The sequence below is a fragment of the Elaeis guineensis genome, chromosome 1, assembly GCF_000442705.2.
Source record: "Elaeis guineensis isolate ETL-2024a chromosome 1, EG11, whole genome shotgun sequence".
NCBI classification, from domain to species: domain Eukaryota; kingdom Viridiplantae; phylum Streptophyta; class Magnoliopsida; order Arecales; family Arecaceae; genus Elaeis; species Elaeis guineensis.
This window is the reverse complement of record NC_025993.2, coordinates 101644708-101716465: the sequence shown is the minus strand read 5'-3', so window position 1 is coordinate 101716465 and position 71758 is coordinate 101644708. Positions and strand designations below refer to the sequence as shown.

General features: G+C 38.8%; 2 protein-coding genes and 1 pseudogene across 3 annotated transcripts; all 3 read left to right on the top strand.

Moving 5' to 3' along the window:
* Nucleotides 1–12851: 12851 nt before the first annotated feature.
* On the top strand, nt 12852–27036 carry LOC105037716 (disease resistance protein RPM1-like; annotated as a pseudogene).
* Nucleotides 27037–32146: 5110 nt separating this feature from the next.
* LOC105060798 (disease resistance protein RPM1-like) lies at nt 32147–41105 on the top strand. Of its 2 annotated transcripts, XM_073257637.1 has the most exons (3): nt 32147–32932; nt 36878–39812; nt 40757–41105. In XM_073257637.1, the coding sequence occupies exon 2, from the start codon at nt 36978–36980 to the stop codon at nt 39795–39797; it is 2820 nt and encodes a 939-aa protein (XP_073113738.1). In that variant the 5' UTR covers nt 32147–32932; nt 36878–36977; the 3' UTR covers nt 39798–39812; nt 40757–41105. The 2 variants fall into 2 exon arrangements, 1 of the variants encoding a protein (XP_073113738.1); XR_012141414.1 differs by lacking the exon at nt 36878–39812.
* Nucleotides 41106–67497: 26392 nt separating this feature from the next.
* On the top strand, nt 67498–68348 carry LOC140856414 (pentatricopeptide repeat-containing protein At3g63370, chloroplastic-like). Its single transcript, XM_073253599.1, has 2 exons — nt 67498–67813; nt 67924–68348. Exons 1-2 carry the CDS (start codon nt 67498–67500, stop codon nt 68346–68348), a joined length of 741 nt encoding a protein of 246 aa, XP_073109700.1.
* The last annotated feature ends 3410 nt before the right edge of the window (nt 68349–71758 follow it).

The window sequence follows — 71758 nt, the reverse complement described above, 5'->3', positions numbered from 1 at the left end:
ACGAATATATGATTAGGAATGAAGAAGATTAGCAGAAGGAAACTTAGAACTATCATTAACATTGAGTTCAGTACAACATGTTGTAACCCTAGGCTACATTCATTCAATATCCAAAAATTGCAAATATAAGAGATACAGTCCGGCCTCTGATTTCTTGTGGTAATGCCATAAAAATTTTCAAGTGGATAAAAAGTTATAGTTAAGGAATAAAATTTTTCTACATGTCTTGCAGTTATAAAACTAGGAGTTAGATAAGAAGTTGTAGTGATGCATGTCATACACGTGCATGCACCTATAAATATAGGCATTAGGAGATATTAGATTTCACTAACCATAATCTAATTTTGTTTGTCCACTATGGTTATAAAAATATACATCAATTATTTGAGTTGTAAAACTTGTATTGATATCAAAATCTGTCATAAAAATTTTTAGTCAACAATTCATTACCCTAAAAACTCTTCCAAATAAGGGATGCAATTATTATCAGAAACTAGATCTTATGCAGCAGAATAAAAGGGAGCTAAGATGTCAAAAAGATATAGACTTTACATGGACTGCTTGCTCTTTAGTCGGAAGAATTAATAGCCTGATTAAACACCCAGGAACTTTATCTAAAGCTTAAAAATTCAACGGCAAATGGAATATTTTTGCAATTTAATATCCTGCGTGAAAGTATCTAGTGGTGTTTAAACCAAGAATAATAAAGGCAAAAGCCGGAAGTAATAAAGGATGGGTATTTTGGATGGAGTAAGATTAAGGTGATGATTACACATGTGCCCTAAAATGCATACTACAATTTTTCATTTTGTGTGTATGTTTGTTTGCCATTGGTTCGTTCTTTGCAGGTAAAAAATTTACTTGAAAATTAATATTTTTTTAGATAAATATTTATCAAACAATATTTAGGTAGAAAAATAATTTATCCATCTTTTTTTACATATAGAAAAATAGCTTCAAAATTTTTTATTCATATATTTTTGCATTATTATTATTTTTGAATAAGTTGTTAAATTTTATCCATATTTTCTATGATATCCTTTATATCTTTTGTTGGGAAGGATCCCTCACGAATATGGAATAGCTCAAGATGGGTAATCCAAATGACGATGCCGATACCGCAATAGAAAAAAAAAGAGAAATAAAAAAAGAATATAATTAAATACATAGATCAGCCGAAAGCTTACCTCCATTGGACATATAAGTTTCACTATGAAAGAAAGAATAAATATAAGAGAAGATCATACCCTCTCAACTCTCATACATCAATCTCTTTCTCTCAACAAGAGGCACTCCTCTTACAAAAGCTCTCACAAAAAATCTAAAGAAGCCCTTTGTCGCTCTCCAAGACCCTCAAGCTCTTCCAAGCCGCTATCTCTATTCTACAGCTTCCATAGGCCATCAGGCCCTTTTAAACATCTTAAATTGAGTCCTAATCGAAATCACAGTCTCAAGAAACCCTTGCAAGCTCCCATGGCCATCCGATCATCCTTGCAAGCTTTCTTGACTGCTCGATCGTGCAAAAACACCTTAGATCGCATCGTAGACCGTGCTTGCTTTCTAGGCCACATGAACCATGCATGCACCGCCCTCTTTTCACGTGCCACATCGCCATGCTTGCTAGCCACCCCATGCGCAGCATTTTTCCCCTCCTGGACCGCGGTGGTCCACAAGTGAGGCATGCACCATGACTCTTGTCGCGGGTGCACAGTGGACCACACGTGCACAGTGTGGGCACATTCCTGGACTGCACACTCGTGTGCATCCTGAGCTATGCATCTGGCTGGGCCGTGTTGTCCTGGACCATGCTGCACTGTAGGGCCCCCTAGGCTGTGCATGCTGTAGGCCCTTGCTGGGCAGCATGCTACGGGCTGCGGGCCTGGGTGCCAGTGGGCCTAGGCACCTACGGTCCTTGCTGGGCCATGCGCTGTAGGCTGCAGGCCTGGGTGCCAGTGGGCCTAGGAACCCGCAGGCCATACCTGCGGACCTACGGGCTTCTCCTCTCATGTGTTGAGCTTCTCTATTACGGGCTTCTCCATCTTGGGCTACTGTAAGTCGAATTCAAGACGTCAAAATTCAACAATCTCTACCTCAACTCGACATTCGGCCTCGACCTAATTTTGAAAGCTTCTGGATCATCTCACCTCTATGCAATACCTAACTGCTCATGGACAAACAAATATGCGAGTCGAGTCAGGCTACTCGATTCCATCTCTGTCATATGCTGTGACCTATCTGACTTGAGATCTGCTCGACGTAGCCTCCTGTGGTAATAGAAACTTTATCCTATAATGTCGCCTATCATCCTTCTGAATCTCTCATCTCGTATCCAATCCATCTGTACTTGGAGCTCCACCTTGCTTCGAGCTTCCACTAGCTCCTAAAGCTCCACCTCGTGCTGAGTTTCCTACCAAGAGATAATGTCCTCAATACTTCATCCCCTTCATCACAATCCTACTACCGTGCATGACCTTCAGAATTCCTTCCTTAGCTCTCCACTTGTAGCTGCTCGAATCCAATCTGCTCAATGAAATTAGATTATTTTTGAAACTGCATATGTATCAAATCTCACCCAATTTCTTTACTGTTCTATCATAACTCTATAAGCTGACAGTCTCAATATTCTTGATGACACAGCTCAATCCATCCGATAGATGAACATTGTCCTCACTGCTCTGTAAGGAGTCAAATAGCTCCTCTCTACAACAAACATGATGCGAATATATATAATCTAAAATCTACTATGAAAAAGAAATAGACACCTCATCAGTCATCAGAAGAATATCATCACTATCTTCTGTATCACTATCTTGGACCACTATCATCAAAGTAGCCTTCATCTGATCTCTGAGTTGTGAATAATTTCTGACTCAATGCCCCAACTCGTCACACCTGTAGCACCGAATCTTGCTGTAGCCCCTCGTCTTGGACCTGGACTACCCACCTTGCAATATTTTATCATTTCGTCCTCTGCTACCACCTCCTTTAGTCACCGTCAAAGTCGAGTCACTATCAGAACTTGAGCTCAGTTCTTTCATCTAAAAATCTCATTCTAGAGAAGTACAGAAGTGACATTCTTCATCTTGATGGTGCTCTTCCCCATAAGAAGAGCAGTCATTAAAGACTTAAAAGAAGGGAGAAGCGATGACAGCAAGATCAATGCTCTGGTCTTCTCCTCAATCTTCTCATCAATGCTGAGGAGATCAATGAGGATCTTCGGAAAGTTGCTGAAATATTTCTGCACACTCTACCCCTCGCTCATCCGAAGCTGGTAGAACTACTTTTAGAAGAAGAGAGCATTGATGAGTGACATCACCATATACACATTACAACAAAAATATTTTTTTAGTGGCAAATTACTTAGAGCATTTCTTATTATATATCACTAAAATCTCTTTTTTTGCTATATTTTGATAAAAATATCGCTATATTTCAATAAGTATTTTTTTATTAGCAGTATTTTATCATAAATATCATTATAAATTTATATTTTATAATATTTTATTATAAATATCACTATAAATTTATATTTTATGATATTTAATAAATATATAAATAAATAATATCATAATTTATATGATTTTAAAAAATTATCACTAAATTTTAAATTATTAATTTTATATAGAGTTTGATTTAATTATGTCGATCTCATAAAATATGTTATTATATATATATATATTTACATTACTTATTTAATAATATAAATATATGTTAATAAGTTAAATAAACTATACTTATATATTAATAATATAAATTATAAGTTGGTGGTTAAGAGCTTGCTTTTCAATTAAAAGATCACTAGTTTAAATCTTATTTTTTTTATTTTAGAATATATAATTTATTTTTTAATAATTTTTTTGACATATAAAAAATACTAGCATTAAAATTTTAAAGGCACTTATATATACCACTAAAATAAAAATTTTTATCGATATTTTTTTTAAAAATATCAATAATTAATGCCGACACCATCTTAAGACAGCATATAAGAAAATATCATAAAAATATCGTTAAAAATATTTATGATATTTTTTTGATCTACAGCGATACTTAAAAATATCACTAATGATTATTTTTGTTGTAGATATCTCCTCAAGCTTCATCCACATCGCTGTCAGAGAAGTGTCATTAAGTACATGGATCACCACATCATCTGTCAAGTACAAGTAGATCGTACTCACCACCTGCATCTGGAGCTACCTCCAGTCCTACTCTTCCATGATAGTTGGCTTTTTTTCGTATAAAAGAGCATCAATCAATTCTTGTTGGATGAGCACATCCTTCACCCTCACTTACCATAAGAAAAAATTACTCTTCTCATCATACCGATTGATCTCCATCTTGATTGAGCCTGTCTTCTCCATCTTCTTCAACCTTGATCAACACCACCGCAGCTTAGACAACCATGTGTTCTAATATCACTTGTTGGGAAAGATCTCTCATGAGTGCAAAATATAGATCTCCCATCCAAGATCGTTAATTCATGTGACAATGTCGATACTGCAACAAGAAGAAAGAAAAAAAAAAAAGATACAATCAAATACATGGATCAGCCTTAGACTTGTCTCCATGGGGCATGCAAGCTCCACTATGAAAGAGAAAATAAATACAAGAGGAGATCACACTTTCTCAACTCTCATATATCAATCTCTCTCTCTCATCAAGAATCACTCTCCTTATAAAAGCTTCCATAAAAAACCCAAGGAAGCCATCTGTCACTCTCCGAGACCCTCAAGCTCTTCCAAGCCACTAGCTCTATTCCATAGTTTTCATAAACCATCAGGCCTTTTTAAACACCCAAAACTGAGTCCTAATCAAAATTACAATCTCAAGAAACCCCTGCAAGCTTCCATGGCCATCCGATCATGCCCGCAAGCTTTCTTGACCATTCGATCATGCAAAAATATCTCAGATCATGCGGTAGACCATGTGTATACTGCACTCACTCGTCAGGCCACATGAACCATGCGTGCACCACCTTCCTCTCACGTGCCATGTTGCCCATGCTTGCCAGCCACCCCGTGCACCGCATTTTTCCCCTCTTGGATCGTGGTGGTCCACGCACGAGGCACAGACCACGACTCCTGTTGTGGGCACGCGATGGACCACGCATGCACCGTGAGCCCGCATACTCAGCTAGGCCACTTCTGATAAGTATTTTTGATCACATCATGTGTGTTGGATGTGAGAACATCAGGTATTGAATCCATAATCATATTTAGGATCCATTCGTGCTCTAGAACTATTTGCAACTTTCGATACCAATTATCGAAGTTAGATCCTATAAATTAGTCACTGTCAAATAGTGAATGGAGCAACAGACATTTAGCCATAACTAAAAAAAAATATAAGACTTCTATGTTTATGAATTGATTAAGCCTAAAGACTTGAGCTTTAGTCTAAAGGTTCTCTTACTATTTTAGTCGAATTGGTAGCCTCTACCTTTAATCCAAAAATTATCTTAATTTCTTAGCGGGTACTAGAATCCACACAGACTGCATACAAGTCCGAGGATAGCTCGGTCAACCCATATGCATCTATGGGTGGGTTCTCAATCAATTATTTTTTCAAATAATTTTTAGTAGTTAATTTTATCCCAGATTTCATTTCAGTAGGCGATGGACCTCCACTGAAAGTTTCGATTAGGTCAAACCATTAACATGAACCTACTCAGTATTTCTAACTAATGAATGATCAGGCTCGAGGATGGCTCGATCAACCCAACCATCATCAGATAGTATAATAGAGTCATCATGTGATGAATGATAATTTTATCATTCAGAGAGAACACTAGACGGATGGCGTCTGCAATATCAATCAGAAATAATGGATCCATTATCTTTCATCTTATGGAAGACCATGATCTAGTTATCCCCATAACTAGCTCATTTTAGAAATCTAATAATTTAGAAGATTTAATTTATGAGTCAAGAGAAGAGATGAGAAGAGATCAACCAGTAAACCACAATCCTCCCACTGACTTCACTAAGTCATTGAATTGGATCAGGGTCATGCTGGTTGAAATGGCACCTAGATCAGTCACACTGATCAACCTTAATGACATGGGTCAACTCGAATCACTTAGCGGTCTAATCAAGATAAAATTTATCAAACTAGACAGGTAAGTGAGATCGGTGGGAGGGTCTGCTAAGTTTGCCTTAGACACCATTGAAATGGCCAGATAAGCCGCTTTCAATTAAAAACCATCGGCCGAAATACCAAACTTACCTTAGACACTAATTGGTTAATTAATTTTGATTTGACCAACCTAATAATTCAGGTTCAACCACTGAGCTATAATCAAGATCCATTTGATCTAATCAAAGACATGGACTTGACCATCTACAACTATTATATTAGTTCTAAAAAAAATTTGATTTAATCTAATACAATATTTGGTTAGATTTAATCAATTTCTCTAATTAGTCCATTAACTCTTTAATTCTAACCTTAGGTCTAACCCAATTAAGAGGATTTGATCTAAGCTAACCCATGCCTCCATGTTTTATGCGAATGTCATTAGATCTTAAATCACAATTCTAGATCTAATTGATTCTATGCTTAATTCTCAATTAAATTTTGTATCAACATAGTTAAGATTTTGAAAATAATTTTCACATATAAATTAAAAAATCTTTTACATCAAATCTAAATTTTTTATGATTTTAAATCAAGATAATTTTGATTAAACAAAATTAGATATAACTAACTTCTTCGCAACTTGCATCACATACAACAACACCTAGGATTTCAAGATCTAGGATTTTGCAAGAAAGTAAGTTTTCTCCTTTCTCTTTCTTCTTCATGGGATCTAATCACATGACACCTCTACATGCCATAAGAGCAGCCATCAAATGAGAAGAGAGGGTCTTTAAATCTTTCTTGCTCCTATGATCGGACAGTCTGGTGATCAATCCAATCCAAGTACTTGCTAATCGGATCATCGAATCTAATCACATATCACATATGCGTGAATTTAGATTTAATCTAAATTACATCAGATCTGATTACAATCTTAGATTACATCTAAATCAGATTATAAATATCACATGCATGATATAAAATCAGATTTTATCAACGATCGACACAAACTAGGACAATCTTTTCACTCTAAGGGGTAAACCCTACAGCAGAACAACCTTATGTCAGTTTGTACGATCAACCATTAATTAAATTTAAATCAAAATATCACATATCAGATCTAAATAAAATTTAAATTTAAATTTAATATGCACATAAATCATGTCATAACGAACGTAGGCTCTGATACCACTATTGGGATGCGTAGACGATTTCATGCATATATTTCAAAATTTTTTCGAAAAAATTACAGTAAAAGATAACTACATTAATCAAATTAATCTAACATACATATGATCTAATTATCAAATCAACCTACTCTAGGATCTATGACATGTTGTGTTATATAAAAAATCTGAAATAATCTGAAGATAAAATCAGCATGTATGCATATGAGTAGCAGATCACATCTACTTCTAATCTGAGTTCAAAACTCTATACCTGATCATGGATCGATGATCTCCACTACTGAGAGATATAGTGGAGAGGATTTTTGCTGGTTGCTCATAGTCGCACATGCATCCGGCTTCTACGAAAAATCCACTCGAAGCCCCGAACTGATTAGTCTTCTCGGGAGTGCAAGCTCACACGAGGATCTTCTTCTTGGTTGATCTGGATCCTTTCTTCAAATTTTTAAAATTTTTTTAGAGATTGAAGATAGACTTCTAGAAGAGATAAAGAGATGAAAGAAAGATGGAGAAAAAAATAATTTTTTTCTAATTTATTTCCTCCTCCCAAACCCTTAGAACCAAAAATCTGAAATTCAGATTTTTGCGCACACCCCAAGAGAGAGGACCCTCCTCTCTATTTTTCACACCATGAACTATTCCCAAACTTCTATCACATGAAGAGATCTCTTCTAGTATTTTATGCACACAAAAGAAATCACAAAAGCCCCTTTTATAGGCGTGTAAGGAGGTGGGGTGAAGAGTCCTAATGATCCTAAACTCTTACAGGATTCTACCTTCCTTCACAATTTTATATTTAAAAATATATTAAAAAAATATGGGATGATCTTTTTCATATTTTTTTATGGTAAATTAGTTTTCCAATTGATCTTCCACAAAAAATCTCCTTAAAATGTCACACATATAAGAAGAAAAAAATTTATTGGCATAGAGAGGTTGATCTAGATGAGAATAGATTCTCCTAATAAGGAATATTTTGAAATCTAATTTTAGAATATTTTTTTTATCAAAATTAAATCAGATTTAGATGTGAGATAGATAAGGTAAAGAACTCTTTAGTGTGAAAAATTCTCATATAAAATAATTTTGTGTGTGGAGATATATGGCATTCAATCTGGGTTGGAGCAGGAAAAAGAATCCTATTCCAATAAAGACTCTAAGTTTCTTTATTTGGATCCAAACCAAATCACATCTGGTTTAGCCTAAATAAAATATATGAAACTTAATCTAATTAGGCTCATAAATTTTTAATCAAATTCTAATCAAATTAAAAATTGATTGAATCAAAATCCTGATCAAATCAGGGATAATTCTCTCTCAGTGATTAGATCATCTCATAACCTAATCGGATCAAACCTAATTGAATTCAATTAAATTAGATTTTATTTAATTCTCTTTGCTTAATAAAATTGAGCTAATCAGCAATCTAATTACTAATTAATTCTTCATTAATTCACTAACACTTGATGAATTAATTTATTGCAACTTTTGCATAAGGTTAACCATCAATCGAATTGATGATTAAGCCCTTGAATGATTTTCAATTGTTGATCAGCCACATGATCAGTCAGAAATTTTTTTTGAATGTGATCTCATAGGTTCGAACCTAAGTTGGTAGCACAAGAATATCTTCCTGAACCAATCGATGTAACCATCTAGCAATGGTGATCCGACATCTGGATAGATCGAATGAAGACGAAGCAATATTAAAGAACCTATTGGCGTATAGTTACCGTATAATTCATCTCTTTGACTCTAATGCTTGAAGATGATCAAAGATTTAACTGTCAATCCTACATAAGTCATCCACATTATATTTTAATCTTTTTTAAATCCATCACATAGATTATCCGGACTCAGATTTTGTTAAATTGAAATACACTGATGCATATCTCCTACTAATTCAGAGGGGTCAATCCCATCTTGACAAGTACTTGACTGTATCCAAAAATTTTCTGTCACTGAATTAGAAACTCAGTTAGTTTGGCACTAAAGTACAGTAAGTTGCTTGCAAGTCATCGATGATCTCAGGTCGGAGAGACACTTATACCCATACCTTTCGCGAGCTAGTCTTAACAGCAGAGTACTCCGCAGTTGGTCACGTTCAGTAATGATGTACTCCTACATCTCACCTGCATGTCATACCAGTATCTCCATACCATTTGGTTGTGAGGACAATCAACGCATATGGCATGCAACGACCTACACTTGATATCGCTATCATCCTAATAATAACGTATCGTTTGATCACGAACTAATTTAAGGACTATACGATAAATCTTCCTTTATCTATCAAAGTAGTCCTAAGGACTTCATCATAATATAAAAGTTCGTTAGAAGATGTATCTTTGTGATGAAAAATACCAAATAACTTTTATTATTTATCAATTCATAGATATTTATAATTAGCACAATCGTCAAACGATTGATTTTAGGACACAATTTGCAACAATAACAAGTTTCTTCTCAACTGGATCATAAAATCTATTGCCAAACTCATCTTGACCATAACCAATGAATATACACTGTCTTGTCTTGGCACCTAACTTGGACCTCTTATCGTTGGGCATATATACAAAAGCTTTGCAGCCAAACACATGCAGGTAATCATAGGAAACATGCTTGCCATACCAAACTCTGTCTGAAACATTAGCTTGCAATGCAATAGTAGGGGATAAATTAATCACATGTGCAATAGTATATAAAGCCTCATCCCAAAAGGATCTAGGCAACTTAACTTCTGAAAGCAAACATCTGACTCTCTCCATCAATATCTTATTCATCCTTTCTGCCAAGCCATTTAACTGAGTCTTAGAAGGTGTCTTATGATGTCTAATACCATGTTGTTTACAATACTCATCAAATGATCCAAGATATTTATCACCATTATCCGTACAAATGCATTTCAACTTTTTTCCTATCTGTCTCTCAACATAAATATGAAATTCTTTGAATATATTAGGTTCTTGATCTTTTGACTTCAAGGAATAAACCCAAAGCTTCTTTGAATGATCATCAATAAAAGTCACAAAGTAAAGTGCACCACCAAGTGACCTTACCTTCAATGGATCATAAATATCTGAGTATACCAGCTCAAGCAAATCTAACTTTCTGAAAGGAGGATGACTCTTGAAAGAAATCCTTTTCTATTTCCTAGCCAAGCAATAACCATACCTTTTTAACTTTGTATCTTTCAACCCTAAAAGCAAATTCTTCTTGGCTAAACAATTAAGTCCCTTCTCACTTATATGGCTTAGTCTCTTGTGCCATAATTTTGATGAGCTATCACTCTCAACAACATTTATAGAATTAGTAGAAATTGAAGCCTGCATCAAGTACAAACTATTAAATACTTTTTTCCTGATGCCACAACTAAAGAGCCTTTAGTGAGTTTTCACTATTCATCACTAAAAGTATTATAATATCCATCATCATCAAGCCTTTCTACTGAAATCAGATGCAAACGGATATCTAATATATGTCTGACATCTTTGAGTACCAACCTTATTCTATTTTTGGTCTCCAAACCAATAGTTCCAATGCCTACTACCATTGACAAGCCATTATTACCCATCTTCAAGATCCCAAAATCATCAGAAGCATAAGATGTGAAGAATTTCTTCTTTGATATCACATGAAAGGAGGCACCACTATCAATCACCCAATTTATCTCATGACAAGCAAGATTGATCACATTCTCATCATAAATAATAACAAGTTCATTTGAAGTGGTGGTGGCAACATGATCATCTTTGTCATTGTCATTCTTTTCCCTTTTCCATTTATAGCAATATTTCTTGATATGTCCCATTTTACCACAATAGTGACTTTCAAGATTCTTTTGCCTTGACTTTGATTTACTCCTGCTTTTACTTTTACCGTTCTATCCTTGGCCCTTATTCTTGCTTCTCCCTCAGTTTTCAATAACTAAGACCATAGATTGTGATGATGACACACCTTAAGTTCTCCATCTCATCTTCTCATTCAAGACACCACTCTTGGTATATCCCATGATCACAACACCATTAGGAGCAGAATTGGTCAAAGACACATGAAAATTTTTTCAAGAATCAGATAAACCATTCAGTAGCCAAAATCCTTAAATTTCATCATCAAACTTTACACCCATTCTGAGCAACTGATCAAAGCACCCTTGAAATTTATTCAAGTGATCAGATATGGAGCTCCCTTCCTTGTACCTTAACTACATTGCTTGTTTAAGCAAAAATAATTTATTGTTTTCAATCTTTGAAGCATACAAGATTTCTAGCTTCTCCCACAAAGTTCTAGGATGTGTCTCATTAACAATATGATTCAAGACATTATCTTCTATCCATTGTCGAATAAAGCCACATACTTATTGATGCTCAAATTTTCATTCTTCATCAGATTTAGACTTAAGTTTCTGAGTCTCAAACATCGATAGATGTAGTTTTTTTACAAATAAAAGATCTTTCATTTTTTCTTTCTGTTTATGATAATTTATGCCATTCAAACAAATCATTTTACTCAAATTCACCTCCATCATTCAAACAAGCTCAACCCACAAGTAAACAAATGAAATGTTCTGATACCAGACTGTTGGGAAAGGAGGCGATGACAACCAAGATGGGTCATCCTTTTCTGCTTGAGTGAATCTGTGAGAAGCAAAAAATTTTCAACAACTAAAGCAAATATCTAACACACAAATATACCCAAAATTGCACAAAAATATCCACAAAAGGGAACACATGATTTTAACATGGAAAATCCTCCCAACGTGAAGGATAAAAACCATAGGACCAAAGGTCCACCCAAAAGAACTTCACTAAAATCAATATAATGTCTATAATAGTCACAAACAACCACAGATAGCTCATAAACTTAGAGCCAAACTACAATTCCAAGAACTATGAAATAACAAGAAAGAAACAATAAGAAAATGAAGAAAAGTTATCAAAACACAGCTTCTGTTTTAAGCCATGAAAATTAGGTTTTCAGTCCAAATTATGATCAGCATCATTGAAGTTGAAGAACCATATGTCTTCTACTTGCTGTCCAAAAGTCAGCTCAATTGGATCACAAATGACCTTCCGATCGTCAACTAAATCAAAACTACGCAGAGCTATCCAAAACCTATGGAATTATGTTTTTCTCTCCCTTTCTCTCTCTTTTTCTCTCTTCAAAGTGGCTGAACGCTCTTGGTCAAAATTAGGACAGTAAGAGTTATATTTATATAATTCATAGTGGACTTAAGTATAGACTATATCCACAAATGGATCTCGACCAAAATAAACCAAACTTTGGATTTTTTTCCACATAGGAGGGGAACCCAAAAGCCCAACATATGAATGGTGTAAGAAATAGTGATCTTAGTACCAAATAACATAGTAGCAAAATTATTTAGTATATATCCAATATCTCATAGTTGAATGTTTATTTATTGAATAAGCATCTTGATTAACTCTTGTTTATAAGTAAGACCAAACTCTTTTGGATGGATCAAATACCAGGAGCGAGAGCATAAGAGAGACAAGAGCTAGTCTGGTATATATACACCTTGCATATACAGCCAAGAAGGTATAGTTCATAGTCGAACCAGACATGGCAGAGAATGCTATACTTCTAGTAGTGACAAAGATCGGTGTTGCTTTGGGTGGAGAAGCACTGAAACTAGCTAGTTCTCTGTTTGCAAAGGAAGTCTCATTGTTGACTCAACTACCAAGTGGTATGAGGCGTGTTAGGATATACCGACTGACCCCTATATGCCGACTTACCCTCGGACCGGTCTGACCGATGACCGACGACCGACGGACGACCCCGATGGATGACCCCGACGGACGACTCCGACCGACGACCGATGGACGACTCCGACCGACGACCGACGGACGACTCCGACCGACGACCTCGACGGACGACTCCGACCGACGACCGACGGACGACTCCGACGGACGACCCCGACGGACGACCCCGACGGACGACTCCGACCGACGACCGACGGACGACTCCGATGGACGACCTCAACAGACGACTCCGACCGACGACCGACGAACGACTCCGACGAACGACCCCGATGGGCGACTCTGACGGACAACCCCGACAGACGACTCTGACCGACGAATGACTCCGACGGATGACCCCGACGGATAACTCCGACAGACGACTCCGACGGATGACCCCGACGGATGACTCTGACCGACGACCGACGAACGACCCCGACGGACGACTCCGACCGACGCCCGACTCTACTGACCGCACCGACCAATGACTGCCGACAGTAGCTGCTGACATTATCCGACTGAAGGAGTATCGGCCGGATAGACCCATTCCGTTTCCGACCAGTCAAGCAGTGGAGCCCAAATCACCGACTCACTGTCGGAGGCAGCAGCCGACGTCCGACCTCAGCGAGGTATTAAACCGGCTGACGGTATCTCCGGGTCATCACCTGACATTCTGACCGTCGAATACCGATGTATGGTCGGCCAGCCCGTCCAAGGGTCGTACGACCGCTATGGGCTGTTGTCTTGTCAAGGACATGCTGTGCAGTCACCTTGGGGCATTGTCCTGCCGAGGACATGAGTTCGTTCTGACAACCCGCGGTGATTTGACAGCCCACAGTGATTTGACAGCCCCCGGTGATTTGACAACTCCCCAGTTGTCTGCACCATTAATGGCGGGACCACACCGCATTCTACTATAAAAAGAGGTAAGGCAACAGTCTTGGTAAGCTCTCTCTGACGCTCCCTCCAGCTCCCAAGCTTACCCGAGCCCTCTCGGGCTGGGCCCCTGATTCTTTTCTACTGTTGCCTAGTCTCCTCTCTGACTTGACCGTCGGAGGGTCTCCGTCGGAGGCATCTCCGGTCAGTGTGGACTCCTCTTGCAGGTGCTCGTTCCCGACGACCAGGCGATGGAGGATTGGCCGCAACAGGTTTGGCACGTCAGGTAGGGGTACGCTCGATAGAGGTAAGATAGCAAGCTCCCTAGAGCTTCAGAGACCTCTCGAGATGACGAAAATCAGAGCTCAGTGATCGAGAGCTACCGGGTCGGCGAGGCACTCTTCCCACCCGGAAGAGCCCTCTCCTTCACCCTCCATGGCGGAGCCCAGCTATCCGCACCCGGCGGTGACCACGGAGGCGCAAATCGCGGCGATCGTACGGCAAATGACCGTTCTGACGGATGCGATCAAAAATCTCCAGTAGCAACCGACTCAGTTGCTGCGACCGCCGGCAGAACAACCGGTGGCGCATCCCATGCCATCCAGAAGCAGCCGCCGATGCCACTTCCATCTCCTCCTCAAGAGCAGCTGTCTCACCACTCCCACCGAGAAGGGGGGGCGACCATGGCATGACGCCCGTCGGTCTCGACGTCCCTCCCCTTCCTAGCTGGAGCGAGCGAGGAGGGAGAAGCGGCCGCGGATGCCATCCGCCTCACTCTCAAACTCATCGGGAAGATCGACTCCTAGAGTTTCTCAACACCGACGGTTAAACGACTACGAGCGCAAGTTTGAAGAAATCGACCGTCGGCTTGCCCAGCTCCAGACGGATGGATAGAAGTCGTCGAACGACATCGACTTTCGGACCACCCAACCTCTCTCCTGATTCATCTTCGACGAACCGATCCCTAGTCGGTTCAAGATGCCTCACGTGGAGCCTTACGATGGCTCCACCGACCCAATTGACCATCTGAAGAGCTACAAGGCTCTCATGATAATCCAAGAGGCAACCGATGCCTTCCTTTACGTCGGCTTCCTCGCCACACTCTGCAGAGCTGCCAGGGCCTGGTACTCCGACCTCCGCTCGGGAAGTATCCACTCCTTCGGACAGCTCGAACATTCTTTCGTGGCCCATTTCAGCACCAGTCGGAAGCCACCGTGAACCTCAGACAGTCTTTTCTCCCTCAAGCAGAGAGAAAATGAGACTCTACGATACTTTGTGGCCCGGTTCAATGCGACTACACTTGAGGTCCGGGACCTCAACGAAGACATGGCTATCTCGGCCATGAAGAGGGGACTAAGGGGGTCTCGGTTCACCTATTCCTTGGACAAAACCCTCCCCCAGACGTATGTCGAGTTGCTGGAGCGCGTGTATAAATACGTGCGTACGGACGAAGGAGCTTCCGACCGACGTCTGACCGAGGGCACGGGTCAGAAGGAGAAGTGAAAGAAAAATCAGACTCCTACTGAACCCAGCGGGCCCCACCGATAGACGGGTCTCGCCCCGACAACGGAGTCTGAGACCGACGCATCGCAGGTATGACTCCTACACTCCTCTCCCCGCTCCTCGTGCGTAGATCCTGATAGAGATCGAAAGAGCGGAGTATCTACGATGGCCTCGGCCTCTGAAGGCAAAGGGCCTCGACCAACGTAACCCGATCGCCGAATCTACGACGGTCTCAGCCTTTGAAAGCAAAGGGCCTCGACCGAAGCAGCTCGATAGCTGATCACTGAATCTACGACTCGATCGTCGATCGCCGAACTGATGGCCTCGGCCTCTGAAGGCGAAAAGGCCTCGACCAACATGGCTCGATCGTCGATCGCCAAATCAATGACTCGATCATCAATTGCCGAACCGACGGCCTCGGCCTTTGAAGGCAAAAGGGCCTCGACCAACACGGCTCGATCGTCGATCATCGAATCAATGGCTTGATCACCGATTATCGAATCAACGACTCGATCACCGATCGTCGAACCCATGGCCTCGGCCTCTGAAGGCAAAAGGGCTTCGACCAATGCAGCCTGATCGCCGAACCAATGGCTCAATCGTCGACCAACGTAGCTTGATCACCGATCGTCGAATCCACGGCTCGATCATTGATCGTCGAATCGACGGCCTATGCCTCTGAGGGCAAAAGGCCTCGACCAACGTGGCTGGCTAACTTGCCGACTTAGCTTCGACTAAGAGTGGTAAAATGTCAAGACAACCGCAATTCGACTTGCGACATACCGACTTGATCACGATCGGTCGAAGGATATTCGGCTTACCACCGTTTATCATACGTCCTAACGCGCATGTCCGACCAAGGGCCGGACAACGGATATTCGACTTGCCATCGTTATCCTATTCGAATACGTCGGACGTTACTCGACTATCAGATACGTCGGACGTTACTCGACTATCAGATACGTCGGATGCTACTCGACTATCAGACTCTACGGGATGATCGTGTCATGCTACGTTCGGAGGTTGGCCGACCTCCGACCCGACGTGCACGCTCGACCTACAGTTGGGATGACCGACATCGGATCGTTCGTTGATGCGATCGCCAGAGTCGGGGCAAGACATGACGGAAAACTACTCCTTTCGCCCGAAGCCGTCGCCCACATGTTCACGCGAGCCAACATGACATCGGACTCAGGAGTGGGGAGGGAAACTGTTGGGATATATCGACTGACCCCCATACGCCGACTTTCCCTCAGACCGGTCTGACCGACGACCGATGGACGACTCCGACGGATGACCCTGACGGACGACTCCGACGGACGACCGACGGATGACCTCGACGGACGACCGACGACCTCGACAGACAACTCCGACGGACGACTCCGACAGACGACTCCGACGGACGACCCCGACGGACGACTCCGACCGACGACCCCGACGGGCGACTCCGACGGATGACCCCGACGGGCGACTCCGATGGATGATCCAGATGGACGACTCTGACCGACGACCGACGGATGACTCCGACAGACCCCGACGGACGACTCCGATGGACGACTCCGACGGACGACCCCGACGGACGACTCCGACCGATGACCGACGGACGACCCCGACGGACGACTCCGATCGACGACCGACGGATGACTCCGACCGACGCCTGACTCTACCGACCGAACCAACCGACGACTGCCGACAGTAGCTGCCGACATTATCCGACTGAAGGAGTGTCGGCTGGGCAGACCCATTCTGTTCCTGACCAGCCGAGCGGTGGAGCCCAAATCACCGACTCACTGTCGGGGGCGGCAGCCGACGTCCGACCTCAACGAGGCATTAAACCGGCCGACGGTGTCTCCGGGTCATCATCCGACGTTCCGACAGTCGAATACCGACGTATGGTCGGCCAGCCCGCCCAATGGCCGTACGACCGCTATGGGCTGTTGTCTTGTCAAGGACATGCTGTGCAGTCGCCCTGGGGCATTGTCCTGTCGAGGACATGGGTTCGTTTTGACAATCCGCGGTGATTTGACAGTCCACGACGATTTGACAGCCCCTGATGATTTGATAACTCTCCAGTTGTCAGCACCATTAATGGCGGGACCATGCCGCGTTCTACTATAAAAAGGGGTAAGGCAACAGTCTTAGTAAGCTCTCTCTGATGCTCCCTCCAGCTCTCAAGCTTATCCGAGTCCTCTCGGGCTGGGCCTCTGATTTTTCACTGTTGTCTAATCTCTTTCTGACTTGACCATCGAAGGATCTCTATTGGAGGCATCTCTGATCTGTGAGAACTTTTTTTGCAGATGTGCGACTGACGATCGAACGATGGGGGATTGGCCGCAACAAGACGTATCAGGAGTGAACTTTTGGTAATGCAAGCCTTTCTCGGTCAAATAGATATTCAAACTGAAAAGAACCAGGTCCTTGAAGTTTGGATTGAGGAGGTACGGAAACTGGCAAATCATGTCGAGGACATCATGGATGAGTATTTCTATCCCATAGCTCAACAGCAAGGGAGCGGATTGGGAGGTTTTGTCAAGAAAATATTTAAGGGATCCCAAAATTTGATTGCCTGGCATCAAATTGCTGCACAAGTGAAAGAGTTAGAAACTAATCTTCAGCACCTTTCACAGATGAAGAAACGATGGATTAAGATGACAGAGGGAGAAACGGGTAGTAGTTCAAATTATTCTGGTGAAAAGCAGCTGAATTTAACGAACTCTTCTTATTTTATTGACGAGAATGAGCTCGTGGGAATTGACCGAAACAAAACAAAAATAACTGACTGGCTTTCTGGTGAGGACCCAGCTAGATGTGTAATATCCGTGTGCGGCATGGGGGGACTGGGCAAAACAACTCTAGTCGCCAGTGTATACAAAAGTGAGAGAAAAAAGTTTGAACGTCATGCGTGGATATCCATCTCAAAAACTTACAAGGTGGATGATCTTTTTGTTGGATTATTTTAAACTTATCATTAAATAACTTTGGAAAACTAAAAGACCTCTTGGAAAACTAAAGGGTCTCTTGGAAATCTGAAAGGCCTCCTTGTAAAAAGGAATAGGCTTCTTGATAGATGAAGAATACATAGAATTCTGTAAATGCTTCTTAGTATTCCATGCATGAATTAAATGCTATGGAATATAAAAAGGCATCTAGGCATCTATAAATAGGAAGGTGATTTGTCCATTGTGGTGTGTGAAGCAAGTATTCTTCTTGTCATCTTTCCACCATAAGAAAAGAGTGTTTATTATTTTTATTTGAGATTCTTCAATTTTATCATTTGGTATCAGAGCCTTGTCTTGTTGAGAAGACTGATCCTAAGAGAAATGGCTAGTGATGGTGTGCAAATGCAAATCCCAAAGCTTACTAAGGAGAACTTTGGGAATTGGTGTATCCAGATGAAGTCATTGTTTGGCTCACAAGATCTATGGGAGATCGTTAATGATGGCTACACCGAGCCTACACCAGATCAAGAGAGAGGGTACAATCAAAATCAAAAGGAGGCTTTGAGAGTTACAAGGAGGAGAGACAAGAAAGCTTTGTTTCAATTGTATCAAGCCTTGGATGAGGTGACATTTGAAAGAATTGCTGAGGCAACTTCTGCAAAGCAAGCATGGGATACTCTCTCCATCATATTTAAAGGAGAAGAAAAAGTGAAGCGAATTCGACTACAACAACTATGGGGAGAATTTGAAGTCGCCACCATGAAGGAGACGGAGAATATCTTCAACTACTTTTCTCGAATATTGGTTATCGTAAACCAATTGAAGAGGAATGGAGAGAAGATAGATGATGTTCGAGTGGTAGAGAAGATACTTCGGTCTTTGACACCGAGGTTTGAGTATATTGTTGTCGCTATTGAAGAAGCTAATGATGTGGATACTCTATCCATCAATGCGTTGATGGGTAAACTTCAAGTCCATGAACAAAAGAAGCAAAATAAAATTGAAGCAGCTAATACAGAGCAAATACTTCAATCAAAGGTGGAGGCCAAAGATAAAAAAGGAAAGGATCAAGGGCAATCTCAAGCATTTCGAGATGCTAGTAGCAACATAAGAGGTGGTGGCAACAACTATCGTGGTCGTGGTCGAGGCCGTAGTCATGGTCGAGGAGGCTACAATGGTGGAAGAGGCCGAACTCCAAATTTCAACAATGGAAGAGGTGGTAGAAGAGGTGAACATGGTCGAGGTAGAAGATTAAATGGAGGTCGTGACCAAGCAAGATCCAATGTTCAATGCTATAATTGCCACAAATATGGGCATTATAGCTATGAGTGTTGGAACAATGAGCAAAGCAACTACTCCGAATCCAAAAACCAAGAAGAAGAGCCAACTCTTCTTTTGGCATGCCAACAAAATGGAGACTTGAAGAATGTGTGGTTTCTTGACTCAGGAGCCACAAACCACATGTGTGGAAGAAAAGACCTATTCGTGGAGTTGCAAGAAGGGGTGCATGGTGATGTGAAGTTTGGGGATTTCTCTAAAGTTTCCGTCAAAGGAAGAGGCAAGATCATGATTCAACAAAAGAATGGTACGTCTGATTTTATTTCCAATGTATATTATGTGCCAGACTTGAAGAGTAATATTCTAAGTATTGGCCAACTTTTGGAGAAGGGTTATATAATTCATATGAAAGGGTCATCACTAACCTTAAGAGATTGGAATGGAAAGCTGATTGCTTGTGTCCAGATGGCGAAGAACAGGATGTTTCCTCTTCTCTTGAAGACAGATTCTCAAAATTGCTTGCAAGTGGATATCAAGAACCCTTCTTGGCTTTGGCATCTCAGGCTTGGACATTTAAATTTTGGAAGTTTGAAATTGCTATCTAAAGATGGTATGGTGAAAGGTCTTCCGCATATATATTATCCAAATGAAGTTTGTGAAAAGTGCACACTAGCAAAGCATACAAGAGCTCCCTTCAAAGGTGGAAAGTCTTGGAAAGCAATGAGACCATTGCAGTTGGTGCATACTGATATATGCGGCCCTCTTCCAGAATCTCATGGTGGTAACAAATATTTTATAACATTTGTTGATGATTTTAGTAGAATGTTGTGGGTTTATTTTCTTAAAGAAAAGTCGGCTGCACTCTCTACATTTAAAAATTTTAAATCTTTAGTTGAAAAAGAATGTAACTATAAAGTATAAATTTTGAGATCCGATAGAGGTGGAGAATACATGTCAAATGCTTTCAGGAACTATTGTGATGAAGAAGGAGTTCGACATCAATTCACTGCTCCGTACTCTCCACAACAAAATGGAGTAGCCGAAAGGAAGAATCGGACCATCCTTGACATGACAAGAAGTATGTTGAAAGAGAAGAACCTTCCCGAGCAATTTTGGGCTGAAGCAGTGGCATGTGCAGCCTATCTCATCAACCGAAGTCCGACAAAGTTCATCAAAGGAATGACACCAAAGGAAGCTTGGAGTGGCTACAAGCCAGGAGTGAGCCACTTGAAGATTTTTGGGAGCATTGCTTATGCCCAAGTGCCACAAGAGAAGAGAAAAAAGCTTGATAATCGAAGCCAAAAGTGCATCTTCATAGGATACAGTGAGCAATCCAAAGCCTACAAGTTGTATGATCCAACGGCAAATAAGGTAATCATCAGTCGAGATGTGGTCTTCAAGGAAGATGATGTATGGGATTAGAGTGGCACAGATTCTCATACCAAATATGTACCACTTCATAATGAAGCTGAGGAGAACATAGAAGTAGAGGCTGTCCAACCAATATTATCACCAGCAAGATCATCTCCACCACCACAAGCTACACCGGCTTCTTCAAGTCATTCTATATCAACAAGAAGTTATGGAAGAAAATTTAGAAGTCTTAATGATCTTTATGATGAAACAGAAGCAGTTGAACAAGTTGATTTATATTGTTTATTTGCTGATGTTGAATCTCTAACATTTGATGAAGCAGTGCAGAAAGCTGAATGGAGAAAGGCAATGAAGGAGGAGATCTATGCCCTAGAGAAAAATAATACGTGGGAGTTAACTACACTTCCAAAAGGACAAAAGGCGATAGACGTTAAGTGGGTGTACAAAGTGAAGCACACTGCTAATGGAGAAGTAGAAAGATACAAAGCTCGTCTTGTTGCCAAAGGCTACAAGCAAAAGAAGGGATTCGACTATGATGAAGTCTTTGCACCAGTTGCTCGACTTGACACCGTGAAGCTTATCTTCTCACTTGCATCTCATCACAAGTGGAAGATATACCATATGGATGTGAAGTCAGCATTTCTCAATGGCTACCTTGAAGAAGAAGTTTATATTGAGCAACCGGAGGGTTATATCCTTAAAGGCATGGAAGATAAAGTGTATAAGTTACGAAAAGCTTTGTATGGGTTGAAGCAAGCACCCCGAGCATGGAATACACGGATCGATCATTATCTCCAGGGATACGGCTTTGTCAAGTGCCCCTATGAATATGCCACCTATGTGAAGAAAAAAGGAGATGATATTTTGATAATATGTTTATATGTAGATGACCTTCTTGTGACAGGTAGCAGCAAGGAAATGATTTATGAATTCAAAGCAGCTATGGGCAAGGAGTTCGAAATGACGGGTGGAGACTTGATGTCCTATTTTCTTGGCATCGAGGTAAAGCACAGAGAAGATGGCATCTTCATTTCTCAAGGGAGATATGTAAGAAACATTCTAAAAAAATTCAAAATGGAGAGTTGTAAGGAAGTAAACACCCCGGTGGCTTATGGAGAAAAACTTAATAAAGAAGGAGAAGGCAAGGAGGTGAACTCGACTCTCTTCAAAAGTCTTGTTGGAAGTCTTCGCTATCTCACTATAAGTCGGCCCGATATTGTTTATGGAGTTGGTTTGATTAGTAGATATATGGAGCATCCAAAGGAGTCACATTGGATGGCGGCAAAGAGGATTCTTAGATATCTTAAAGGAACTCTTGATCATGGTATGTTTTATGCTCATTCCAATGATGCAAGTTTAATTGGTTTTTCTGATAGTGATTGGGGTGGAGATCTTGATGAACGGAAGAGCACTTCCGGTTATGTTTTTTATTTTGGTGCTAATGCTTTCTCTTGGAGCTCAAAGAAGCAATCTATTGTGGCACTATCTACATGTGAGGCGGAGTATGTTGCAGCGGCATCATGTGTATGTGAGGCTATATGGTTGCGAAATTTGCTAGAAGAATTGGGTCATCCACAAAAAGAGCCTATAAAGATCAATGTTGATAACAAATCTGCTATTGAGCTAGCCAAGAATCCAGTCCAACATGGAAGAAGCAAACATATCGACACTAGATTCCATTTTCTTCGTGATCAAGTCAAAAAAGGAATTGTGGAGGTTGTGTATTGCAAATCAAAAGAACAAGTTGCTGATATATTCACAAAATCACTCAAAAGTGAAGACTATCAAAGGCTGAGGAAGATGCTTGGAGTCATAGCACCAAGATGAACAAGTTTAAGGGGGGAATTGTTGGATTATTTTAAACTTATCATTAAATGACTTTGGAAAACTAAAAGACCTCTTGGAAAACTAAAGGGTCTCTTGGAAATCTGAAAGGCCTCCTTGTAAAAAGGAATAGGCTTCTTGATAGATGAAGAATACATAGAATTCTGTAAATGCTTCTTAGTATTCCATGCATGAATTAAATGCTATGGAATATAAAAAGGCATCTAGGCATCTATAAATAGGAAGGTGATTTGTCCATTGTGGTGTGTGAAGCAAGTATTCTTCTTGTCATCTTTCCACCATAAGAAAAGAGTGTTTATTATTTTTATTTGAGATTCTTCAATTTTATCATTTTTAAGAAGAATGATTGAGGAGCTGTATGGAAATGAAAAAGTAGAGAAAAAACCGAATAACATCAGGGAAATGGACGACAGAAGGTTAGCTGAAAGCGTAAGACTGTTTCTGGAGAAAAAAAAAATATTTGATCATACTGGATGATGTATGGGATCCAAAAGCTTTCGATGAAATTGGTGCTGCCATTAATGTTGACGACAAGAATGGAAGCAGAGTAATCATTACAACCCGGAGTGACGAGGTAGCTTCCGTAGCACGTGATGGTCGGAAGCATCAGCCCGGCCTTTTGGAAAGCACGGAGGCGTGGGATCTGTTCCGTAAGAGGGCATTCCGAAATGAAGATGGAAAATGTCCTGAAGAGCTGGAGGAGGAGGAGTTGGGGAAGAAAATTGTATCAAAATGTCAAGGGTTGCCACTAGCTATCGTCTCTTTAGGCAGCCTTCTGTCCCCGAGAGAGAGAACCAAGTCAGAATGGGGGAAAGTTTATGATCGGCTGAGCTGGGGGTTGAATCACAACTCAAATTTGGACAATGTGAAGCATGTTTTGAATCTCAGCTACAACTATCTACCGAGATATCTTAAGAACTGCTTCTTGCATTGCAGCATGTTCCCGGAGGATCATATGCTTCAGAGAAAGAGGCTTATGAGGCTGTGGGTCGCAGAAGGATTTGTGGAGGAAAGGGGATCGAGCACAATGGAAGAAGTGGCAGAGGACTATCTCAAGGAGCTCGTCCATCGATGCATTCTTCAAGTTGTAAAGACGAATGGATTTGGTAGAATAAAACACTGTCGGATGCACGACATTGTACGAGAGTTGGCTGCATCATTGTATAAGAAGGAAAATTTCAGTGTGGTTATACATGACGATCTTGAGATGGTGGTGAAGACGGGTGAGGAGAAACGTCGTCTGTCAGTGCACAAATGCGGTAACGAACTCCAGTCGAGCATGGAGTTGCCAAGACTTCGCACTTTCACGGTGTTTGACCCTACAATGTCGGCATCGTCATCCTTGTCTTCGCTGTGTTCCAGCTCTAGATATTTGACCGTCTTAGACCTACAAGGCATCTCGATTGAGAGAGTACCAGATGAAATTGGGGACTTATTCAATCTGCACTTTTTGGGTCTGAGGGAGACGAAGGTGAAGGTGCTACCTGAATCCTTGGGAACGCTTCGTAACCTACAGACGCTAGACCTCATGGAAAGTGAAATAGAGAAACTGCCTGGCACGACAGAAAACCTCAAGAAGTTGCGTCACCGGTTTGCAGAGAAGATTGTAGACCCAACTTACAAGACTATAAATCATCGTAGAGGTGTGCAATGTCCGAAGGGGCTGTGGAATTTTAAAGACCTGCAAACTCTTCAAGCAGTGGAAGCAAACGAGGAATTTGTGGAACAGCTAGGGAACTTAACCCAGATAAGAAGCATTCGGATATGTAAAGTGCGTGGCATCCATTGCGAGCACCTATGCGCTTCGTTATCAAGGTTGCGCTACCTATGCTACTTGGACCTTAATGCTAGCGACGAGAATGAGATTCTCCAGTTGGGAGGCTGGGATCCTCCACCTCCACGTCTTCAAAAGCTTGGTCTGAGGGGACGACTGGTAGAAGGGACGATGGAGTTGCCCTTATTTCGTGCCCTTGGATCCAGCCTTCGGGTATTACGTCTGGGTTGGAGTGGGTTGAGAGAGGATCCACTTCGATCCCTCTCTCAATTGACCCACCTTGTACAGCTCGAAATGAGTAAGGCATATGACGGACAGAAATTGGGGTTTCGTAGCGGATGGTTCCCTAATTTGAAGGACCTCATTTTATCCGATTTTCCCAAACTCGGTCAAGTGGATGTAGAGGAAGGCGCCATGGCAAGGCTGGAGTCTCTATCCATGAAGCGCCTACGAGCATTAAAGAATGTCCCACGAGGCATTGAATATCTGACATCCCTCCAGAAATTGTACTCGAAGGATCTGCATCCAGAATTCATAGAGAGGACCAAACAACCGATGTCAAAAGACTTTCAGGACAGGAGGAGAAGAGAGAAGCGTAGAAGGGCCTTTTCATGTTCCATCCCTCTATCCACGCATGTGGGACCACCGAGTAAGTCTATTCCATTTTTATCTTATTATTATTACTCCATCTCATGCTTATTGGTCATACCTCATGCTCTGATCTTTTTTCTCAACCAAAAAAATTAAGTCGATATTTCTAACCAGTGCTTGGTTTCTTTTATCCAGCATCTGGGTCCCGTAACTTTCACATCTTTTTATCCCTTCACCACTGCATGAGCCTCAAATCTGCATATTTTACCATTAGATATTTCCTATTATATATATTGATTAGATCTCAGATTTAGTTATTGGCTGCACCTATTTGTTCTTGAAAATAAGAGGGCTAATTTCCAACAAAATGAGATTTTCTTCTTAATTTCGTTTACTGTAAGGTCTCATTAGCGTGTTTCTCTGTTAAATTAAAATTTAAAAGATTTCTGCTATCTTTCTCTAGAATTTTGATTGTATTGACCTAATACACACTTGTAATAACAAATTTTGCCACTCAAATTTTTAACAAATCTTTTGTCGTTATTGTAGTTTTTAATTTACAAGCCCATTTTCTTTTCTTAGGTCTACATATTTTCTTTTTACTGCTCCAAAACTAACCATTTTTCCAGATTTGCCTTTCTTTTTTAATGATATTTGCCTTTATGTATTTCTAAAAATCCAAATTACGATACGTACTTAAAATTCCAAGTAAATCTTCATTTTAATTTTTCATTCCATTCGGTTTTTTCACTCAAAATAAGGTTTATTTGATATTTCATATAATCTTTGCTTCATAATTTAATGCTTTCGATTTGAAAGTTTTCTATAATTCATTTCTCCATAACTTTTCTCAATATGTCATCATCTTTTTAGTATATATTTTGTATTAAGCAAATATGAAAAATTTAGAAAATTATGTATCTTGTTCATTAATCTATTCAATTAGTTTATGAATTTTGGATGAATAAAGATTGCTTTATTTTTCTCTTGCAGGAAATTCATTCTATGGAGTCTCTTTCTATGTTATATATGATGGATTTTGCTCATAAAGATTTGTTTTCCATATGCCATGTGTATTGGTGCTTTCACTTTCTCTCTTCTATTCCATTAGGACCTATTAAACTTATTTAAAAGGTGATATTTTTAGGTGCTAATACAATCATGACAATATGTAATATCTATTTACATGTAAGAGAGATATTTATACTTATCACTGTTTATTTTAGTTTGTTCAAGTACTTCATTTTTGTCGTATGCATATGCAGTCTGAATTAAGTTTGTTGGTGGAGTTTGTACATAGTTACTTACTTTTCATTTAATAAAGTTGACTTCTTGCCATAAAAAAAAGAGAGATATTTATACTTGCTTACTATGTCTCGTGAATTTAGCTTCAAAAATCTTTGAGAAAAGAGTTGTCTATTCCAGATTTTTGACAAAGATGCATGGTCCAAGCAACCATACAAACCTCACATAGTAAACACTCATCATATAATTTCTTAAAATCTAGTTTGAAAGCTAGGTGTCTCTCTCTCTCTTTCTCTCCGGGAAAAAAGAATCCAAAGGGAACCTCTTATCCTATTCACAGCTTCACAGCCAAAGAATTTTGACAAGCAAAATGGACCAAGACTAAGATGAATAGAAATCCCAATTTATCTTGGTGGAAAGCAAATATATCATACAAAAACAGGACCAATATTGGTGATATCATTTTTTTGAGCCTGAGGAGGGGGAGATTTAGAGCCCCATCTAAAATGCAATGTTCAGGAACTCTGGCTACATCTAAAATGCAATGTTCAGGAACTTACCAGCAAACATTTGGAATCTCTTAGTGGAGAGCTAAGAGTTCTAGGCACACCCTCCACATTGATCAAGTAATTTGTTTGATGTCGTTGTGCCACATTAAATGTGTAGTCAGTTTGGGGCAGCCAATGGCAGGAATTTGGTTATTTCTTTTAATGCCTTCCATGCTACTATGCATAATTGTGGTACCTCAATGGAAGGCATTCCATAGAAAGAACTAATTTTTTTTACTAAAGCTTTCTTGTTTTTGTGGATGTCTCTGACTACTGAATTTGAAGTGCTGGAGTCATCAGACGAAGAGGTTGGACACGGTTTCAGCAGTCTCCTTTTTCAATCCTGATGTCAATATGTTCGGCCAGAATAAGTGAATTCTTGGAGGTAAACCCTTTAAGATTCTACTTATAAAATGGACCTCCTATCTTGTGTTTCCCACGAACTTCACCGTAAAATCAAAACGTGTCACTTGCATTTCTGAAGAAACCCATCATCATCAAATTCTTGCACAAAATAGAGAACAAACAACATAGAATTGAAAAGATTGAGTGAAAAAAGATCTATGAGAATCCAAATTCTAAAATCCAAATGGCCATCAAATTAAGGAAAAAAAAGAGGTTTAGCTAATACAATCAACAATCAGGATCTTTGCATCATTTATAAGGTGAAAACTGGCTACATCACCAATATATGATTAGGAATGAAGAAGATTTGCAGAAGGAAACTTAAAACTATCATTGATATTGAGTTCAGTACAACATGTTGCGACCCTAAGCTACATTCACAAAATATTTAAAAATTGCAAATATAAGAGATAGAGTTGGGCCTCTGATTTCTTGTGGTGATGCCATAAAATTTTCAAGTGGATAAAAAGTTATAGTCGAGGATCTGGTTGGTCGAGGTCAAGCTGCTGGTCCACAATAGCCTCTATGTTCACAATAGCGGTCTTTAGATCTTCGAATCTGATCTACTTTAAGATAATCTTCAGGTCTAAATCCAGCTTTCTATTTTGGATATTGCTGTCATTTTCAACTTTTTAAATGCATCCAATGACTCATCCCGCATCAGAATCATCACCTTCTCTAGCATGATATTGAAAAAATTAAACTAAATCACACTAAAAAAATCAAAGGATTTAATTAGATATTTTTTAAGTACAAAGATCATTTAAGAACATCTGTGAAACTTAGAGGATGTAACATATAATTATAGTACATGAATGATGATGTGGCATATAGTTTCCATCATATCACTTGGTGATTGGATACTATCGAAAAAATTTACAGTACATGCCATGTCATTACCAATATATCACATCACTTATGGGTGTTGATGTATCACTCGATGATTGGATACTTTCAAAAAAATTTCATATCAGATACCACATCATCATCCATGCCATATCATCTATGCCACATCTTCATGAGTGATGACGTATCACTCAGTGATTAGATACTTTTGAAAAATTTCATAATAGATGCCATGTCAATTAATCATACCACGTCATTTATGCCACGTCACCTACAAGTGCTGGCATGTCACTCGATTATCGGATACTTTTGAAAAATTTTATAATAGATGCCACATCATCATCCATGCCACATTATTTATGAGTGCTGAAATGTCACTCGGTGATCAGATACTTTTAAAAAATTTCACATTATATACCATATCATTAAAATAAAATTTTTTATTCATTATATCATGTCATTACTTATATGCCACGTCATCTATGTATGTCATCTTAGTCGGACTTTATTTACCACATAAGCACCGATTATCATCAGAGATGATTTTTAGTGAGCGAAAATGATCGAAATTCAAGAAAAAAATTTATATTAAAATGATTCAAAAAATATAAGAAAACTAAACTTTAACTTTTTATACTTTAAAGATCTTCTAAAAATAACTGATTTAATCCAGAGGTTAAAAATATAATTTATTTAAAAATAATTTATCTATTTGTTAGAAACATGAATCATCTACGTGGTCAAAAAGAAATATAGCCAATGAATAATGGGGCTGCCTCCTTTACCCAAAAAATAATGGGGCTCCCTGTCAAGGGTTCCAGCTTCGTAGTTAATAAAGTCGGCCTTTAAAGTAATGCTGCAACCAGCTTATTAACATGCTGAAGCTCACCATACCAAAAAAAATCTCGAGTAGCTCCCAAATGAACGTCCTGGCTCACGGATAAGGAATATGGCAAGTGACGCAATAGTCCAGGTGTCCACAACTGACAAGTCCATTCCAAGGAGAGGACTTCCTTTGTTCAGAAAAAAAAACACAAGGACGGTGGAGATGGGACATGGAATCCAATGACATCCTTGCATTCTAGCTAGCACACAGTTACTTCTGTCATGCTCCGAACCCAACATCTGGATCGGATATGTGATAGCCGCACACTCCTTAGAGCAAGTTCTAAAGAATATGCAAGACCAAAATAAATCATTACAACCTTAACATCCATAACAATTAATTTCAATAATAATTCATAAAACTTGCATAATTACAATTAACATTCCTTCAATCCTCTGATCAGGTATCAACGGTATTCTATCTATGCATCCGCTCACTCACAAATCCATACCATAGCCAACCATGGACATCTTGTAACTCTGAGAAGAAAAAGAAAATGAAGGGGTGTGAGCTTTACAGCCCAGTAAGAATTCCCATATCACACCAATATAATAATATAATCTGAAAATAATGATAGACAATAACACGTAAAAATCGATGTTCACTGTCCAGAATACTGCAAACATTTATAGATTATCTGTTTTATCAAAAGAGATGCATCATCATATGTTAAATAAGTAAAACAATTTTATTCAATGATTATTTCATGTCTTATCTTTCTATTTTCTTCTATTATCACATCATCTTTAATCCTTTCTTTTTGGCTTTAGCTTTGGCTTTGGCTTTGGACTACCAGGATCATGCGACGATCTTTTATTCGGATCGATTTCTGTGATCTTCCTCGGATCGAAATATTCATGATCTTTCTCGGATCAAAGTGGCCATGATCTTTCTCGGATCAAATCATTCATGATCTTTCTCAGATCAGATTCTTCATGATCTTTCTCGGATCATATTCTTCATGATCTTTCTCGGATCATATTCTTCCACACATAAGCCTGTGGGGGCTATCCCAGACATAAGCTCCTGGCAAGCTATTCCACATAACAAGGTCAGTCCAAACCATATTTCTCTTTCTTTTCATTTTCATAAAATTATGATATTTAACTTCATTAATCAATTCATCTTTTGCAGTGTAATAAATATGTCATACACATAATCATGCCATCAATCGCTGATACATATGTATTGATATAACATACTCATGCTCAAAATCACATAAATAAATAACAGTGTCTCAGATATAACAAATTCATCGATCTCAAATCCAACGTTGCAAAATCAAGGAGATAAAACCAACAGTAAAATAACGTATATAACGATGATCATGTACAGAGATTCTTACCTTTACCGGTGACTGATCGAAGCACAAAAATCAATGTTCTTCTTTGATTTATGAATTTCTTTAACAAAATATTCCACTCGATATCTTATGCAGACAATCGTATCTCTTCATGACCCTGATCAAATATAAAAATTATATATAGAAAAAATTATCGATAATCGATCCACAGATCGAGGACCTCTCTTCAGATTAACCAAAATTAGGACTTGTCTATGTATCAGGATCCTCCACTGATTCATAAGACTTCTAGAGAGAAAAAAAATCCATGAAGAGAGAGAAAATTCTAGAGAGAGAAAGTAGAGAGAGAAAGTAGAGAGAAAAACCTTCGTATCCTTCCGATGAGGTACTCATGATCGAGATCATCAGAGGTCCTATCAGGGTGACTCAATATGAATCAAGTGTTACAAATTTCGAATAGGATCGAACTGGGATCAGATCTACCACACAAATTTCGGAGCAACCTCAGATCATCTTATTTTCATCTCAATTTTATCCTAGGGTCCGTGATGAAATCAGAGAGAGGGTAGAAAGATTCTAGAGAGATAAAATCCACAAAAAGAGAGAAAGATCTGGAGAGAGAAAATAGAGAGAGAATCTAGAGAGAGAAAATGTAGAGAGAGAAGGTAGAGAGAGGAGAGAGAGAAAATTTTTCTCTCTTCTTCTTCTTTTTATTTTATTTTATTTTATTTTTATTTTTATTTTCTCTTTCTCTTTTTCTTTTTCCTTTTTCTTTTCTTTTTCTTTTTCCTTTTTCTTTTCTTTTCTTTTCTTCTTCTTCTTCCTTCTTCTTTTCTTTCCGCGGCCTCCCTTGGCTGAAACAGGGGAGGACCGTGAGGTCCCCCCCCTCGGTGGCTCGGGCTCCGGCAGCTTGGCCGGAGATCCGGCAACGACGGCGACAGGGTTCGGCCGGCAGCGAAGAGGAGAACGGCGGCAAAAAAAATAAGGAAAAATTCAGAAAACAGGAGATTTCTTGTTCATGGATTTTCCGACGATCCTGACGGTCGGAGAGGGTGCACGAAGCCATGGAAAAGAGAGGAAAGAAGAGAGGAAGGAGAAGACGGGTTTACCTCCGACTCTGGTGAGGTCTCCGGCGAGTATTTGAGATGAACACGATGAGGACATCCGCGGCTTCAACGGAAAAATTCGAGAAAAATAAAAGAAAAATCCGGTGCTCGTCGTGACCAACCTTAGAGGAAAGGAGAGGGGGTTTTATAGGGTGTAGGGGAGGTCGAATCCGCCTCGGATTCAACCTCTCCATGGGTGATTTGGGTGGAAGAAGACTCCCAGCGGGAGTCTTCTTCATTCTTTTTTTTTTTTTTTTTATATATGAGTTATTACAACTTCTCCTCTCTCTCTCTCTCTCTCTCCATAGAATCGAACGGCCAGCCTGCATTCTCACTCCCACCCAGCCACCCTGATCAAGAGATCCATTATTAGTAGCTAATGAACTACTTTGGTGCATCATATATTCTTACACTTTTGTGCCAACAGATTTGATGTTATTTTTTTATTATTATTCTTAGCAACTTAGATTACAACTTCTTGATCGCATTGCTTCTTAAACTAAAAGAAAACATATGTGAACATGCTTGATTATCTTTTTTTTTTGATTGACAGTTTTTTATAGCAGTATCCCTGATTCTCAACAAAGACAGTTTTTTTATGGAAGCAATTAATAGCTTGGACATCTTATGATTAACAGGACTGCCGTCGGTAGATTATTACTGAAACCATAAATGGAGAACCAAATAGATAGGTCAGTAGTTGCCAAGCTTGATCTAGTTCCAACTCATAAAAAAAGAAGAAAAAAATGGCTTTGCTTAGCGGACTAACACATCCAACCATCTACGTAAAATACATTATCATTTGATTAAGTCACTTATGTAGAGTTAATTTAACAGGGTCGGCCAGTCCTTGACAAACCAACCATCATCATGTCGCGAACATGGAGATTTGTCTTTAGATTGAAGACCGCGCTCAAGCTGCTGGCCTAGTTAATGGTTGGATATAAATTAGTGCAGACCTGGTTCAACCCAGGTCCAGGTCCGTTTTTCTTTTTCTTTTTTTTTTTTTTTTTTTTTTGCCTCCTGGGGCAACCATTTTCCCGCAGTAGCGATTGGCAATTACCTCGAAGGTAAGAAACTGCCAACTGTAGAGAGCTAAAGTGGGCATTTCAAAATAAACGTCATGGCTGACGTGTGAAGAATAAGACCGAATTATACAATAAGTCCGAATTATTATACATTTCAAAATAAACGTCATGCAATTGAATAACTAGCTTGCATTTCACCTACTGCGGCCATTTCTCTGTCCTCCAAATTTTATATTAAGTGCTACGGCTACCCTGCTCAAAGCGCCCTTCGTGTTGCATTTTCTCCGGCGAGAGAGTCATCCTGGTTCGTTGTTCCAAGCGATGACGCTTTCTTGCAGGTGCCATTCAGTGATCAGAGGTGAGGAGGCACTGTTTTTACTCTTTTGTGGCTAACCTTAACATTTCTGGAAATTTTCCTGTGAAATTATATGGCTTCAAGTTAGATCTGATGACTGATGCTGCATGATTTTTGATCTTACCTGTAATAGTCAAATATAAGCTATGTTGCTCATAATATCATTCTTTGTTTCAATTTTCTGATAGAAACCGTTCTTTGTTTCTCAAAGCTTGCATAATTTCTTCAATAAATTAAAAATAAACTATCCTGTCAATTTTTTTCTTAAAAAATTTTATCAGTTCATTTCTTTAAATTTTGGATAGTGATCTTTGTAATCTACATATCCTTCAAAGAGCTCCTACCGCTCAACAAGAGTTGTTAATTGAGCTGGTTAATCACGGTCCCCTTCACCTGAGAGGCCTCAAATTAAAACCGAGGGGTGAAGCATGTAGGGAAGAGATGCAAAAACAAAGTATGCCATGAATTTCTAGCCCTACTCCTTCAGCCATACCAAGGTAGAAAAAGAATTGGATTGCTGCGGGGACTGTACATTTAACGCTGGATGCATTGCTTCCATTCCTCACTGCATGCTGGGAAACAGGGTATTCGTCTTCTAGAGAAAGCATGTAGGATTAGATGTGCATCCCATATTCCTCGTCCAAAAAATATCGTGGTCACCGGTCCTATAACCTAAAGTTGTTCATCTCATGACCACAAGCTTAGTGTTCAGGAATAATTTGACAAGATTAAAAAGTTAGTAATTCAGCGAAAATAAGATAAAGTCAAAAATTAAAATATATACATGATAATATATAATTATTTGAAATTGTATAGAATCATTATGTATCTATTTAGAATTTATACATATCAAATTAATAAAAGGGCATCAAACCTTGGAAATAGAAAGAAGACTTGCTGGGCGATATATTGTGTGGAGGGATGAAAAGAAGTAAAAAATAGAGAAGAGAGCGGGAGAGAGAGGTGGAAAAGCATACAAGCAGGGATGCATGCAGCGGATTGTGGTGGAAATAATCCAAATCCAATCTGTATCTGAATTAGGTCAAAAAATTGAAATTAAACCTAATCTAATTCCATTCAAGTCAATTACGTTAGATTTAACATTAATTTCATAAATCCATCTAATTTTTTGGGTCATATCAAGTCAAAAATAACTCAAACATGAATAATAATAATAAAAATATATAAAGCGATTATCTAATTATATCATAAACGATGTTATGCAATCGAATAGTAGCAAGCATCATATAAATATTATAAAAACATATTTTACATAAGATTTTCATAATGATATTCGACAACCTAAATCATTTACAAATTATATCATGAGAAGAAGGCTGATTTCTTACAAGAAACCAAAGTTTTTGAAATATATAGTACACTAGTTTTCAGTTGGTTCAGCAACAGATTAAAAATTTAAGAATCCAAATCGAATCCATATGCAATATAGCTCTTATTTGTGAATCCAAATCTTATCCAAATAACTTCGGTGTGGGTTTGGAATGGAGTAGTTTCGGACCAATTCTAAATCAGAAATCGATGAATCTAATCCACTTGCAACAAGAATTAAAGGAAGAGATCTCAACCAGGTTTTATTTTTTGAAAAAAAGAAACTCATACGGGAAAGTCGCCAAGCCAACTGGAGAAATCTGGACAGGCGAAGGGGTCTTATCCTTGTTTTGTTCTATAATCTTTTTCTGCAAAAATACGTTCAATGTCAAAACCACTTATTCCTTTATACTTGCGGGCCAACTCAATAATTGCCTAGCATCTCACATGGCATCACGGACCTTTTTTCCATCTACTGAACAACTCAGGAAATCCTTGAATTAATCAAGACTTATTCATGATTCTATGATTGATTTGTGAAAAGATCATGAACTTACAAATTAGTTACTGATATCGGCCTGGAATCCACCAGGGCAATTATAGGCCATGTCCACCCTAGTCTAGTTTGGTCCAAAATTTATAAAGCTTCAAGCCAGGCTTAGACCTAAAGATTCTTTTCAATCTTGGTTTTAGCCCAACCAGAGATTGAGGCCAGGCCCAGCTAGAAACTTGCACCAACTTGAACTAGCTTGGTTGGGCCAAAAGCTTAGCCCATTCCATATAGGGGAAATGGACTCCCGTATAGCACAAATAGACTTGCCAAATTAAACAGGATCGATAATGATTATATTGTTTACCAAAGCTCATTGTAGCATGACCGCAATCACCCAAGAAATCGAAAATCTTCCTTTGCAATAGTTGAACAATATCGAAAACTCCATGAGAATAATTAAGCAAAAAAAATAGATCCTTTTTTTCTTTTATTTTGAATGAGAGAAAAGAGAAGAAGGATGCCCTAGTGAATTCGGAAGGGGAGAGGACATTGGAAGGGCAAAGGATATAGGGGGTCCAAGGGGAGACAGCATATTTTAGCCGCTAAATCCTAACTCTCAAAGGACAATGCACAACTGGATACTATTCATTACCTCTCTCTTTCCTATCTCTAACTTTCTTAATACAATGGAGAAGGGATTAGGGACTGGTTGCAATCTATCTCTGCATTCCTAGAGACGGGCTCGTCACCTTCTTTGACCAATGACCGGCAACAATTGAAGGGGCGATATGAGGGTACTGGTGGAAGTGGGTGAAGAGGAGAGATTAATGCTAGAAGTGGGTGAATAGAAGGAGACAGAGAGATGTAGAGAGCTGAAAGGTTGAAGGAAAATTAAAGATTAGTGAATTAATAATCAAGGATTTAAGCTCTCGCTTCTCATCTTTAGGCGGTCACTTCTCACTATATCAGCTTGCTGAACTCGACGAATTAGATGTATCAAAGAATAGTCAGACCAAATTGAGTATCAAGCTCAATTGGTCAAGCCAACTCAAGCATGGCCAAAACGTTCTTCAAGCTCTATATTAGGTCCAAAGCTGACCCAAAATGCCTTAGATTTAGCCCATAGCATGATCTAAAATTAGCTTTGCCTGATATGTCTCAGGCCAACATGGGCCTACTTTTAATCAAAACTGGACTACTTGGCAGAATATTGATATATAACAATAAATGAATTTTTAAATTTTCATAATTCATGCAAATCACAATAAGTTATCTCCTCATAATACATGAATTGAAAAATAATTTATATAAAACGTGCTCATACATAATAATTTATATAACGTGTCTATCATATATAACAATTCCATCTAAATGTGTTCCCTTTAGTACCGAGAGGGGAAACGGAGGGTCTGTTAGTCATGGAGGTGGTGTCGAGGATAGTTTTGCCCAACTATGTAGCCTAGGGAGGAAAACACAACTAATAGGGGTCCGATTAAAGAGTGTTTCACAACCATTGACTAAAGTCTCGACCACCATCAAGAATGTCTCGAGTTAGTAGCTCCATTCTTTCTAATTCAATCCATCTTTTGTACCAAACAAAGGATAAAGATGGAGAAGGCCGTGGATCAGGAAGGGGAGAAAAAAAAAATGGGACAGGCATGATTAATGTGATCTCATTATGCTTGTCTTCCTTAATCGGAGGAGAAAATCCAGTCTCTAGCAGTTGTCAAAGGAAAAGAAAGGAAAATTGACTCGGCCAACTCATGCCAAGTCAAGATGAGTCAAGCAAAGGAAAAACCGATTAAATAGATGTTGGGTATTACAACAACATCACGTTCAATCACCTCGACCAAACCTTCCTAATCTTTATTATAATTAAGTTTTCTTATTTTATACGCACCATACATGTGCATACCTTAAAGAATGGAAAGCCTACTTGTTGTGAATGGTTTTTCCATTTTCCAAGGGTATCTTACCAATGGTGTGAGAAATAATGATCTTAGTACTAAATAACATGGTATCAAGATTATCTAGTATATATCTGAGATCTCGTAGTTGCATAAGCATCTTGATCAACTCTCATTTAATTATAACTAAGACTAAACTTTTCTTTTTTTTTTGGATAGATCAAACACCAAGAGAGAGAAATAAGAGGTACACGTGCTAGTCTAGGTAGGACACCTAGCTTGTCACACAAAGGAGGTACAGTTCATCGTGGAACCACACATGGCAGAGGCTGCCATACTTCTAGCAATTAAAAAGATCGGTGTTGCTTTGGGTGGAGAAGCAGTGAAACTAGCTGGTTCTCTTTTCGCAAATGAAGTCTCATTGTTGACGCAATTACCAAGTAGTATGAGTCGTATTGAGAGTGAACTTTCGGTAATGCAAGCCTTTCTTGGTCAAATAGATACTCGAACTGACAACAACCAGGTCCTTGAAGCTTGGGTTCAGAAGGTACGGAAACTAGCATATAGTGTTGAGGACATTATGGATGAGTATGTGCATCTCATAGCTCGACAACAAGGGAGTGGGTTGGGAGGTTATCTTAAAAAAGTAGTCAAGAGATCCCGAAATTTGGTTACCTGGCATCAAATTGCTGCTCGGCTGAAAGAGTTAGAAAGTAATTTGGTGCACCTTTCAGAAATGAAGGAGCGATGGATTAAGACAGCAGAAGGAGGAATGGGTAGTAGTTTAAATTATGCCAGCGAAACCCAGCTACATTTAGCAGACTCTTCTCATTTCATTGGTGAAGATGACCTTGTGGGCATCGACCAAAACAGAAAAACATTAATTGAATGGCTATTTGATGAGGATCCGGTTAGCTCTATAATATCCGTGTGGGGCATGGGTGGATTGGGCAAAACAACCCTTGTCACCAATGTATATAAAAGTGAGGGGAAAAAGTTTGAATGTCATGCATGGATATCCATCTCACAAACTTATCAAGTGGATGATCTTTTAAGAAGAATGATAGAGGACCTGCATGACAATGAAAAGGTAGACAAAATTCCAATCGACATTAGACGAATGAACCACAGAAGGTTAGTTGAAACAATAAGAAGTTCTCTAGACCAGAAAAGATATATGATCATACTGGATGATGTATGGGATCCAGAAGCTTTTAATGATATTCGACAAGCCTTTCTTAACAACAAAGGAAGCAGAATAATCATTACAACTCGGAGTACTGAGGTAGCTTCACTAGCACATGATAGTCGGAAGCTTGAGCTGAAGGGGTTGCAAAGCACTCAGGCATGGGATCTATTCTGTAAGAGGGCATTCTGGAAAGAGAAAGTGAGAGAATGTCCTCAAGAGCTGGAGGAGTTAGGGGAGAAAATTGTATCAAAATGTCAAGGGTTGCCACTAGCTATCGTCTCTTTAGGCAGCCTTCTGTCCCTGAGGGAGAAAACCAAGTCAGAATGGGGGAAAGTTTATGATCGGCTGAGCTGGGAGTTGAATCACAACCCAAATTTGGACAATGTGAAGCATGTTTTGAATCTCAGCTACAACTATCTACCGAGATATCTTAAGAACTGCTTCTTGCATTGCAGCATGTTCCCGGAGGATCATTTGCTTCAGAGAAAGAGGCTTATGAGACTGTGGGTCGCAGAAGGATTTGTGGAGGAAAGGGGATCAAGCACAATGGAAGAAGTGGCAGAGGACTATCTTAAGGAGCTCATCCATCGATGCATGCTTCAAGTTGTAAGAAGGAATGAATTTGGTAGAATAAAACACTGTCGAATGCACGATATTGTACGAGAGTTGGCTGTATCACTGTCTATGAAGGAAAATTTCAGTGTGGTACATGACGATCTTCAGATGGTGGTGAAGGCGGGTGATGAGAAACGTCGTCTGTCAGTGCACAAATGCGGTAACCAACTCCTGTCGAGCATGGAGTTGCCAAGACTTCGCACTTTCACGGTGTTTGACCCTGCAATGTCCGCATCGTCATCCTTGTCTTCGCTGTGTTCCAGCTCGAGATATTTGACCGTCTTAGACCTACAAGGCATCTCGATTGAGAGAGTACCAGATGAAATCGGGGACTTATTCAATCTGCACTTTTTGGGTCTGAGGGAGACGAAGGTGAAGGTGCTACCTAAATCCTTGGGAAGGCTTCATAACCTACAGACGCTCGACATCTCCCAAAGTGAAATAGAGAAACTGCCAAGCACGATAAGAAATCTCAAGAAGTTGCGTCACTTGTTTGCCGAGAAGGTTCCAGATCCAAGTGATGTGACTGTAAATTCGGGTAGAGGTGTGCAAGGTCTGAAGGGACTGTGGAATTTGAAAGACCTGCAAACTCTCCAAGCAGTGGAAGCAACCATGGAATTTGTGGAACGGCTAGGGAACTTGACCCAACTAAGAAGCGTTCGGATATGGAAAGTGCGTGGCATCCATTGCAAGCACCTATGCGCTTCGTTATCAAGGTTGCGCTACCTATACTACTTGTCCCTTAATGCAAGCAACGAGAATGAGATTCTCCAGTTGGGAGGCTGGGATCATCAACCTCAGCATCTTGTAAAGCTTAATCTGAACGGGCAGCTGGCTGAAGGGACGATGGATTTGCCCTTATTTCGTGCACTTGGATCCAGCCTTCGAAAATTACATCTGGGTTGGAGTGGGTTGAGAGAGGATCCACTTCGATCCCTCTCTCAGTTGACCAGCCTTGTACAACTCGTACTGTACGAGGCATATGATGGGCAACAATTGTGGTTTCGTAGCGGATGGTTCCCTAACTTGAAGCGACTCATTTTATTCGATATGCCGGAACTCAATCAAGTGGAGGTAGAGGATGATGCCATGGCAAGCCTGAATTTCTTACGCCTAGATGACCTACCTAAGTTAAAGGATGTTCCTAGAGGCATTGAATATCTCACATCCCTCCAGGAACTGCACTTGATGGATCTGCATCCAGAATTCAGAGGGAGGTTCGAAGAAAGCAACGATAAGAACAAGGTTCAGCGCATCCCTAATGTCTATTATATTTTCATGAGAGGGGACCAAACAGTATATGAAAGCCTTTCATGCTCCGTCTCTCTGCCCTAGCATCTGGACCGCCAAGTAAGAGTCCCTTCAATTTTGTATCTTGTTACTGCATCTCTTGTTTATTAATCATGCCTCACGCCATGATCGTTACCCATTTTCCCAACAAAAAAATTAATTTGATATTTCTAGTTTGTGCTCAGTTTCTTTTACCCAGCATCTGAATCCTGTACCTTTCACATCATCTTATGTCTTCACTGTTATATGAGGCCCATATCTGCATATTTTACCACTGGATAATTCTTGTTATATATATTGATGATTCTGATCTCAGATTTAGTTAATGGCTGCAGCTCTTTGTTCTTGAAAAAAGAGGATAAATTTCCGACAAAATGAGACTTTCTTCTTAATTTCTTTTACTACTGTCTCATTAGCGTGTTTCTCCCTTAAATCAAAATTTAAAGGATTTTTGCTATCTCTCTCTAGGATTTTGATTGAATTGTCCCAATACACACTTGCATTTAACAAAATTTGTCCCTCAAATTTTTAACAAATGTTTTGTCGTTATTGTAGTCTTTAATTTACATGCCCATTTTCTTTTCTTAGGTCTACATATTTCCTTGTTACTGCTCCAAAACTAACCATTCTCCTGGATTTGCTTGTTTTTATATGATATTTGCCTTTATGTATTTCTGAAAATCCAAATTATGATACATACTTACAATTCCCTCCAAGTAAATCTTCATTTTAATTTTTAATTCCATTCAGTTTTTTCACTCAAAATAAACTTTATTAGATATTTCATATAATCTTTGCTTCATAATTTAATGCTATTGATTTGAAAGTTTTCTATAACTCATTTTCTCCGTAACTTTTCTCAATATGTCATCAGCTTTTTAGTATACATTTTGTATTATGCAAATATGAAAAATTTAGAAAATTATATATCTTGTTCATTAATCTATTCCATTATTTTATGAACTTTGGATGAATAAAGGTTGCTTTATATTTTTCTCTTGCAGGAAATTCATTTTATGGAGTCTCTTTCTATGTTATGATGGATTTTGCCCATAAAGATTTGTCTTCCATGTGTTATATGTATTGGTGTTTTCACTTTCTCTCTCCTATTCTATTAGGACCTATTAAACTTATTCAAAATGTGGTATTTTTAGGTGCTAATGTAATCATGACAATGTGTGGTATTTGTTTACATGTAAGAGAGATATTTATACTTATCACTGTTTATTTTAGTTTGTTTAAGTACTTCGTTTTTGTCATTTGTAGTCTGAATTAAGTCAGCTGATGGAGTTTGTACATAATTACTTACTTTTCATTTAATAAAGTTGACTTCTTAACATTAAAAAAAAAAAATAGAGAGAGATTCATATTTATACTTGTTTATCATGTCTCATGAATTTAGCTTCAAAAATCTTTGAGAAAAGGGTTGTCTATTCCTGATTTATTACAAAGATGCATGGTCCAAGCAACCACACAAACATCACATGATAAACACCCATCATATAATTTCTTAGAATCTAGTTTGAAAGCTAGGTGTCCCTCTCTCTCTCTCCGGGGGAAAAAAATTCAAAGGGCAACTCTTATCCTATTCACAGCTTTACAGCCAAAGAATTTTGACAAGCTAGATGGACCAAGACTAAGATGAATAGAAATCCCAGTTTATCTTGGTGGAAAGCAAACATATCATACAAAAACATGACCAATACTAGTGATATCATTTTTTTGAGCCCAAGGGGGAGATTTAGAGCCCCATCTAAAATGCAATGTTTAGAAACTCTGGCTAAGTCTAAAATGCAATGTTCAGAAACTTGCAAGCAAACATTTGGAATCTCTTAGTGGAGAACTAAGAGTTCTAGACACACCCTCCACATTGATCAAGTAATTTGTTCAATGTCGTTGTGCCACATTTAATGTGTAGTCAGTTTGGGATAGCCAATGGCAGGACTTTGGCTGTTTCTTTTAATGCCTTCCAAGCTACTATGTATAAATGTGGTACCTCAATGGAAGGCATTCCATAGAAAGAACTAATTTTTTTACTAAGGCTTTCTTGTTTTTGTGGATGTGTTTGACTTCTGAATTTGAAGAGTTGAAGTCATCAGAGGAAGAGGTTGGACACAGTTCTGGCAGTCTCCTTTTTCACTCCTGATGTCAACATATTCCACCAGAAGAAGAGAATTCTTGGAGGTAAACCCTTCAAGATTCCACTTATAAAATGGAACTCCTATCTTGTGGTTCCCATAAACTTCACCGTAAAATCAAAACGTGTCACTTACATTATTTCTTAAAAAATCCATCATCAAATTCCTGCACAAAATAGAAAACAAACAACACAGAATTGAGAAGATTGAGTGAAAAAAGATCTATGAGAATCCAAATTCTAAAATCCAAATGGCCATCAAATTAAGGAAAAAAAAGAGATTTAGCTGATACAATCAACAATCAGGATCTTTGCATCATTTATATGGTGAAAACTGGCTACATCACCAATATATGATTAGGAATAAAGAAGATTAGCAAAAGGAAACTTAAAACTATCATTGATATTGAGTTCAGTTCAACATGTTGCGACCCTAAGCTACATTCACAAAATATCCAAAAATTACAAATATAAGAGATAGAGTTGGGCCTCTGATTTCTTGTGGTGATGCCATAAAATCTTCAAGTGGATAAAAAGTTATAGTTGAGGAATAAATTTTTCTACAGGTCTTGCAGTTATAAAATTGGGAGTTAGATAAAAAGTTGTAGTGATGCACGTCACGCATTTGCATGCACCTGTAAATATAGGCATTAGGGGATATTAGATTTCTGTAACCACAATCCAGTTTTGTTGGTCCCCTTTATGGTTAGAACACTATACATCAATTATTTGAGTTGTAAAACTTGTATTAATATTGAAACGTATCATAAAAAATTTTTAGTCAACAACTTCATTACCCTAAAAACTCTTCCAAATAAGGAATGCAATATTTATTAGAAACTAGATCTTAGACAGTTGAAAAAAAGAGAGCTAAGATATAGACTTTACATGGACTGCTTGCTTTTTATTCAGAAGAATTAATAACCAGATTAAACACATAGGAACTTTATGTAAAGCTTGAAAATTCAAAAGCCAGTGGAATATTTCTGTAATTTAATATCCTGCCTGAAAGTATCCTGTAGTGTTTAAACCTAGAATAATAAAGGTAAAAGGAGGAAGTAAAAACAGAGGGGTACTTTGGATGGAGTAAAACTCAGGTGATGACAATGCATGTGATCTAAAATGCACCCTACAATTTGTCGTTTGTGCATGTATGTTTGTCCGTAAGTTAGAAGTTCAGCATGTTCCGAAATATTAAAGTTTTCCATACTAGTGGGATATCACATGTCAATAGCAGGATAAAATATTCAAATTAGAGATGTAATGGAAGAACAATCCACTCCTGAAAATAATAACCATCCTTAATATAAACCACAGGGGAAGAAAAAAGAGCATGTACATAGGCGATTCAGCACAATGCAGAACAGGGCATCCCGGTCATGAAGGATGAGGACACCTCAAAATTGTTTTGAATCAAATAGTATCATCATATCTATAAACATTGTCTCTTGTAATTTTTTTAGAAAAAATAATTATGAAATTAAGATGAGTAAATTTAAAAGAGCATAGACTTTTACAGAACAATAACTTAGATGTGTTCATGACTGCAAAAATAGCCTGAACCATCTAAAGATGAAAATGGCCACAAGAGTCACATGATGGCAAAGTAGAATGTCCCTAATTGTGAAAATTTAGGGCAACCTATGATGAGGAAAGGTGACTCAAGTTGCACTATTGAAAAGGTTGAGGCATATATACAAACAATCTTGACAAAAGATGTGAGAATGCAAAAGTTTATGTCACTGCAAGTTTACTCATTTATATGGATAAAAGAGTACATCAGTTGGTTATTTTTCATAATTACTTGAAACTAAACATAAGTATTGAATCTTTTTGTGTATTCTGAGCTCTTGTGGCTACAACAAATCTTCTTGAAGATAGAAATGTATGCATGGATAAAAATGAAAAATAACTGGTGATGAACCCCATGGGTCATGTGTCACAATGACTCAAGATTTCTAATACAAATGAGAACATGAACTACTCTACCTACTCGATCAGTCGAATCTCATCTTCTATTTCCTTTAAAACCTTCACAGAGAAAGTAAAAAACAATCCTATCAAACTTCTGCACCTTTAAATCTCTATGGAGTTTAGTTGTTGTTGCATCAACCACATGCAAAGTCAATGCTCCCATCTTCTCCAGACTCTCTAAATATGGTTTCATTTTAGCTTTTCTTCAGTAGAACATCTAGTCCAAGCAGATTTTATGCCCCAGCAAAGAGTAAACATATAAAAGAGCAAAGAGAAAAGAAATTTAGCTTTCATTTTTGAACTAGAAGGGAAAGGAAAAAAAATTGGAAGTGAAAATAGTATAATAGGTTAGTAGCAAACAAAAAGAGGAGCTAAAATGGACAAATATTACATTTCAGCCTATGGCAATTTCTCCACAACAATAAGCTGGTATTTTTGCTAAACTTCAAAAGGATGATCTTAAAGTAATCCCATAGTACTACTACTTGTCCTAAGGCTACTATATAGGATGAGACAACAAATCTTGATCACTAGCACGACAATGCAATCTTCCAATGGTTACATGCAACATTAAGGCAACTCATACTATTACTGTAAATTTCTTTTTGAGAAGCAATTATTACTGTAAATTTTAGGGAAACAAGATTGTGCTCTAGTAGCCAAGGCTATTTTGTTAGCCTTTGAAGGTGCGCTAGGGTTAAGCATCAATTTCCATAAGAGCTCTACTCTTTGCATGAATATGGACAAGGAGGAAGCGGCTCAGTTTGCATCTTGGATGAATTGTAAGCAAGCCTCTCTACCCTTTATGTACTTGGGGTTACCTCTGCATCATAAGAAATTGCCTAGGCATTGTTGGTTATCTTTGTTAGAGAAGATAAACAAGTTGAAAGGAAAGATTGCTCTCATGAGGTAGCAGATTAACTTTGTTAAATACTATTTTGATAGCTTTGCCTTCTTACTACATGTCGATTTATAAATTTTCAAAATGGGTCATTACTAAGATGGATAAGTTAAGAAGCACATTCTTATGGAAGGGCAAAAATAGTGTAGGCGGCTTTCACTGCCTTGTGAATTGGGTAACAGTTTGCAAATCTAAGGATCAAGGGGTTCTCAGGGTGAAGAATTTGACTTAGATGAATCAATCTCTATTGACCAAATGAGAATGAAAATTTTTAAATGGCTCCTCTAACCCATGGTGGTGTCAAATTTCTTGTGCCTATTATTCAAGGAGAAAGTTGGATATAAGAGTGAGGAAGAGTGTTATGGATCTGTCTCCTACTTGGAAGGATATTAATTTTTCTGAAACTGCTTGGCATTCCAAATTAGGAATGGTGATTCTATTCATTTTTGGGAGGATGCTTCGGTGGATTGAACCCCATTGTGCCTGTGATTTGAAGAGCTTTATGCCTGAGCTTTCAAGCCAAATCAACCTATTTCTTCCTATTGGAACCCTAGGAATCTAAAATGGGCCATTAATCTAAGAGGCCCTTTAACTATATCTGAGATGTTCCAAAGGGAGGCATTGCATGTTGTCCCTTTTATACCATCTCGTATTGCTGATGTACCGATGCAGAAATTAACACAAAATGGTATGTTCACTATGGGTTCATTTTATAGATTCCTAAACTTCAGTGGTTTGAAATGTCCATATACAAAAAGTATTTGGAAGGCTCCTATGCCAGAAAGGGTGAAGGTTTTCCTTTGGCCAACTTCAAAAAATAAGCTGTATGCTGGAGAAGTGCTTGTGAAGAAGAGACAGAATGTGAGCGTTGGCTGTTCTCTATGTGGAGCCAATGCTGAATCCATGAGTCACCTATTTTTCGGGTGCTCTTTTGCGAAGAGCCTTTGGGCCACACTTAAACTTCAGCTCAATCCAAGAAGAAGACCTCCAGGTTTTTATGATCTTTGGATTGCTTAGAGGTGAAATAACAAAAAGGTAATGTTCAACAACATTGGGGACCAATTAATTAGCAGCAGCAATGTGTTGGGAAATTTGGGGAGAAAGGAATGCATGATTCTTCCTCAACAAGAAAGGATCCTTGTTTTCTATATTACAGAGGATTCTACAGCATTTCAATAATTGGGGTCATTTGTGCTCTTTAAAGAATTCAACTGACCATCGAAGCACGTGGAAGAGATCACAATAACCCTTGGCATAGACCAGCAATATCCAATGTGTATGACTGCTGAAATAGAAATGTAATGTTCCTTTAAAATTAATATCTGAAAAGGTCTTGATTCTATTCATTGTGCTGTAGGGGCCCATTGTCTGTAATTTGTTTTTTTCCTGAGTAGTATAAAAAATAATCAGGGAATAACATCATGCTACCTCCTATTCCCCTCAAACAAAAGTTATTACTGCAAATTTCAACTACAAAAATCACTATCCTGGCTTTCATACTCCTAATTAGCAAACAAATTCAGAAAAGATGAATCACTGTGCAACTAAAAAGCATACAGAAGTATTAAATAATTTTTTTCTTTTGTTGCCGTCTCACTTGAAGTTATCTAGGGAAAAAAATAGAAAAAGCTAATTGTGTCCAAACCCAGCAACATCTGTTGCATCGAGGAATAGTGAGTTGGCCAGATCATCTTCTCCGCTCCTTTCTTTTCCTCCTCCCCCTTCGCCTCTTCTTCTTCAAACAAAACCATTGGCTCTCTATTTCTAAATATAAAAGCCTCCCTTCTCTCCCTCTCACTGTCCAAAGATCGGGAAACAGCCGTACAGTAAAAAGAGGTGTCTCACTTTCATCTGAGGCAGTTTATATTTTGACCGTAACTTCTTGGTGGAGTAGAAGGGGCTTTTGCATGTTGGCCCCTCAAAATTTCTTATTTTCTGCAGTACTTTCTAAATTCTTATAATTTACATAGTAGTCCCTGAAGGATGATATACTTTTTTAAAGCCCTAAGTTACATTTATTGCCGCAGATAAGGTTTTTCTAAGTGTTTTTATACCTGATATTTAGGCTTTGGAGTTTTTTAACTGTCATTTTATCTATTGGATGGCGAGAAACTATCTCTTAAGACTCATTGATTCACAAATTATTGATTTTACATCAAAAACTTCATTCGTCACTAAAAATCCAAGCAATACTAAAAGATTACTTGGAAGTGTTTAAAGCAAGAAATCAGTCACTAGTGATGTATTTATCTTAGATATTGTATAAAATCTATATTAATATCTAAAATATAGTATTAATACAGAGTTGAATGTTTTATATGGGTGAACAGTTACTAATTTAGCAAAAATTGGAATATATACATCGATTTACTATTAGCAATTTATTGATTGATGATGAGTTTTTCGATGGATAGAGTCCAAAATAGTTACAAATATAGCACTTAGGCCTATCTCTCTGCTCATAAAAAACATAGCCTGCTAATTTTCTTTGTTAAAGCCAATTTCTAAAAATATAAAAACTAATATGCCCCACAATTTCAATAGACAATGAGTCCATCCAATTTTAGTTCAATAGCATACAAATTGTGACAAATTTTGCAAGTGACAAGTCAATGGCACAAGAGATGCACCATATGTGTAAAACTTCATCAACTACAAATCTACATTTTTATCAAAAGCAATTTCAATATCTATGTATATCAAACAAACACTAGAATATCCACTTGTAAGCTGGAAAAAATTTCTAACGCTATTGACTATTTTAACAAAAAATAGTTATAAATTAGATGGCATGGATCCAAGGTGAACTCGTAATGGAATGATTATATCTATTATATATGTATATATAAATAGAGCAACCACGTTAAGGCATCTCTATTCGACACATGGTTAAACAGTTGCATGACATGTGGCTTAAAAAAAAAAAGGCTCGATCTTGAGTCTGCTTTTCTCCCCGAACAATGGAGAGAGGGCCGGCCCCTCAACTCCCCACTACCACGACTACTCCGACGATGTCGTTAACATTCTCGGGTCATGCCCTCACAACTCTCTTGTGCACTACCACGACACCACGTGGAAGAGGAGAAAGAAAAGACCTAACACTGGATTCAGCAAGAAGGGGACGAGAGAAGAAACCTGGAGCCTCCCCCCAGGAGTTGGAGAAAATTACAATTTTTCCCTCTTAAGTTTCTTCTCCCCTCCCTCCTCTATCTAGCGAGCCCTCCATAGAAAAAAACCCTTGCAACGAGTCCGCTATGCGCTTTCATTTGTTTTCCTGCTCTCCCTCTCTCTGCCCCTTCCTGCTCTCTCTCTCTTGTCTCCCCTCTCTCCGCCCCACCCCCGACAACTGTTGGACGGAGATGAACCGGATCCACACGGGGCAGCGGAGCAAATGGAAACCATTGAATTAGATGTCACGGATCGATGATGTGGACCATTTGGATGGTAGATGTGGGTTTGAGTGCGTTGTATTTCTTTTGTGAGAGAAAAAAAGAGAAGCACGTTTGGCTGGTGCCAGCGGGGATTTTTTTTTTCTTTCTTTCTTTCTTTCTGAGTTGTGATGGGGGACTTGGGAAAGTAGATAATATCGATGGAGAAAGTGTGAGCTCCTCTCCATCGACTGTGGGAATTTCAGTGCAGGGGTAAAAAGATAATTTTAAAACTTTTTCAAAATTATAATTTTACAGTAAAAATTATTAATTAATCTAATTAATTAACATGTATTAACTCTACACAAGGATCTAAATATGATATATATAGCATGTATTTAAATTTAAAATTTCGAATTCTACAGTAAATATTTTACTATTATGTGTTCAGAACACATTACCTTCATGCAGGTAGTCGATCGCCGCAGTCTGATCACCGTCGAAAAAGTCTGATCGTTGCAATGCAGTCACATAGTATGTCTGACCTCTGTGAATCATCCACACAAAGCTCTCAGTCTGATCGGCTCCTCACGAATGCTAGTTCGTTGCAGAATCCTTTCGACGGCCGATGCTGATCGAACTCCTTCGATCGGTGTCTACTAACTCCTCAGACACTTCGAATCATCAGCAAAGGTACTTGAGAGGTTGATGAAGTTCTCTCTGAAGTTTGGTGGGCTCACAATACTCGTAGCTCACCTTCTCACTTCCCGAACCCTAGGTAGAAACCTTAGGGTACTCTCAGAAAAACCCTATGCCCTTTTTGTTTCTTTTCTTTTCTCTTCTTTTCTTTTCTTTTCTCATGCAGAAGGCCTTTCTCACACCACCCTTTCTCTCTCAGATCATATCTCACATGCCCCACCTTCTCTTTTCTTTTAAAACGGTGCAAGACCGCATCTTTACAGTGTTTTCACCGCGTGAGAGGATAAAGCTAGGTGGTTGCTCACTTGAATTCAAATCGAATTTGAATTCAAATACCAACCAACTAATCTTTATCCACTCTTGGCATGAGAAAAAGGGGGCGTGGGTTCTTTGTGCGTGGAGAATTTACACAAGAAACTTTTTCTGGTGTAGAGTAAGTGGCGCACAAGTGGATAAGGTAGCGCATGAGATTAGTTGCCCATTCAAATTCAAACTTCATTTGAATTTGAATGTGAAGTTTGAATTTGAATGGCCAACTAACCATCTTTATCTACTCAAAATGGCGCACAAAAGAGGGGCGTGGGAAGGCTTCTGCGTGGGAGAAAATTCACGAGAACTTGTTTCTCGTGAATTCAAATAGGCGCAGGTGAGGTGCCGCAGGGAGATAAGTCAAGGTGGTTTCAAATATTAAATCAACTTAATTGAACCAACCTTATTAAAATAGGTTAGGCACAATTAGACTAAGTTAAATCCAACACAATTAGGCTTAATTAGGCTCAATAAAATCCTAACCAAATCAGGAATTGACTAAGCCCAATCCCTGATCAAATCAGGGACCAAACCACCTTGGCGATTAGGTCAACTCTTAGCCTAATCAGGTCAAACCCAATTGAATCCAATTCAATTGGACTTGATCCAAAAATAATTACTCAATCAAATTGAGTTAATTAACGATCAAATCACTAATTAAACCTCTCATAAATACTGAGTCCAAATTCGATGGGCAATCGGACATCAAAGTCCATCGATATGAAATCTTGATCGAAGAGTCCCAAACCAGTGGGACTCTTATCCCCGGTATCCAAAATGTGTGAAACTCATGATTAAAGAATCTTGATTCTCGATCACAGAGTCTCAGACACGTAGGACTCAGAGTCCTCGAGCATTAAGACTCTTGGTCGAAGAGTCCCAGTCCAGTGGGACTCTTCACCAGCCATCAGATCAGATAGGAATCTCTAATGTTTGTGACCCTGCAGGTTCGAACCTAAGCCGGTAGCACAGGAACCAATTTCTGTACTAATCGAAGTGACCATCTAGCAATGGTACCCGACGTCCGGATAGGTCAAATAGTTGCAATCGCAACACTCAGAACCTACGTGAATATGGTTACTGTATAATTCATCCTTTTTGACCCCTGTGTATAGGATGACTCAGGATTAAACTGTCAACCCTGATTCTATCATCCGAATCGTGCTCAACTCAAACAGTCCTATGACTCCTCACTAGGACTATCCTGGCCAAAGTTTTGCTAAATTTAAACACGACTGTACACAACTCCTGAACTGGAGTGGTCAATCCTATCTTGACACACGCACCGATAAGTCAAGTACTTGACTACACTCAGCAGCTTTCCGTCATTGAATTAGAAATTCAGATAGTCCAGTGCCTAAGTGCAGTGAGTTGCTTGCAAGTTATCGTGGCGGTCTCAGATCGGAGGGGTCTCAGATCGGAGGGACATTTATACCCATATCCCATCGGAGCAAATCTTGACAGCAGAAAAAGCTCTGAAGTCGGTCACGTTCAGTGCTGATGTACCCTTGCATCTCACCTGTATGCCATACCAGTGTCTTCACACTCCTTGGTTAAGAGGACAACCAACCCATATGGCACACAACGACCTATACTTGATAAACGTTGTTGTCCTTGGTAACAACGTATCATTTGATCGCGAACAGGTTTAAGGACTAAACGAAAAATTCTCCTTTGTCGAGTCTAAATAGTCCTAAGGACTTCACCACAACACAGGAGTTCATTAGAAGATGAAACAATTTATGATGAAAAATACCAAAATAACTTTTATTTATTTATAATTCGTATACTAATACAAGAAAGAGCACAACCGTCAACAGGCTGACGATTGGCTTTGAGACACTATTCCCAACAATCTCCCACTTGGCCTAAAGCTAATCGGTGCAGTATCTAATACCCATCTTCGACTTGAAGTCATCGAACTCCTTCACCGTAATGGCTTTAGTGAATGGGTCGGCCAGATTCTTCTTTCCATCGATCTTCTGAAGGTCGACATCACCTCTATCCATGATTTCTCGAATAAGATGGTAGCGGCACAGAATATGCTTCGTCCGCTGGTGTGCCTTCGGTTCCTTCGCCTGAGCAATGGCTCCAGAGCTGTCACAATAGAGCAGAACTGGACCAACAAGGGAGGGTGCTACTTCGAGCTCGATGATGAATTTTCTCAGCCACAGCGCTTCTTTGGCAGTATCTGATGCAGCGACATACTCTACCTTGCAAACTGAATCAGCTACAGTGTGCTGCTTGAAACTCTTCCAACATACTGCCCCACCATTAAGGGTAAAAACAAATCCCGACACACTCTTGCTGTCATCGTGATCAGACTGGAAACTGGAGTCTGTAAACCCGATAAGTCTCAAGTCCGATTCACCATAAACAAGCCACTGGTCCTTAGTATTTCTTAAATACTTCAGGATGGTTTTAACAACCTTCCAGTGATTCTCTCCTGGATTAGATTGGTATCTACTCACTATCCCTAGTGAGTATGTCACATCTGGTCGTGTACATGTCATGACGTACATGATAGATCCCACTGTCAAAGCATATAGAATTCTACCCATACGCTCTCTCTCTTGAGGTGTTGTCGGACAATCCCTCTTCGAGAGAGAAATTCCATGGCCTATCGGTAGATAGCCTTTCTTGAAATTCTCCATGCTGAACCTCTTCAGCATAGTATCAATATACGTGGACTGAGATAAGCCAAGCAACCTTTTAAATCTATCTCTATAGGTCCTCATCCCTAGGATGTAGGAAGCTTCTCCCAGATCCTTCATGGAGAACTGTGATGACAGCCAAATCTTTATTCCTTGTAATGCAGGGACATCATTTTCGATTAAGAGAATGTCATCCACATACAATACAAGAAATACCACTACTGGACCATTAGCCCACTTATAAATGCAAGGCTCTTTTTCGTTCTTAACGAAGCCATACATCTTGATCGTCCTATCAAAATGTATGTTCCAACTCCAGAATGCCTACTTAAGTCCATAAATGGACCTCTGTAGCCTGCACACCTTAGACTCATCTGTGGATGTGAACCCTTCAGGTTATATCATATACACCTCTTCGTCCAGCTCTCCATTTAGGAAAGCTGTCTTCACATCCATCTGCCAGATTTCATAGTTCAGATGGACAGCTATCGCAAGCATAATCCGAATGGATTTGAGCATTGCCACAGGAGAAAATATCTCGTCATAGTCTATACCATAACGTTGACAATATCCCTTGGCAACCAGACGGGCTTTATAGGTCACCACATTTCCGTCTGTACCCCTCTTCCTCTTGAAGACCCACTTACACCCTATGGATTTTACTCCTTCAGGTGGGTCAACCAATGTCCACACATCGTTGACTTTCATGGACTCCATTTCGGATTTCATGGCCTCTAGCCATTTCTCAGAGACAGGTCTCTGCATTCTGAATGGATTTGAGCATTGCCACAGGAGAAAATATCTCGTCATAGTCTATACCATAACGTTGACAATATCCCTTGGCAACCAGACGGGCTTTATAGGTCACCACCTTTCCGTCTGTACCCCTCTTCCTCTTGAAGACCCACTTACACCCTATGGATTTTACTCCTTCGGGTGGGTCAACCAATGTCCACACATCGTTGACTTTCATGGACTCCATTTCGGATTTCATGGCCTTTAGTTATTTCTCAGAGACAGGTCTCTGCATTGCATCCATGTAGGTGATCGGATCCTCATCGTTTTCATCAAGTTCGATAGGATCGTCGTCCCGGACCAAGAAACCATAGTATTTATCCGGTTGACATGGTACTCTACCAGACCGCCTTAAGGGTGCAAGAACAATGGGCTCCAGATCTGATCTAACCAAATTTGGTTCAGGTTCAGCTACTTGTGTCAGTTTTTTCACCTGCCAAACTTCCTCAAGTTCGATCTTAAAGATAACAGTCCCTTCACCAAGGAACTCTTTTTCCAAAAAGATTGCCTTAAAGCTGACAAACACCTTTTGCTCATCAGCTAGGTAGAAATAATATTCTTTGATCTCTTTTGGGTACCCTATGAAATAACACTTGTCAGACCTAGGTCCAAGTTTGTCCATAATTAAATATTTAACATAAGTCGGATACCTCCAAACCCTAAGGTGCGAGAGTACTGGCTTACGTCTTATCCATATCTCATATGGCGTTTTGGTTACAGACTTATTCGGAACCCTATTTAGAAGGTAACAAGCGGATTCGAGTGTATATCCCCAGAGGAAGATCGGCAGACCAGCAAACTCCATCATGGATTGAACCATATCCAACAAGGTCCAATTCCTCCTTTTAGACACACCATTATGCTGTGGTGTTCCAGGAGGAGTCCACTGAGAGAGAATCCCATTCTCCCCAAGATATGTCAGAAATTCATTGGAAAGGTATTCACCTCCTCGATCAGATCGAAGAGTTTTAATACACTTCTCAATTTATTTTTCTATCTCATTTCAGAATAGTTTGAACATTTCAAACGACTCCGACTTATGCTTCATTAAGTAGACATATCCATACCTCGATAGGTCATCTGTGAAGGTTATGAAGTAGAAATATCCACCTCTTGCACTTGAGCTCATGGGTCCACATACATCAGAATGTACTAGACCCAAGAGTTTACTGGCTCGCTCACCTTTTTCAGTAAAAGGTGACTTGGTCATCTTCCCAAGAAGACATGACTCACAGGTTGGAAGTGATTCACAATCACCAACTTCAAGAATTCCTTCTTGAGCCAACCTGTTTATCCTGTTCTTATTGATATGACCTAGCCTACAGTGCCAAAGGTAGACTTCTGACATATTATCCATTCTAAGATGTTTACCAGAGGTTTAAACCACATTAACAGGCTGTGATAGTAAGTAAATTCTATTATTTAGTTGTCCAACAAATATTGTAACACCATTCAAAATGACATTGCAAACGTTTCCTTTTATTAAAAATTTATAACTGTACATGGCCAAAAGGCCTACAGAAATAACATTTAATAAAAAGTTTGGACAATAGTGACATTCACTCAGAATTACATTACGAGAGTTGATTACAAGGTTCATGATTTCTAAAGCTAGAACTGGAACTTTGCTTCCATCTCCAACATTCAGGAACCTCTCGCCTTCATCAAATCTCCTACTGACCTGCAGACTCTGCATCGAATTACAGATATGATAAGGGCTTCCGGTATCCAATACCCAGGCAGTAGTATCACAAATGAAAAAGTTGCAAGGTGTTATCATATAATTACCTTGCTTCTTCTTCAGCCTGTTTGGGTCCAGGGAGGCAATGTATAGAGGACAGTTTCTCTTCCAGTGCCCTTGCTTCTTGCAAAAGAAGCACTTCGCCTGGCTCTGGTCGGGCTTGCACTTCTTGGTTTGACCCTGTGCAGACATCCCAGCATGCGGCTGCACCTTCTTATTCTTCTTCTTCTTGTTCTTCTTCCCTTTCTTAAAGGGTCGACAGCCAGAAGAAGACTCTCCCACAACATTCACCGACTCTTTATGGAGCTGGTGGTCCTTCTCAAAGTTCTGCAGCAACTCCAACAAGCCGTGGTAGTTCACTGCAGGCTTTGTCATCCAAAAATGAGTAAGGAAGGGGAGGAAGGACTTGGGCAAAGAATTAAGGATCGCATCCTTAGCGAGCTACTCGTGCAAGGAAAAGCCCAATTTACTTAGGCGCTCAATCATTTCGATCATGTACAGTACATGATCAGTGACTGAGGCCCCATCCCTCATCCGAGCATTGAAAATGGCATAACTAGTTTTGTGCCTTTCAACGTCGTCAGGCGTGCCAAAGGAGTCGTTCAATATTTGAAGCATCTCCTGTGGCTGGGCATTATCGAACCTACGGTTGAACTCATCATTCATTGCCGCCAGCATTATGCATCGAATGGTGGTGCGGTCATTGAGCCACTTCTGATAAGTATCTCGGACCACCCCTCTAACGTTCGGGGCTGGCTCCTCAGGTGCCGGATCCGTTACTACATAAAGGATCTGCTCATGCTCAAGGATGATTTTTAATTTTCGATACCAGCTATCGAAATTAGGTCCCATGAGCTTGTCATTATCTAATAATGACCGGAGCGACAGGGTAGTGGCCATAGCTACATAAAAGAAAATCAGACCTTTATTAGTACATAAATTATTAATACTAAAGACTTGGACTTTAGTCTAAAGTTTCTCCCACTATTTAGACGAACTGGTAGCCTCAACCTCCAATTCGAGGAATTACTTTAATTCCTTAATGGATACTAGAATCCACACAGACCACACATGAGCCCAACTTTAGCTGATCAACCCATGTGCATCTATGGGTAGGTTCATAACCAGTTGTTTCTCTAAACAACTTCTAGTAATTTATTTTTTTCTTAAAACCTAATCAGTAGGCTTTAGCCTCCACTGAAAAGATCTGGTTAGGTCCAACCATTAATATGACTTGATTTGGTGAATTTGACCAATAAATGATCAGGCCCGACTTTGGCCGGCCAACCTGACCACCATCAGAAAGACTCAACCAAATTATCATATTATGAATGATAATTTCATTAGTCAATAAGCACCAGGCCTTTGGGCCTCCAGTGATTATTAAACTAATGGACTCATTATCACTCACTTAATGGGAGGCTATGACTTAGTTATCACTATAACTTAATCATTTTTAGGGACCTAATAATTTTTGAGAATTTTTATTAAAGGATAGAAGAGAAAAAATTAACCAGCCAATTTCAATCCTCCCACTGACTTCACCAAGTCAGATTAAAAAGGATTTAATTAAAGCCAGCATTAGGAGTACCTAAATTAGTCACACTGATTTACCTAATGACATGGGTGAGCCCTAATCACCAAGTGATCTAATCAAAACCTAACTCACCAGGTTGGCCAGGTAAGTGATATCAGTGGAAGGGATATGCCATTAACTCGTCAGAGATCGAATCAATGCGAGTAGCTCCCATTTAAAAACCACTGGTCAGACTGTCGAACTTACCTTAGACACCAACCGGTTCATTAGTTTTAATTTGATCAACTTAGTAAATAGGGTTCCACCACGTAGCCATGAATTAAGTCCATCTTGATCTAGTTAAAGACATGGACCCATTCAACTACAACTATTGGAGTTGAGTCTAGAGTGTCCTTGATCTAATCTAATTCAACTTTTGATCTAGTTAAAGATTGGACCTATTTCTTTAAGCTAACCTTAGGTCTAACCCAATTATAGATCTAATCCATCTAACCCATTGACCCACAAGTTTATGCAATTGTCTTAGGTCTTAATTCATAATTCTAGACCAACTAGACAACACTTAATTCTTTTAATTAAGTATTTGGGCTGATGGGTCAGGGTTTGGTATTTCGAAAATAATTTTCAAATTTGAAAGGTTTTATTTTTTGTTCACCAAATGTGTTAACTCATTTCACAAACGGATCAACACATTTCATAAACAGCAATCCTATTACTAATTACATAACAGAAAATAACTCAATCAAAATAAATCATGAATATTTCTTTAGATCTAATCTAACACATTTATGATAAATTTTATAATTGAATCTTTACAATTAAGTTCTTTCATTGCTTCGTCTGCATAGGATATAATCGTTCGGCACCCCTACCGTCATAGGAGAACCCCATCGAATGAGAGGAGAGGGCCTTTAAACCCTATTTTTCTCCTATGACCGGACGATCATGGCAACCAACCCAATTAGACTACTTGCTACTTGGATCAAGTATATCTAAATATATCAATTTTAAAAATTTAAATTTCAAATTTTAAATTTTAAATTTTGAATTTCAAATTTTAAATTTTAATTTTTGACTTTTAAATTTTGAATTTCAAATTTAAAACTTCAAATAAATTTTAAATTTTAAATTTTAAATTTAAACTTTTAGATTACTACTTAATCTACGCATGTAAATGTATATCATATTTTAGAACCTGCTCTGATACCATTTGAAGTGATTTAGTGCAGGGGTAAAAAGGTAATTTTAAAACTTTTTTAAAATTATAATTTTATAGTAAAAATTATTAATTAATCTAATTAATTAACATGTATTAACCCTATACAAGGATCTAAATATGATATATAGCATGTATTTAAATTTAAAATTTCGAATTCTAAAGTAAACATTTTACTGTTATGTGTTCAGAACATATTACCTTCATGCAGGTAGTCGATCGCCGCAGTCTGATCACCGTCGGAAAGATCTGATCGTCGCAATACAGTCACACAGTATGTTTGACCTCTGCGGATCATCCACACGAAGCTTCCAATTTGATCGGCTCCTCACGAATGCTAGTTCGTTGCAGAACCCTTTCGACGGTCGATGCTGATCGAACTTCTTTGATCGATGTCTGTCGACTCCTCAGATGCTCCAGATCATCAGAAAAAGTACTTAAGAGGTTGATGAAGCTTTTTCTGAAGTTTGGTGGGCTCACGACACTCGTAGCTCACCTTCTCACTTCCCGAACCCTAGGCAGAAACCTTAGGGTACTCTCAGAAAAACCCTGCGCCCTTTTTGTTTCTTTTCTTTTCTCTTCTTTTCTTTTCTTTTCTCATGCAGAAGGCCTTTCTCATGCCACCTTTTCTCTCTCAGATCAGATCTCATATGCCCCACCTTCTCTTTTCTTTTAAAACGGTGCAAGACCGCATCTTTACAGCATTTTCACCGCATGAGAGGATAAAGCTAGGTGGTTGCTCACTTGAATTCAAATCAAATTTGAATTCAAATGCCAACCAACCAATCTTTATCCACTCTTGGCATGAGAAGAAGTGGGCGTGGGTTCTTTGTGCGTAGAGAATTTACACGAAAAACTTTTTCTCGTGTAGAGTAAGTGGCGCACAAGTGGATAAGGTGGCGCATGAGATTAGTTGCCCATTCAAATTCAAACTTCATTTGAATTTTAATGGCCAACCAACCATGTTTATCTACTCAAAATGGCGCACAAAAGAGGGGCGTGGGAAGGCTTCTGCATGGGAGAAAATTCACGAGAACTTGTTTCTCGTGAATTCAAATAGGCACAGGTGAGGTGAGGTGAGGTGGCGCAAGGAGATAAGTCAAGGTGGTTTCAAATATTAAATCAACCTAATTGAACCAACCTTATTAAAATAGGTTAGGCACAATTAGACTAAGTTAAACCCAACACAATTAGGCTTAATTAGGCTCAATAAAATTCTAATCAAATCAGGAATTGACTAAGCCCAATCCCTGATCAAATCAGGAACCAAACCACCTTGGCGATTAGGTCAACTCTTAACCTAATCAGGTCAAACCCAACTGAATCCAATTCAATTGGACTTGATCCAAAAATAATTACTCAATCAATTTGAGTTAATTAGGGATCAAATCACTAATTAAACCTCTCATAAATACCGAGTCCAAATCTGATGGGCAATCGGGCATCAAAGTCCATCGATATGAAATCTTGATCGAAGAGTTCCAAACCAGTGAGACTCTTGACCCCGATATCCAAAATATGTGAAACTCGTGATCAAAAAATCTTGATTCTCGATCATAGAGTCCCAAATATGTAAGACTCAGAGTCCTCGAGCATTAGGACTCTTGGTCGAAGAGTCCCAGTCCAGTGGGACTCTTCACCAGCCATCAGATCAGATAGGAACCTCTAATGTGTGTGATCCCACAGGTTCGAACCTAAGCCGGTAGCACAGAAATCAATTTCTGTACTAATCGAAGTGACCATCTAGCAATGGTACCCGACATCCGGATAGCTTGAATAGTCACAATCGCAACACTCAGAACCTACGCGAATATGGTTACTGTATAATTCATCCTTTTTGACCCCTGTGTATAGGATGACTCAGGGTTAAACTGTCAACCCTGATTCTATCATCCGAATCGTGCTCAACTCAAACAGTCCTGTGACTCCTCACTAAAACTACCCTGGCCAAGGTTTTGCTAAATTGAAATACGATTGTACACAGCTCCTGAACTAGAGTGGTCAATCCCATCTTGACACACGCACCGACAAGTCAAGTACTTGACTACACCCAGCAGCCTTCCGTCACTAAATTAAAAATTTAGGTAGTCCAATGCCTAAGTGCAGTGAGTTGCTTGCAAGTCACCGTGGCGGTCTCAGGTCGGAGGGACATTTATACCCATATCCCATCGGAGCAAATCTTGACAGCAGAAAAAGCTCCGGAGTCGGTCACGTTCAGTGCTGATGTACCGTTACATCTCACCTGTATGCCATACCAGTGTCTCCATACTCCTTGGTTAAGAGGACAACCAACCCATATGGTACATAATGATCTATACTTGATGAACGTTGTTGTCCTTGGTAACAACGTATCATTTGATCGCGAACAGGTTTAAGGACTAAACGATAAATCCTCCTTTATCGAGTCTAAATAGTCCTAAGGACTTCACCACAACACAGGAGTTCATTAGAAGATAAAACAATTTGTGATGAAAAATATCAAAATAACTTTTATTTATTTATAATTCATATACTAATACAAGAAAGAGCACAACCGTCAACTGGCTGACGATTGGCTTTGGAACACTATTCCCAACATCGATAACATAAAATCAATGATTAATGGATGTATGTCTCCTCCCACCAGCAAATGGATGGGTGGTCACAGAGCTGTTGAGTGGAAAGACTTTAACAGAATGGTTGCATGGACATAAGGAGAGGCAAAGAGAAAGGTCAATACCTCTTCCCCCTTTGAAAGAAAGGTTAAAGAAGGCATTGGAAGTTGCTCAGGTAGTGCAATACCTTCATGAACAAAAACCCATGGTCATCCATAGAGATTTGAAGCCAAGTAACGTACTCTTGAATGATTGTTCGCATGTTCGAGTGGCTGACTTTGGGCATGCTCGATTCCTACCTGAGGGAGAGGCAGCACTAACACGTGAAATAGGTAAAGGAAGGAGATGGGCCTAACAGGTTCGGGTTTTGGGTCCCAATCCGATCTAAAATCCGGCATAGATCTATTTATTTAAACAGAGAATCTTGCATTGAGGCCCTTGATCAAGGCTAATTCAATTAAGCCCTTTTGACAATTGACTAAATCAGACCATGTTGAATTAATTTAGTTTAGGGGTGTTTTGCAATTAAACCCTGACAAAGTATTTATTATATAAAGGTTTTTTAACTTCTCTCACAAAAGAAACACAACCACTCAACCCCACATCTACTGTCCAAATGATCCACATCATCGATCCGCGACATCTACTTCAACGGTTCCTATTTGCTCCGTCGCCCAAAATAAAACAAAGACGTCCCACCCCTAGCCCGTACGGACCCGGTTCGTCTCCGCCCAACAGTTGCCGGGCTCAAACCCAACACCTCAACCCGAGCCATCGAACCCAACCAAAACTGAAATAAATCGATGACACGGACCATTTGGACAGTAGATGTGGGTTTGAGTGCGTTGTATTTCTTTCGTGAGAGAGAGAAAGAGAAGAGTGTTTGGCTGGTGCCAGCGGAGATTTTTTTTTTCCTTTCTTTCTTTTTTTTCTGAGTTATGGTGGGGGATTTGAGAAAGTAGATAATATCGGTGGAGAAAGCATGAGCTCCTCTCAATCGACAACATAAAATCAACGATTAATGGGTGCATGTCTTCTCCCACCAGCAAATTGATGGGTGGTCACAGAGCTGTTGAGTGGAAAGACTTTAACAGAATGGTTGCATGGACATACGGAGAGGCAAAGAGAAAGGTCAATACCTCTTCCCCCTTTGAAAGAAAGGTTAAAGAAGGCACTGGAAGTTGCTCAGACAGTGCAATATCTTCATGAACAAAAACCCATTGTCATCCACAAAGATTTGAAGCCACGTAACATACTCCTGGATGATTGTTCGCATGTTTGAGTGGCTGACTTTGGGCATGCTCGGTTCCTACCTGAGGGAGAGGCAGCACTGACAGGTGAAATAGGTAAAGGAAGGAGATGGGCCTAACGGGTTTGGGTTTTGGATGCCAATCCGATCTGAAATCCGACATAGATCTATTTATTTAAACAGGGAATCTTGCATTTAGGCCCTTGATAAAGGCTAATTCAATTAAGCCCTTTTGACAATTGACTGAACTAGACCATGTTGAGTTAATTTAGTTTAGGGGTGTTTTGCAATTAAACCCTGACAAAGTATTTATTATATAAAAACCTTTTTCTACTGGATCTCCATATTTTTGGCTTTGAACCTAAGGGCAAAAAAAATATTAATTGGGATTGTCTCCATGGGTCAACTACTACAATCATGCATATAAATACAAATACAATATGACTGCTGCCTACCTCCTACTACTACTTAACCATCTATTCTTAAATGCATACAAAACGGATACAAACTACTGATCTCAGATATGTATAGATCATCATTGTTTCTTAGTCATTCTGGATGATTCATTTTGGATGGAATTCTGAGCTATTGGGATTAAGAAGTTATTAACAATTCAACTATCAAAAAATTTATCTCTATATTTTCTCTGGAGTAAGTCTTTAATGATGACTGAAAATTTAATAAAATAAAAAATTATATAATAATAAAATATATATTATTTTTATTGATAGACTATGAAAAATAGAGATATTTGTGGGATGCAAATAGGTGGTCATATTCTGCTTAATGATGAGGATTTTGGAACAATAGATGTTGAAAATATTGATTCAAGAAATAATTTCTCTGTTAGCAAAAGACAGAAATAATTATATTACTTCTTATTATTATGTTATTTAAATATTTTGAATTCATATTTTAATTTAAAATATTTGATATCATTTATGATATTTTTATATTATATTAAATTTTTAATTTATAAAATTATTATTTGAAGAAATAAATATATATCATGCATCGCACGGGTTCTAAGCCAGTTCTCTGTAAATTTGCTGCTACCTCACATCACCAGATGGACCAACATAAGATTCTACTTGCTATCTTCAATTTTCACACGAAGACTTATCATTTAGTTCTTGATAAACTCATATGCTTTTAACCTCGATACTTTTTGAAAATTTTAAGAGCAGTGCCCTATCATAAGATAGCAAATCCCTTCGAAGACATGTAGCCTCATCTTGATCTCTCTTCACTTTATTCAAATGCCAAGCTCCTTTTGCGAGTCTCAAAACATCCCATGGCCCATTTCCTCATTCAAAAACTTCTTTTACCTTTGGTATCTTCAGTCCTCCCACTTAAAAAACCACTCCCACCTCACCCCGTCACTTCCTTCCAAGGTCTTTCTTCTCTTCACTTCTTCTAAGATGCCTTCCTCCCCACCCCAACTGTCACCACAGTCTGAGGCACCACCAAGAAAGCATGGACTTCTGCCACCACACCACCGAACCAATCCTATGATACAGTGTGCAGCTGTTCTTTGTGTCATATTTAGCCTTCTTCTCATCTTCGCAGGGATCGTCACCCTCATTGTCTTCTTAGTGATCAAACCAAAGAATCCACTATTCGACACCACCAGCACAACCCCTCACAACATCTACCTCGACTCGCAGGCCTATTTGAATAGCGATCTCACCTTCCTCATCAACTTCTCCAATCCAAATCATAAAATGGATGTCATGTTCGAGTTCCTAAGCATTGAATTGTACTTCTATGATAGGCTTCTCTTGGCACAAGCATTGCACCTTTTGCTCAGAGGGGAAAGTTGAGGCTGGAGTCAATCCACATGATATCAAGCGAAGTTTACTTGCCACCAGAGCTCATCATGGAGCTCTAAGATGAGGTAAGGAGAAACAGGGTTGTGTATAATATTAGAGGAACTTTCAGGGTCAAGGTCAGCATGGGGGTTGGCCATTTCTCATGTTGGCTTTATGGGCGATGCCAGATCGAGCTCACTGCTCCTCCTAGTGGAGTTTTAGTGGCCAGAGGTTGCAGAACAAAGAAGTGAAGATATATAGGAGGTATAGAATCCTCGTCCATAAAGATATATAGATTCCTCTCGTACTCCAAGACGATCTTCAACTTTCGATACCAGCTATCAAAGTTGGGTCCGATAAGCTTGTCACTATCCAACAGTGTATGGAGAGATAGTGTATTGGCCATAGCTGAAAGGAAAAATAAAAGCCTATTAGTATATGAATTACTTTTAATCCCAAAGATATGGACTTTAGTCTAAAAGTCCTCCCACTATTTTTATGAATTGGTAGTCTCTACCTCCAACTCGAGAAATTACATTAATTTCTTAACGGGTACTAGAATCCACACAGACTGCATTCGGGTCCGAGTGTGGCTCGACCAATCCTAGTGCATCTATGGGTAGGTTCATAACTAATTATTTCTCCAAACAACTTCTAGCAATTAAGTTTTGCCCTAGACATCCCTTCAGCATGTGTCTGGCACATCCACAGAAAATCCTGGTTAGATCCAACCATTAATACGATAACACCAAGTGCATCCAACAAACGGTTGTCCAAGTCCAAGTGTGGCTTGACCAACCTGAGTATTGATCTGAAGGTACAACAAGATATTCATATGATGAATGATAATTATAATGTCTGATAAACATCAGGCATATGATACCTCCAATGCCTATTTGAAATATTGGACTCATTATCACACACCTTAATGGAAGATTATGAACAAGTTATCCCATAACTGTATTATTTTATAGACCTAATAATTTAGAAGATTTGATTTCATTGACCAAAGAATAAGAGAAGAAGTTGACCTGCAAGCTGTAAATCCTCCTACTGACTTCACCAAGTTATGTAGAGGATCAGACACAAGCTAATCTAAAGATACCTAAATTAGTCATACTGATTAACCTTGATGGCATGGGTCAGCTCGATTCAACTAGTGACTTAATCAAAACATAGTCTATCATGTTGGCTAGGTAAGTGAGATCAATGGGAGGGATGTGCCATTAACTCATCGTAGATGCATCTAGGTGAGTAGCTTCCAATTAAAAATCATTTGATCGAATCTGTCAAACTTATCTTAGACACCAACTAGTTAATTAATTTTGATTTGATCCACCAGAAGATTTGGGTTCAACTATAGAGCTATGATCATGGTCTATTTATTAGGTCAAAAATATGGACTTAATCAAACTTCAACTATTGAGATTGATCTAGAAAAATTTTGATCTAATCTAATTCAGCACTTGATTAGATTTAATCAATTTTTCTACTTGGTTTATATGTATTTCTAACCCTAGATCTAACCTATTAGAAGAATCTGATTTATGCTAACCTTTTGTCCATTGATTTATGTGGTGTCTTAATGATCTTCAATTCTCAAATCTAGATCATTCAAATTTAAGTATATGGAAACGTGTGTTTCAGTCTGTAAAATTATTCTACTAGGATTTCAGGTGAAGCATACCATATATTTCAATTCATGAAAATAAATTATCATAATATATTTAATGATTAAACATGCATAGGTATAATCTAAACTTCATACATACATCTCATATATCATGATAACCTTTAGATCAATACCGATTACATCTTATGTAATATGCAATTCAGATTCTAAAATAATTTTATATCTGAATTTATCTTATTATAATGAATTATAAATCACTTTAGATGTAATCTAAATATATTTATAATCAAAATAATTCATAAAAATCTATTCATTTTTTTCTTCATGAAATCGGATCACAATGACACCCCTATACGTCATAAGAGAACCCATCGAATAGATAAGAGTGAGATTAATCTCTTTGATCTCTTATGATCGGAAGGTCTGTTAATCTCATCAATCCAAGTACTGGACTACTAAGATCTGAAATCTAATTTCATATGTAATCACATCAATATGTAATTTTGATAAAATAATTTATGTCATGAACATGTCTTTGATTTTATCAATCATGTTCTTCATCTAACTAATTAAATTTGATACATTATATACATCATATCATATCTGAAAATATATCTTATGCTGATTATAAAATATCAATTTTAGATCTGATATCATATAGAAAATTAATTAGATACAAATATGAATGCATAAGGTTCAAATTTTTGGTTAAATCTATTTTAATGTAGTGCTGAATTTTGTTAATGTTCAAATCTAAACATCCATCAAAATGGATCCAATTCAGATCTAAAATAAGTCTCACTTCATAACAAAAATAACAGCATTAAAATTTTATTAAAATAAATTTAAAATAGATTTTAAATTATGTTGTTATTTCAATAAAAAATTAGCAACAACAAAATTCTGTTATAACAAACTTATAACAACCTTAATCAACCATTGATTAGGTTTATCTAATCTAACGAAAATCAGATAAAAAAATTTATATAAATAGATTTAAATTAGATTTAATGTCTAACATAAAATTTTAATTACATATAATATATAAATAATTTAAAAAAATTCAGTTATATATCTATGTATCAAAGTCTGGCTCTGATACCAATTGAAGGGGAGAAAATTTGTTTCTCATGGATAACCAAGGTTATATCTAAAAATTTTTTATAAATCTATATGAATAAGGATCAAATCTTTATCTATATTTATAGCAGAACTGATGATCAAATCTCCAAAATCTGGACTCAACTTTCATGTAGGCCTGGAACTGCAGATCTTTTATTGCATGCACACCAGACAACGCAGGAAAGCGGGATGACCTCTGATCAAAATACCTTCGCAATCCAATCAAATGAGGAAGGAGAGGTGCTGATGTGATGCCTCACACCAGTAAGGAGGACGCCCAAGTCAGGGCCCATGGCAAAGGAAGAGGGGCGGCAAGGAGAAGGTGATGCCAAGGAAGAAAGGGGACGCCCACTTCTCATGTCTCTCTCTCTCTCTCTTTCTCTCTTCTCTCAATCTGATTTATCTTCTATACATCTATAGGTAGAGACCCTTTCTATTTATAGATAATTTTAATGACCTAATAAGTATAGAACTCCTAATTCAAACATACTTTGAATCAGTCCAAAACTTATGAAAGAAGGACTCCTATATGAGGTAGGATAGGTACCATATAAGGCACCCACAATGCACCCATTCCCACACCCACATAGGATGCCTACAACCAGCACCATGCTAGGTGCTAGTCGGCCAAGGGAGAGGGGAGAATCTCAGTGCAAGTAGGACTCCAAAGATTTCATCCAAAAAGAATCCGATTCGAATCCAATTCGAAATTGGTTCGAAATAATTTCGAAAGGCTATCAATCCTAAACTCTTTAGGATCTTTTCACTAAGTCTAACTTAAAATTTTGAATCCAATTAAGTCTAATTAATTTAGATCTAATCTAAAATTAATCAGCACTTAAATCCAATCTCTTATAGGCTCTATGGATTATAGATCATAAACTGTTTATCCTCGGGATTGAACCTGAACCTCATGTATAGTGCTAGCTAGACATAGTCAACTTTTCAATCCTATTTGACCCATAACTTAATTTTCAATCAAGTTAGCTTATATATTCAATCAAGTCAAGTACTTCCAAATTGGACATATAAACATAAGCCAATATTTTTCTACGTTGTTTGACTTGTGTGCGTGACTCCATAGGTTCAAATACTAAGCCGGTAGCACAAGAACCGATTTCTGTACTAATCGAAATACTATCTAGCAATAGTTTTCGACATCCAGATAGGTTGAATTATTACAAAAGAATATTTCAGAACCCATGCATATGGTTACCGCATAATTCATCTTTTTGACCCTGAATGCTCTAAAATGGTCTAAGTTTAACTGTCAACCCAGATTGCTTCATTCACATTGTATTTCAATCTTTCAAATCCATCTCATGGATTATCTTGGTCAAAGATTTACTAAATTAAAATACAGCAATACATCAACTCCAATAATTCAGAGGAGTCAATCCCATTTTGATCCACACATAGACTTCGCAAGTACTTAACTGTACCCAGTGGCCTTATATCACTGCATTAAAAATTCAGATAGTCCGACATCAAAGCACAGTAAGTTGCAAGTCACTATGGTGATCTCAGGTCTGAAGGACACTTATGCCCATACACTTTGCGAGCAGCTCTTGACAGCAGAACACTCAGCAGGTGAGTCACTTATTCAGTGATGATGTACTTCTACATCTCACCTATATGCCATACCAGTGTCACCACACTCTTTGGTTAAAAGGATGACCAACCCATATGGCATACAATGACCTCCACTCGATAAACGTCATCGTCCTATAATGATGTATCATTTGACCGCGAACATGTTTGAGAACTATACGATAAATCTTCTCTTTATCGTTCACTAACATAGTTCTAAGGACTTCGTCACAACACAAGAGTTCTATAAGAAAAATATAACTTTGTGATGAAAAATGCCAGAATAACTTTTATTCATCAATCAATAATTCATATACAAAGAAAAACTCAATCGTCACATGACTGGTTTTAGGACACAATTCCCATCAATGTTTATAATGGACTCTTAAATAAAGCTCTTAGTTTATTCACGGGCATGAACAAAGACAATGTTAAACCTGATTCTGTGGCACTAGCAAGCATCCTCTCTGCTACTGCTGGTTTATCCTCCTTAATGAAAGGAAAAGAAATTCACAGACATCTGATAAGAAGAAGCCTCATTACAGATGGATCAGTCAGCAGCTCACTGGTGGACATGTATGCCCAGTGTGGAAACATGGAGAACTCATTCAAAATATTTGATAGGGCCAGATGCAAGGATTTGGTTTTATGGACAACCATGATTAGTGCTTGTGGGATGCATGGCCAAGGCAAGGATTCCATCGAGCTGTTTATGGAAATGCAAGAGATGGGTTTAATACCTGATCATATCACCTTCTAAGCTCTTCTCTATGCATGTAGTCATTCTGGACTGGTCAATGAGGGGAAATATTATTTGGAAACTATGACGAGTATGGATTAGAGCAATGGCCGGAACACTATGCCTGTGTTGTTGATCTTCTTGGCCGTTGTGGTAGAATGGAAGAAGCATACAAATTCATAAAGTCTATGCCTGTTGAACCAACAGCAGCTGTGTGCTGTGCACTGCTTGGAGCTTGTAGGGTCCACTTGAATCATAAGCTCGGTGAAGTTGCAGCAGAGAAGCTTCTTGAGTTGGAGCCTGAAAACCCAGGAAATTATGTGCTTGTATCAAATATTTTTGCTTCAATGGGGAAATGGAAAGATGTGCACATGGTGAGAACTAGGATGCAGGAGAGGGGATTGAGGAAGGACCCTGCTTGCAACTGGATCGAGTTGGGAAATAAGGTGCATGCATTTGTCGCAAGGGACACTTCTCATGCAGATTCAGCTGCAATCTATACAATGTTGGATGAGATAATGCAGTGATTAGAAATGGAAGGTGGTTATGTTGAGGATATTAGGTTTGTTTTGCGTGATGTAAGAGAAGAGGAGAAGAAAAGATTGTTGCATGGACATAGTGAGAGGCTTGCCATCGCATTTGGTTTGATTCAAACACTTGAAGGAACACCCATCTGCATTACCAAGAACCTTCGAGTTTGTGGTGATTGTCACGAATTTACTAAGCTTGTATCGAAGTTGTTTGAAAGAGAAATTGTTGTATGGGATGCCAATCGATTTCATCATTTCAGAGGTGGATCCTGTTCGTAAAATGGTTTCTGGTGAAATGGAGGAATAAATATTGATTGAAGCTGTAGAAAGTTTAAAGGATTCTGTAATGATATGGGGACAACATTATGTAGAAGGATGTCTGGTTTAGTAGTCATTCGGACATATGTGGCCATAAGTGCAGCAGAATTAATGAACATGCAATTTATATCTAATTCTTCAGTCTATCAGATCACATTTCTGATGCCTAATGGAGCTGGTATTTGTGATCATACTTCTAGTCAAGTGCATACTGCCTCCAAATGGGAGCTGTGACAATGTTATTAGGTTGTTGAGCTGGTGTACTCACCTAGGGATTCATTTGATGTTAAAAGAACTACGAAAAGTAACTAATGGAGATATCTGCAGTTTATGAAATGCGATTGACAGGACTATATGGTTGTCATGGTGCTTACATGAATGCAGTAATTTCTATTTAACTTTGACCAATCAGATTGGACACTAATTTGGTCTAATTTCCCTGCTATATGTCTGAGGTTAATTGCATCAGTTATTGAAAGTGCAGTTGCTTTGATGTTTTCAAGTACTTATGGCCATCTAATCTTTCAATGGTATGAAGAGGACATCAATGATATTATGAGTTTCTGCATGTTAAAGCAACATAAAAGTTTTCATGGTTAAGTTTTGGTTCATATGTTGAGAGAAACATGTAAATGATGAATCATGAGTTCCAGGACTGCCCAGAACATGCTTTGTACAGTTTTACAGGCCTAGAAGGCTTGCTTTTGCCTCCTTATTTTGCAATAACATTTTCCTCAAGCATGTAACAATCTGATATTTTTATTGATTATCGGGGAAAAGAAAAAGAAAACTCTTTTGCTTACATGCATATTGATTCCTAAAGTTATTTGTATCATTTATCAATTCTTTTTGGATACCTCCACTTCAGAAGGAAATGATAAAGATGCTGCTAGGCATGAATTATTATTTCTTTCATCAGCAGCTGAAAGTGTTCATCAAGATTATCGACAAAATGGTAGAGCATCTTCTCTTCTAATAAAGTTGATGATCCCATCATTTGGCACAGGCTTAGTTTCACTAATTAATAATATCCGTTTTGAGGGAAAAAATGTTTCAGTAGTATAGATTGTCGTTGTACTTCTCTCATTGTTCTTCATTTGCTCCAAGACATTCCTAAGTGGCAAGTGAGGTGCAGCAGAAGGGAATGAGAAAGGGCTTGACACTGCTTGGCTATCTGCAATGAATATCTAATCAAGTTTATTAGCACTATCACATAGTATGGAGAGGTGTATGTTATGATGACCAATATGAATGTTCAGATTGCTGGAGAATAAAAATCAGTGCACTGATATATATGCTCTGTCGAGCTCTGCAGATGAACTATGCTACTGTGATGTGATATTTATCTCTTCAAGTTAAATTCCATATGCTCTGTTGGGTGTAGTTTTCTCAGGGTCTCCTTGGTTGCTTGCTCCTGTGGGGACAAAGTGGGCTGATTCTGGTCAGGAGCTCTTTCTCTCTCTCTCTCTCTCTCATTTTATCTTCTTTTTTGTTTTATTTCTTCCTTCTCTATTCCCTGTTTCCAGTCGGGTGGCTCCTTACCCCCCGTTTATTCTCATTTTATTGTTTAAATGAGATTTGAGGTGCTTGATCACTTTTTCTTTTGAGGGAAAAAGAGGTCCGAGACTGAACTGTTCTGCAGTATTTAATTTTGATTGCAGTCTATCAGATTATTTATCATGCATTTTCTGTCTCTGTTACTGAAAATTCATGACATGTTTTTCATCAGATGAAGCGCTGGAAGTGCATAGATTAATGCATCACCAATCAACTTTATCTTAGCTAGTTGGCATCCCTATCTACTAGAGAAAGATTAGCCGTTCAACATTTTGTGATGACATCCCCACCACATTTCTCAAAAGGAAAAGGTATAGCTTAATCCATCAATTTTGGTGAATCTGTGATTGTCTGTGGTAACTGGAATGCATGCTGCAAAACTACCGCATCTGAGAATTAGCTATACTGTAGTTTTAAAACCCCTTGCCCATGTGACAAAATTAGGGGATGATATGGAATTGCTAGGGACTTTGATAGATGAATATTTTTCTGATGAAACACCAATGTCTCTTCAAAGAACAGATTTCTGGAGATGGGTTCTTCTTGGAGAATCTGAGTTTCTATGTGCAACTTGTCTAGAAAGGCGGCAGATGGAATCGATTGTGTTGAAAATCGGACCAGGATATCTTTCTCAAAGTTAGATGATTGAATTAGCTGATGACTAGTCCACGCTATTTGCTTTGGACCTCTTAGCTCAAGGCAGTTTCTGTATCCAGTCAGCCAAGGCCCTGATGTTACCTTAAAAATAGAGTAACATTTTTCTTGTGCCATGTATCCACCTATCAGTTCTTTGATATATTGAAATTTCTAGAAAAATTCATGCATGACTTGGAGACAACCATTATATGGGAATGGAAAAAAAAAAAATGTAAGCCTACCCGACAAAACCTATTGATTCCGCGAGGAAATGAAAATTGCAAGTCTCCACTCACGATGGATTCACGCCACTTCAGACTCCTCAGCTAGGACATCAGCATCCAGGCCATATTCTGCTGCTTATTTTTTGGCACTCGGCCTCTACTAGCATATGCCACCTTCAGGTAGAAAGTCCTTGAACTCTGACTGATTGGCCAGCTGAGAGACAATTTTATTTTCCATATTTGAACTTATAAAGGTCCGAATAGCAGGTCAATTTGCACAAGTTTGTGGTAAAATTCAGTCTAAAGATCAAAGCAGTGGCGAAGCAGCAAATCAAGGAAATTTTGAAAGACCCGGTATTATTTGGAATTGGAAGTGCCCGTTATGCGAAGGAGGCTAGGCACCCATGATTGTAGTCTTTAAACTTGGAATGTACCAGATAAACTTGAAGGGAGGGAATGGATAACTCCATCTATGATGGGGAGACAGTCAGGACAGTGCTTTGTGCTATCCTGGGCTACTTCATGGCAATACCTAGATTAGTCATTCTCAAGCTAGAGCAAATGATGAGAGACTTTCTTTTCTTTTTCGGGTAAAGGAGCATCTTCATTGCAGACAGTAAAATAAGGTTTACAAACACCTCCTGCAAGTTTGATACAATAGGGAAACAGAAG

What these genes read in the sequence shown, in the direction of transcription:
- LOC140856414 (XM_073253599.1), top strand. Translation starts at nt 67,498, where the DNA reads ATGAACAAAGACAATGTTAAACCTGATTCTGTGGCACTAGCAAGCATC. An exon ending in TATGGAAATGCAAGAGATGG is followed by an intron (nt 67,814 to 67,923) that starts GTTTAATACCTG and finishes AGTATGGATTAG; the next exon opens with AGCAATGGCCGGAACACTAT.
- LOC105060798 (XM_073257637.1), top strand. Translation starts at nt 36,978, where the DNA reads ATGGCAGAGGCTGCCATACTTCTAGCAATTAAAAAGATCGGTGTTGCT.